We start from the raw sequence: 72,089 nt of genomic DNA, 5'->3' as shown, positions 1-72,089 counted from the left end.
ACTCACCCTCTCACTACACGGGGGCTGACACACCAAAGCCAACCACAATCATGGGTTTCAGCAATTGCCTTACATTGTTCCTCATTTTTACCATTCATTAATCCATCAGTTTATCCATGCACCCATCTATCCATTCATCCACCCACCTATCCACCAATCCATCCATGTATCCATCCATTTGTCCATCGATCTATCCACCCACCCCACTCATTCTTTCATCCACCCAGTCATTCATCTACCTGTTAGTTTATTTTTTATAAAAACATATATCTGTGATAATTTTTTTTTTCTTTTAAGACAGAGTCTCACTCTGTTGCCCAGGCTGGAGTGCAGTGGTGTGATCATGGCTCACTGCAGCCTCAACCTCCCAGGCTCAAGTGATCCCCCAACCTCAGCCTCCCAAGTAGCTAGGATTATAGGAGTGCACCACAATGCCTGGCTAAGTGTAACACAGTGTTATGCTTTGCAACTTTGGAAGCACACACGTGACAGGATCATGATGAGCAAACACCACAAAACACAGGTTAAGAACCACTTCTTTTCCCTCCCTCCCTCCCTCCCTCCCTCCCTCCCTCCCTCCCTCCCTCCCTCCCTCCCTCCCTCCCTCCCTCCCTTCCTTCCTTCCTTCCTTCCTTCCTTCCTTCCTTCCTTCCTTCCTGTCTTGCTTTGTCTCCCAGGCTGCAGTGTAGTGGGGGTGACCTCGGTTCACCGCATGCTTTGCCTCCCAGGTTCAAGTGTTTCTGTGGCCTCAGCCTCCCAAGTAGCTGGGACTACAGGTGTGTGCCACCACACCTGGCTAACTTTTGTATCTTTAGTAGAGATGGGGTTTCACCATGTTGGCCAGGCTGGTCTTGAACTCCTGACCTCCAGTAATCTGCCTGCCTCAGCCTCCCAAAGTGCTGGGATTACAGGTGTAAGCCACCATGCCCAGGACGCTGGCTAATTTTTATATTTTTTGTAGAGACAGGGTTTTGCTATGTTGGTCAGGCTGTTCTCAAACTCCTGAGCTCAAGGGATCCTCCCACCTCAGCCTCCCAAGGTGCTGGGATTACAGGCGTGAGCCACTGAGACTGACCAAAATTTTATACAACATAACAAAGCTTATAGTGACAAGCAACTTTCTCTTTTCCTGCTCATCCTTATCTCCCCAGTTCCCCTGTCTAGTTTATACGGTATGCGTCCACAAATACTCTTTGCATAAGAAGTATTCTATGTAAATCCTTGTTTTTTATTTATTTTTCTAAAGTGGTGTCACAAAATGCATACTGTTACCTTGCTGTTTTTCATTTAACAATATATCTTGGGTATTTCCCCACATCTCTCAAACTACTTTTCTTGGTCAGGTGTGGAGGCTCACATTTGTAATCCTAGCACTTGGGTTTGAGCCCAGGAATTTGAAACCAACCTGGGCAACATAGTGAGACTCCTGTCTCTATAAAAATTAAAAAATTAGCCGGGCATGGTGGCATGTGCCTGTACTCACAGCTATTCGGGAGGCTGAAGTGGGAGAATCACTTCAGCCCAAGAGGTTGAGACCTCCCAGGTTTAGACTGCAGCGAGCCTTGATCACACCATCGCACTCTAGCCTAGACAACAGAGTGAGACCCTATCTCAAACACACACACACACACACACTCACACACACACACCCCCACACAACTTTTCTTTTTCCTTCCTGCTGGCACTTCTTTCTTTGATCTCCACACTGAACTCCACGTTCAACTTCTACCTGTGACTTCTTCATTTTTGGCAATTTATCTGAACAACAGCAACAATGATGTAGCAAACATATAGCATTCTACATATATAAACTTGTTTAATCCATGCAACAAAATTATAAGGTAGATAATATTATCCCTACTTTATAAAAGAGGAGACTGAGGCATAGTGAGGTCCCAGCAGACAGGTGAGCAGTAGAGGGGGATGTCAAACAGGCAGTTCAGCGCTGGAACCCAGCAGCTCAGCCTGTATGGTGTTTGTCTTCATTTGCTTTTTGATTTCAATATTCTATACATTTTCAGCTGAGGTGCTCCTGCTTCTGGGCTGTGCTCTGCCCTCCCTCGCTGTTGCGGGTGATGAAATTCAGACATCTGAGGAGGACAGAGACAGCCCATAATCCTGGAGGAGCCTCCCACCATTCCATGTAATCCGACCTTCCTGGGTTATATATGACCGGGGAAAACCTGGGTCACAGAAAGCCCCCGAACATGATTTCTGTGCTCTGGCTGGTGTATCTTTGGGAACTCTCTCCAGTCTTCCATCTAGTTTCTCGCTGATAGGTTTGGGAACCTCTTTAGAATGCCTCATGTATGTGACACAAATTAGTCCTCTTGGCCATCTCCCCTGAAAGCCATTTGCTTCTAACTGCCTGTCTTGGCTCCCTGCCAGTGTGCCTCTGACTTTGCAAATGCTGCAAGAGGCAGCTATGTTCCCCAAGGCTGCCCAAATGGGCTGCCACCATGGGCACCTGCCTGCTCTGTGGTGGGAGGAGATAAGGATACTTTCAGAGCTCTGAGCAAAGTGCTTGGAGAGGGCCCTCCAAGATGGGAGAGAGGCTTTTGGATTTGGGTACTGGGGACTGCTCATGAAGGGAAGCCTTTGATCTGGAGCATGTCAGGGGGTGAGTACAGGGGGCAAGGGTGTGGTGAGCAGAGGCTATTCTGGGCAAGGAGAACCTCACTGGTGAGACACACAAAGAGATTTGAGACTATTGAGTTGTGTTCAGTATGAAGCCCCAAACTCAGCTGGAGCTGACCCTAGGTTGCCTTCGATTCAAATCCTACCTGAATATACAGGGCCCAGGAGAAGCTCTGCCTCCTTCCTCTCCAGCCATTGTGGCTGTCAGCAGCATTTATCATGCAAAAAAAGCACAAGTATTTGTTGAGGCCAGCTGTTTGCCAGCACTGTTCTCCATCTGGCATGGATTGAGATACTTTCCCTCCGTACTTTCTGGGTTCATTGAAGTTGGGTGAGATGGAGATGGGACAGGATTCTCCAAACCTCCCGACTGAGCCTTTCCTCCCTCTCCCCTTGTCTCAGGCTGGGAAGGTTTTCCTCATTTTTTAGCATCCAGTGAATGACTGGTAGCCATGGCCAGACATGGCCTGGAGCTGGTTTTCCAGGGCCCACTTTAGATTAGGTGGTTGGCAATGATGGGGCAGAGCATGAAGGTGAGAAGGAGATGGGTCGCTGTGCCTGGTAGCATCAGAATCTCTTCTATCTCAAGGTCCTGAAAGGTATGTGGATACTTGTGGATGCACTGGTGGCCGAGTTCATTGATGGCCAAAAAGAAAAAAAAAATAATCAAAGACCGTACAGAGAAACTAGAACAGTAAAACAACTTCTCCAGAAAGATGGGCAAAATGAAGCTGACACTAACCAGAGACCCTGATACCCTGAGACCCAGCCTCAAGTTCTTGTGGTCACATACTGCTGTTTCGTAGACTCTGAGATCTCTGAATTCCACTTGGAATTCTTGGAGAGGATCTGGGTCTCTCCCCACACTGAGGAGGAGGCAGACTCACAGGATTTTAGTCTATGTGACATGTAACTAGATTAGCAACAAAGGAAACCACACCATAGCCACATAGAGGAGGGAATGCAGCCACGAAGCTGGAATTGCCTACTCTGGGGGTGATGGTTGGAATCCCTCAAAATTTGACAGAAGTCTATATTTTCTGAAAAGAAGCAGAGTAGAAATGAAAAAGAATCATTCAAAGGATGAGGAGTTGAGTGTTTGGAGGGGCAGTTACAGTTTCCACCCCTTAAACACTGGGAAAACAACAAGAGTTGCAGCACCCCTAGAGATTCCAGAGAGTTCTGGACTGCACTGGAAGTGCATGGAAGCTGAGTGGGAGGGGGAGGAAAGTGGTGCCTAAAAATACTCTACAAGGGAGGACTTATGAGGTCATTTCCCCACGATACTCTGTCTACCCTGGCCAGACTCTGACCGCAGCCCCAGGGCCAGCTCTGAGTACAGTCATCCGAACAGGGCAAGAGCTTAGGAACGGGTGTTGACGGATGGCAGCTTGAGAGGGACAAGGGGAACCTGGAGAGCGTTCAGAGAAAGGACCCAGAGGTGATGAAATGGCTGGAAACTAGAGCTTGGTGGCAAGGTCAAGGGATTGGGACTGGCTCAACCTGGAGAAGAGAGGGAGGGTGAGTGAGGGGTTAGGGAAGAGCCTTGCTCCCCAGTGCTCAGGCCCTGGCTCTTCTCCGGCCTTGCTAAGGATGGAATTAGGGTCACAGTGCAGCTTTGCTCTTGAGGATGGACTGAGTTCCTGGAGCGTTAGAAACCCTATAGCAAGGGGTAGCTACATTTTCAGATTATCAGCACAATCACCCCCTTCTGTAATTGAGAGTGACTAACACTCACAGCCACTGCAGCTAACAGATCCCTAAAGCCCTTGGGGCCTGGAAGAATGACTCATGAATGGTGTTTCAGACAGCTGGCCTTGCGGGGGGTGGACACAGGTTTGAACAGATGGGACACATGCCTGCTACGCATCAATCACTCTCACTCTGTTGCCCAGGCTACAGGGCAGTGGTGCAATCATAGCTCACTGTAGCCTTGAACTCTTGAGCTCAAGTAATCCTCCCACCTCAGCCTCTGAGTAGCTTGTATTCCAGGTGTGAGCCATTGCGCCCTGTCTGAAGCCCCCTACTTTTACACTGGACCCATGAAAGGAGGACTGGAGTGAGGTTGGAGGGGGTGGGTATAGTCTTGTTCAGGCGGAAGAAACTAACTCATATTTCTGGGTCACCTTCCGTGTGCCAAGAACTTTATGTGGGTGGCCTCATTTAATTTTCACAATAATCCTGTCGGGGAAGGAGGAAAGAAACTGTTCTTTCCATTTTACAGATTAGGAGATCAAGCAAAAAGAGATAAAGCTTGTACCCAAACTCACCTAGTTACAATTGAGAGTGGTACAGTTGAGACCTGACCAGGCAAGTCTAATTCCAGAGCTCTCCTGCAGTTGACGAGGGAAATCTAGAGACATAGATTTTTCATCTGGGCCCAGGGCTCTTCAGACAAAGGTGCCCAGGAGCACATCCTTAGGTCAAGCTCACCTTCTGACTCTCAGTGTCCACATCTAAATTTAGAGAAGGCCAGTTCAGAGATTCTCCAGTACCCTTCCCATGTCTTAGCTTTGGAGGGTCCAACTTGGAGCATCTCTGAGTTTCCCCTAGGTGGAGAGAACAGCTACGTGGGGAGGAGAGATGCCGTTTATGTGTCTCAAAGTGGTGAAAGAGATACAATCCCCAAGCTTGGATTTGCAATTGGTGTCTGGTTGCCTTGGCCTGGAATCTGAACCTGAACCATTTTCCATGGGAGAATTAGCTAAACAATCCAGCCCACAAAGGGAGCAGCTCTGATATGTTGGTGAACAAGCTCAGAGAGGTGGGGGGCCATGGGGGTGCACAGAGTTGAGAGGGGAGGGAGGAAGGCTACTGGCAAAAAGCCGACCTTCTCTTATCTTGCTACCCGCGGAGTCAGCCTTTGCTTGGGAACCTGGCGAGGAGGCTGGTCTGATTTCCCTGTGGTCTGAATGGTGGGAATTTTTTTTGGTGGCGGATTATATTTTCCTGAGGTGGTTTGAGTTACACCTACCCCATTTCATTTAATTAGGCTGGTGCTGCTGTCTATTGTGTCTCCTGGGTCTTCTTGCATGAATAAATAGTAACATGTTTGTTTTCTTTCGGGTGGGGTACTTTTTAAAAAACGGTGGGGTTGGAAAAAGTGGGGAGGTCCTCAGGAGGGATGATGAAGTCATCAGGAAAGAAGTTAGAGGTAAATGTTCACCCCGTGGAGCTCAATAACTCCTTTCCCCTACCTCTGGGGCCCACTTGTGTACAATGTATTCAGAGCCTCCTCTGTTTTCACTTCTGTTCCTAGCCAGGCTTGCTTTCTCTTTGCAGTCTGCCCGGGAATCAGGCTTTCCTCCTCCAGGCCTACTGGCCTCACCTCATCTCTTCTCATTTTACTGTAGTTTTCCATCCAGCTCCCTCCTTCTCTCTCTTTCTCTCCATCTCTCTCTAGCTTCTGGCTATTCTAAGATCATTATCAGGCAACCATGGAATATTATGCAGCCAGGGAAAGAATATAGGAACTCTATACATGTCCATATGTAATGCTTGCCAAGAGATATTATAAAGAGAAAATGTTGTAAATAGTATGCCCTCTGTGTAACAAAGAGATGCTTACATGTGCACATAATATTTCTGGAAAGACACAAAAGAACTGGATGGAGTCTGGAATAGAGTCTGGATTTGGAGACAGATCTACTTTCATATTGCATTCTCAGATACTATTGACATTTTTTATTACGTGCCTGTATTACTTTTTATAATGAACATTTATAAAAGGAAAACATACTATAACATTGTACATATTTAATTACTAGATTAAGTAGTAAGTGCTATCTTAAGAGGATGCAGGTTTGAATCCCAGTTCCACCAAAATTAGTATATGACTGTAGGTAATTTATTTAATCTTTCTAAACTTCAGTTCCCTCATCTTGTGTCCGGAATTGATGGGTTCTCGGTCTCACTGACTTCAAGAATGAAGCCGCGGACCCTCACGGTGAGTGTTACAGTTCTTAAAGATGATGTGTCCGGAATTTGTTCCTTCAGATGTTCAGACGTGTCCAGAGTTTCTTCCTTCCGGTGGGTTCGTGGTCTCGCTGACTTCAAGAGTGAAACTGCAGACCCTCACTGTGAGTGTTACAATTCATAAAGGCAACACTTATGGAGTTGTTCGTTCCTTCTGGTGGGTTCATGCTCTTGCTGGCTTCAGGAGTGAAGCTGCAGACCTCCCTGGTGTTATAGCTCACAAAGGTGGCGCGGACCCAAAGAGTGAAATAACAAAGCTTCCACAGTAGTGGAACGTGACCTGAGCAGGTTGCCACTGCGGGTTCTGGCAGCCTGCTTTTATTCCCTTATATGACCCCACCCACATCCTGCTGATTGGTCCATTTTACAGAGAGCTGATTGGTCCATTTTGTCAGGGTGCTGATTGGTGCGTTTACAAACCTTGAGCTAGACACAGAGCACTAATTGGTGCATTTACAATCCTTTAGCTAGACAAAAGTTCTCCAAGTCCCCACCAGATTAGCCAGACACAGAGCACTGATTGCTGCATTTACAAACCTTGAGCTAGACACATAGTCCTGATTGGTGTGTTTACAAACCTTGAGCTAGACACAGATCACTGATTGGTGCAGTTACAATCCTTTGGCTGGACATAAAAGTTCTCCAAATCCCCACCAGATTAACTAGATACAGAGTGCTGATTGGTGCATCCACAAACCCCGGAGCTAGATACAGAGTGCTGATTGATGCATATACAACCCTCCAGCTAGACATGAAAGTTCTGCAAGTCCCCACCCAGCTGGCTTTGCCTAGTGGATCCCGTGCCAGGGCCCTGGGCAGAGGTGCCCACCAGTCCTGCACCTGGTGCAGCACTCCTCAGCCCTTGGGTGGTTGATGGGACTGGGCGCCACGCAGCAGGGTGGGGGGCGCCCGCTGGGGAGGCTCGGCCATGCAGGAGCCCACCTGCCAGGGAATGGGGGTTCAGGCATGGCGGGCTGAAGGTCCTAAGCCCTGCCCTGTGGGGAGATGGCTGAGGCCTGGTGAGAATTCAAGCGAGGCATGGGTGGACTGGCAGTGCTAGGGGACCCAGAGCACCCTCCACAGCTGCTGGGCCGGGTGCTAAGCCTCTCACTGCCCGGGGCTGGTGGCGCCAGAGGGCCACTCCAAGGGCGTGGCCGGCCGAGCCCACGCCCACCCAGAACTCGGGATGGCCCGCGCCTCTCCCGCCACACCTCCCCACAAGCAGAGGGAGCAGGCTCTGGTCTCGGCCAACCCATAGAGGGGCTCCCATAGAGCAGTGGCAAGCTGAAGGGCTCCTCAAGCACGGCTGGAGTGGACGTGGAAGCCGAGGAGCTGGCGAGAGTGAGTGAGTGCTGCTAGCGCGTTGTCACCTCTCAATCTGTAAAATAATAACCACGCCTACTTTATGAGGTTTTTAATCTTATACTTTGCAGTGAAGGCTATTGGTTGAGTACATCACTAAATGGAAGTAAGTTTTAATTTTTGTGTGAAATTCTCCTTGAAAGTAAATGCACAAATTACAAAAATAATTCAGACCATGGATTCTGATTTTTCCGTTTAGAAAATGATATTACTAGATAATGAAAGTCTAGATTGCAAGAGTGAGAGTGTTGTTTACCTGGGATTGCTTTAGAGGCTTTAGGGAAGAGGCCGAGCCTTGGGCAATGGGGAGAATTTGGTGAGGCTGGAGGTGAGGCCATTGCAGTTATGGGCAACAGTGAGGACAGGGCGAAGGGAGGAAGGGACAGAGGATAGTGGTAAACAATGAGTAGATCAGTTGGGCTGGAGTAGCAGTTTCCTCTAGAGGGCGATAAATAGGGACAAAGAGGTTGGAATGGGAAGGCCAAGCCAAGGATCACACAGTACCTCCTGCAGGCAGCGGGAGGCACTGCAGGTATAGATGAGAAAGTGGCTGGGTTATCTTTTGTACTGTATGCGGTGGCGTGAAACAATCTTTTGTTACGCTCACAAATTATGTGAGTCAGAGATTTGGACTGGGTATAGCAGGAATGATTTGTCTCCACTCTCTAATGTCTGGGGCTCCAGCTTGAAGACTGGAAAGTTGGTGACGACTTGATGGGTGTGGCTGGTGTCATCTAAAGGCTTGTTTACTCACTTGTTTGCAGTTCACACTGCAGTCGACTGAGTCCTCTGCTGTATCTGCCTCCCAGACACATGTCCATGGCATCTCCATGTAGGCTGGGCTTCCCCATAACATGGAGTCTGGGTTCCCAGGGCAAGCGTTTTGAGAGACCCAGGAAACTGTAATGCCTTTTCCAAGAGAGATTCAGAAGTCATGTGCTGACTCCGCTCATCAAGGCAGTTGCAAAATCTTGCCCAAGTTCAAGGGGAGGGGAAGTAGAATCCCCCTGTTGGTGGAGGAACAGCACATGGGACCAGAAATACTGCTGTGGTCACCTTTGCAAAATACTTGCAGAATATTTGATGTTTGTCTCTCTGTGCCTGGCTTATTTCATGCAACATAATGTCCTCCAGTTCCATCCATGTTGTTGGAAATGACAGGATCTCATTCTTTTTTATGGCTGACTAGTACTCCATTGTGCTTAGATACCACATTTTCTTTTTTTTTTTTCATAGACAGAGGCTAACAAATCCTGCCTCAGGTTTATTTGTACAAACAGCACAGGAGGACCACAGCGCCATGCAGATGGCAGCCCGGAGGTGGGGGTGGGGGGTCGCACCAGTCCTTCTGTCCTCACGTTGGCACACAGAGATACCTACTCTGTAGCCTTTGTAGTGGCCTGGGCACCTTTGGGAGCCTGAGCTGGAATTGAAACTGGAGCTGCAGCCTGAGCCTTGGTTTGATCCTTGGCCTTGGCCTTTGGCCGGCACAGCCGGAGCCCCTTGGCAATGCGAGCACGAGCACGCTTCCCAAGCTTGGGGTGGGCAATGTAGGCAAGTCGATCAAGCTTGCGGCTGACACCCTTTGGGTCTTGGGCTTTACGAGGGCCTTGACAGCCTCGGCACGTGCACTCATGGCCTTGGCATTGTTGGCCTGCATCTTCTTTAGGCCCTTCTTGTTGTGCTTCTTGGCAAAGCGCATGTTCCTCAGGAACTTGGGGTCCACCCCCTTAAGAGATTCGTATCTTTGTGATCGGGGTTTCTTGATACCATTTCTGTGCCATTTTCGGGACTGGTTGTGTGTGGTGTGGTTCTTGGACTTGGCCATGTCTGCACCTTTAGCCGCTGCTCCCGAAGCTCCTAGAACCGGAAGAGAGCCACATTTTCTTTATCTGTTTGTCTGTGCGTGGATGCTTAGGTTGCTTCCAAATCTTGGCTATTGTGAATAGTGCTGCAGTAAGCGTGGGAGTGCAGGTACCTCTTTGATATACTGATTTCCTTTCATTTTAGCATATACTTAGCGGTGAGATTGTTGGATCACCATAGTGGCTGTACTAATGTACACCAGCAGTGTATGAGGGTTCCCCTTTCTCCACATTCTCACCAGCATTTACTATTGCCTGTCTTTTGGATAAAAGCCATTTTAACTGGAGTGAGAGGATATCTCATTGTAGTTTTGATTTGCATTTCTCTGATGACCAATGATGTGGAGCCCCTTTTCGTATACTGTTTGCCATTTGTTTGTCTTCTTTTGAGAAATGTCTATTCAGTTTTTAGGCCCATTTTTTAATGTGATTAATAGATTTTTTTCCTGTCCAGTTGTTTCAGCTCCTTACATATTCCGGTTATTTTATCCGTTGTCAGATGGAGCAGTGTGGATTTGAGAGTCAGACACAGACGGAAAGGGTTCCCTGAGGAAGTGATGTTAGGTTGAAGAATTAAGGATGATAGACGTGGAGTAAGTAGATTAGGAAGGAAGAGGGTTCTCCATTCAAAGATCCCATGGCAGGAGGGAGAAGGTGCGTGTGATGATTACTTGTATAGTCCTGATGAGGGAGGACAATGGCAATGAGAATAAATAGCCATGGAGAAGTGAGAGAGAAATTTTGAAGAAAGTACCAGCTGACTGAGTATGGGGGACCTAGGAGAGGTGAAGAATCAGATGTTTCTGTGAAGTGTCAGGTCAGGATAACGAGGATGGTGCTACCATGAACTGGGGTCAAGAAGTCAGAAAGAGGGTGATTTGGTGAGAGAGAAATTGTGTTCAGGCTGAGAGATGTTGAATCTCAGGCAGTTGTGATATAAAATAGCAGAAATCTGGGTAGATAGTTGGCTTATCTGACCAAGTAAGGGGTGGAGCTATGGCTTTTGGAGTAACTGTTGTAAAACTGAGGGTGGAAGCCATGAGAAGTTAGGTTTGCAAGGAAGAGAAAGCAGGATATTCAGAAAGGACTGGACTTTAGCACATGCTCATGTTTAAGGGGAAAGAGGAGGAAGGGAAGGCAAAGAAGGGGATAACGAGAATGGTCTGGGGCAGAAGAAATAGGGCAGAGTTCATCTGGAAAGTCTGAGAATGAAGACATTTCAGGAGGGGGAGGTCCACAGTGCCATGTATGGCAGCCAGGGCAGGAAGAGCTAGTCCTGAAAGAAGGCCTGTGAGGCTTGATGGCTTGGTGAAGGGTTTTTCCCAAGGTTCTACAGACAGAAAGGCAAAAAGAGTAAGGGTGGAGAGGGTGGTGAGGATATGGAAGGAGGTGATGGAAGTGACTGGATGACTTTGGCAGTGGGAGGAGGAAGCAAGTGATGAGGTGAAAGAGGAGATGGCAAGGTCATGGGAGACTGGTTAAGATTTTGACGCACAACTCTCATGGGAAGATTAAGACGATGGAGCTGGAAACTGCTGGAGAAGGAGCGAGGCTTTGTTGAGGTCAATTTCTTTAGGACTTTGGCATCTTCTTTTGGTTAAAGAGCTCCCTGTTTATTTTTAAGATGGTGACCCCAAAGGGTCATGGTTAGGAAAACTTCATCAGCTGGAGGGAAGTGCACTCAGAAGGGGTTGATTTGTGCTTGCTTTTTCTTTTCTTTTCTTTTCTTTCCCCTCTCTCTCCTCCCCCCTTCCCTTTCCCCACCTTCTCCTTCCCCCCTTCCTCTCTGTTCCTGTCCCCTCCCCTCCCTTCTCCTCCCCTCCCCTCTCCTCCCCTCTCCTCCCCTCCCCTCCCCTCCCTTCTCCTTCCCTCCCCTCTTCTCCCCTCTCCTCCCCTCCCCTCCCTTCTCCTTCTCTCCCCTCTCCTCCCCTCTCCTCCATTCTCTTTCCCTTTTCTTCCCCTTCCCCTCCCCTCCCTCCCCTCCCACCTTCTCCCCTACCCCCTTCCTCTTTTCCTTCCCCTCCTCTCCCCTCCCCTCCCCTCCCCTCTCCTTCCCTTGCTTTCAACAGTCTGTCTCTGTTGCCCGGGCTAGAGTGCAGTGGTGTGAACACAACTCACTGCAGCCTCACCTCCTAGGCCCAAGTGAACCTCCTGCCTCAGCCTACCACCTACCTGGGACCACAGGCATGCGTCACCAAGCCTGGCTAACTTTTTGATTTTTTATAGAGACAGGATCTCACTTTGTTGCCCAGGCTGGTCTCAAACTCCTGAGCTCAAGCGATCCTTCTGCCTCGGCCTCCCAAGGTGTTGGGATTACAGGTGTGAGCCACTGTTCTCGGACTGATTTGTTTTTTAAACCCATGCCTGGCCAAGCAATTAGTGCAAGATTGTGTCTGGAAACAACTAGTCCATATAGAATTTTGCCTCAAGATTCCCTTGTACTGAAGAAAACAAGAACTTTAAAAAGCCCTCCAAAGAACTCTCATATGCTCCCATCAGAGTATTTACGACATTCTGTTGAAATGACATGTTTACATACCGTTCTCTCTTAGCAAGGCCTCATGTTCTCCAGGGCAGGGACTGCACCTTATTGTTCTTAGATTGCCAGAACCCAGCACTAGACCTGGTGTGCCAGGGCCTCTCAGAGGTCAAGAGAGGTCACGGCCTCTTCCATTTTCGAGGACTCCAACATTGATTGAAAATGGACCCAAGGACAAAACAAGGTTATAAAAATCACAATATAATTCAAACGATAACTGGAATAAGTTAACAGTCTTACTTCACTTACATAAAAATGAAACATATTTATGCTATTCATAATTACAGGTTTATGGAAAAAACCTTATCTGCAGTGAATAGTCTTCTTTCACTTCTGCTGATCTGTGTGGCTGTGCAAAATCACACCAGGAGATGATGTTGGCACATATATCTGAGGCTGGTAGGGCTATGACATGGAGGCCAGCAGCCCTCTCGCCGCAGCAGCCTTTCCAATCATGCCTCCCAACCCTGCCTGGCTCCCAGCTGGGCAGGGTGGCATACAAAGGGTGCTCAATATGTGCTGCTTCCTAGACTTGAACCACACTATTCATGGATATCTCCTCGGATGTCTCCTTCACCTTTTTTAGGTCTTTGCTCGAATGTTCCCTCTTTGGAATGTCCTTCTCTGACTCTTCTATTTTATTTTATTTATTTATTTTTTTGAGACAGAGTCTTGCTCTGTCACCCAGGCTGGAGTGTAGTGGCATGATCTCAGCTCACTGCTACCTCCATCTCCCAGGTTCAGGTGATTTTCCTGCCTCAGCCTCCATAGCACCTGCCACCACACCTGGCTAATCTTTTTTTTTTTTTTTTGGTATTTTTTTAGTAGAGACAGGGTTTCACCATGTTGGCCAGGCTGGTCTCGAGCTCCTGACCTCAGGTGATCTGCTCGCTTTGGCCTCCCAAGGTGCTGGGATTACAGGACTCTTCTATTTTAAATTGCAGTGCTTCCCATTCCCCTGTACTCTCTAACTCCATTCCCAGCTTTATTTTTCTCCACTGTACTTATGGCTACCCACATTTGCCATGCTTTGTTCATTTAATTGTTTCTTGTTTGTTGTTCCCTTCTAGAATGTGAACTCCCTGAAGACATGGAGTTTTGATCCTAGAATGAGGGCACTTGACTTGTAGTTTCCTAGGGCTGCTGTAACCAAGTATCACACCTTAAACAACAGAAGTGTGTTGTCTCCCAGTTCCGGTGGCTAGAAGTCTGAAGTCAAGGGGTTGACAGTCTTGGTTCCTTCTCAGGGCTGAGAAGGAGAATCTGTCCTAAGCTTCTCTCCTAACTCCGAGTAGCCTCAGACATACCTTGGCTTATATTTGTCATTCTTCCTGTGTCTTTACGTCATCTCCCCTCTGCATGACTCTGTCCAGATTTTCCCTGTTTTATAAGGAGGTCAGTCATATTGGATTAGGGCCCACACTAATGACTTCATATTAACTTGGTCATCTGCAAAGACCCTATTTCCAAATAAAGCCACATTCACAGGTCTTGGGCGTTAGGATCTCAATACGTTTTTGGGGGACACAATCTGTAATAGTACTCAATAAATATTTGTTCAATAAACAATAAGGTCACTTCCTTAGGAAGAAAATAGACCATTTGAAGGTAGATATCATCTTGATATACCATTGATGAACATGGGACAGGCATCTGCAGAAGACAGAGAAGGGACCAATGGAGAGAGGTGGCTCCCTGGAGCTGGCGTGGCTGAGACTGCAGAGGGGAATCAAGGTAGGGACTCTCTGCAGCCAGGTGGCAGTGCAGGTGCACTCATTCAGAAAAGCAGAGACCAGGGCAGGGCTCAGAGGAACCTGGAGGGGCCAGGGCAGCGACAGAGTGCCCTGCAAGGAGGTCCAAAGCCAGAGACAAAGGCTGGGGAGCCACATGCAGACAGAGATCAAGAAAGCAGGTTCTAGGAGAGTCTGGAACCTCCACCAGTCTTGGTGGAGCAGAGAGGGCCCACTTTTCTCTTGGGCTAGAAAGATGAGCAGCTTGGTTTAATGTCCCACCTGGGTCACAGGTAAGAATGAGAACTGAGAGCCCTGTGTGTGATCTTGGGCTACATGGTGGTAGAATTCTGGGCCATGTGACCAACTGCTTCTAGGTGTTAGCATGTTACTTTCTCTTCCCTTGTCCTCTTTTTTCTTTTGATTGAAGTTACTTTAGAGCATTCCAACTTTTTCTTGGTTGAGAAATTCCTTTTCTTTCCTTCCTTCCTTCTTTCTTTTCTTTTCTTTTCTTTTTTTCTGAGACAGAGCCTTATTTTCTCAGAGTCACCCAGGCTGGAGTGCAATGGCACGATCTCAGCTCACTGCAATCTCCAACTCCTGAGTTCAAGCAATTCTCCTGCCTCAGCGTCCGAGTAGCTGGGATCACAGGCATCAGCCACCACACCCAGCTAATTTTTGTATTTTTAGTAGAGATGGGGTTTCACCGTGTTGGCCAGGCTGGTCTCAAACTCCTGAACTCAGGTGGTCTGCCTGCCTCGGCCTCCCACAGTGATGGGATTAGAGGCATGAGAAATTCCTTTTCTAAGGAGAAAGGGAATTGCTGATGGTGGTGCCAGCTGGGGAAGAGAGGGTGAAGGCTTCACGTGGCAAGGCAGCAGCCAGCCCAGCATGAGAGGCAAAGGAACTGGGAGCAGATATTCATAAACTCAGGAGGGGGCAGACCTGCTGGCCTGACCACCAAGCCTTTCCTAGTTGAGTCTTTAATTCATGGAATATACAGCCAGAAAAAAATAGCTCATCCTTGGCCTCCTGCTGATGTAATGTCACTGGATCAACAAAGTGGTTACACACAGGCAGTCACACAGGCACAGACTCAGAGCGTGCAGGGCAATGGAACTTTAATTCAGTATGTGGAGCAAATAGAGATCACCTCCTGGCAGTGTCTAGACCCTGGGGATACAGAGGTAAGCCTGCAACTCAGGAGAGGAGCCAGGCATGTCAACTAAAGTTTGGTGTAATGGGGCAAGTGTCAAATGAGATAGTGAGGTTGCCTGTATTCATTTTCCAGGATTGCTCTAACAAAAAACCAAAGTATGAGTGGCTTTGAACAGCAGAATTGATAGATTGTTCTGGAAGCCAGTCAAAAAGGTGTCAGCAGGGCCATACTCTCTCTGAGGGGCCTCAGGGAGAATCTTTCCTTGCTCTTCTTAGTCTCTGTGTTTTCCCGGCATCCGTGGTGTTCACTGGCTTGTGGCTGTATCACTCCAGTCACATGGCCATCTTCTTTCTGTGTGTTTTCACATGGTCTTCCCTCAGTGTGTATCTGTCCCTGTATCCATGTATCCCCATTTTATAAAGATGCTGGTCCTATTGGACTAAGACCCACCCTAATTACATCATTTTAACTTGATTACCTCTGCAAAGACCCTGTTTCCTTCCTTCCTTCCCTCCCTCCCTCCTTTCTTTCTTTCTCTCTCTCTTTCCCTCTCCCTCCCTCCCTCCCTCCCTTCCTTCCTTCCTTTTCTTTCTTTTCTTTTCTCTTTCTTTCTTTTCTTTCTCTCTTTCTCTCTCTCCTTCCTTCCTTCCTTCCTTCCTTCCTTCCTTCCTTCCTTCCTTCCTTCTTTCTTTCTTTCTTTCTTTCTTTCTTTCTTTCTTTCTTTCTTTCTTTCTTTCTTTCTTTCTTTCTTTCTTTCTTTCTTTCTTTCTTTCTTTCTTTCTTTTTCTTTCTTTCTTTTTCTTTCTTTCCTTCCTTTTCTTTTTCCTGTTTTCCTTCCTTCCTTCCTTTCTTTTCTCCTTCTTTCCTTCCTCCCTCCCTCCCTCCCTTCCTTCCTTCCTCCCTCCCTTCCTTCCTCCCTCCCTCCCTCCCCTATCTCTCTCTATTTCTTTCTTTTGTTTTCTTTCTTTTTTCTTTTCTTTTCTTTCTTTCTTTTGAAATGGAGTCTCACTCTGCCACCCAGGCTGGAATGCAGTGGCACAATTTTGGCTCACTGCAACCTCTGCCTCCCGGGTTCAAGCAATTCTCCTGCCTCAGCCTCCTGAGTAGCTGGGATTACAGGAGCCTGCCACCATGCCCGACTAATTTTTGTATTTTTAGTAGAGACGGGGTTTCACCATGTTGGCCAGGCTGGTCTCAAACTCCTGACCTCAGGTAATCTGCCCACCTCGGGCTCCCAAAGTGTTGGGATTACCGGCGTAAGCCACTGTGCCTGGCTCACTTTTTTTTTTTTTTTTAAGTTTATAACTTTATTTGATGTATTTGATGATCAGCAGTTAGTTCTCATCCACATTGACTGTAGATTTCTGAAAGTGGTAACAGGTACATAGGTAACCAAAGTGTAGAGCTTATTTGGTGAATCTTTATCCCATTATGTTTTCTGGACAGCCACACACAGATACGGTATGGCATATTCCTTATTCCTTTGGCTCAGGCAGCTTTGTTGAGACGGGTATCAATGTGCACACCTGGAATTGCCATCTCCTTCCTGGCAAATTTCTGGATCTCTTTGAGTGCCTGAGGGGCACGTCTCTTGAAGCTGACTCCGTGGATGCATTTGTGAATGTCGATGGTGCATTCTTGGGTCACCACCTCGCTGATGGCAAAACGGCCCTTTTTCTTCTTGTCACCCTTCTTTGCAGAGCCATTCTGCTGCGCCCAAGTTGGAAAGGAACAGCACCGATCTTATTTTCAAATAGGGTCACATTCTGAGTATTGGGGATTAGGATTTCAGCATGTCTTTTTGGGGGGACCCAAGTCAACCCATAACATTGCCCAGTGAGGAAGTGACTCCTCAAGGTGTTTGTGTGTAATGGGCAGAGTGTTGGGGAAGGCTTACCAGGATAATGAAGTGGAAGAAAAGGCACTCCAGGCAGACAGAACAGCACAGACAAGAAGACATGAAGATGAAGATTCAGGACAAGGAGAAACTGACACCTCTTGGGATCTTACTGTGTTGCTGGCACCATGTCAGATACCACATAAAAACTGCCATCAAACTCTCCCCACATTGCCATTACTCCCCCACTTCACAGGTGAAAACTGATATGTGGAGATAGGAAGCGACTGGCCAAAGGTCAGCTCACAGTGTGGCACCATAGTGGAGACAAGAAGCCGTGCCAAGCACCCTATGTCCAGTGCCTTCTCTAAAAATATGGCATAAAGCTGAAGAGACTCGGGTCTCTTCTCAGCTCAAGAGTGTTAGGAGTAGGGTTTTCTCTTAGGGGTCCCAGATATCATTCCATGTAGATGGGTGCCTACTCCGCTATGGAATGCTCCTGGTCAGGCATTGGAGAAAGGCCTTAGGCTGACCTCTGAGTCCCCTGCGACACCTGCTGACCTGCTGGAGGTTTACGAATCCAAGCAACAGCCACAGTGACCAGGCTGAGTGATTATACCACATAGGAGAACTTGGCTTACTCTGTGTCTTTGGGCATGGTCAGCTCTGCTCCTAATGAGAACAGTAGCTGTCAATTTCCTGAATGTCCATGGCCTTAAGGAAAACATGAAGCAGCCAGGTGGTTCTGACTCCCCTGCTTCTGTGCCTTTGCCCAGGTGTTCATCCCCATCTGCTGCCTTCAAGCCCTAATAAACACTTGGTGAAATGGACAATCTAAGCTCCCCCAAGATGCAGGGGGAAAAGCTCTGCCTTTGGAGGTGGAATACTGTATTTGAACTTGGGGCTTCCCATTTACTGTTTGATCTTGGCTGCGTCTGTTTCGACTCTCAGTTTCCTCATCTAGACATTGGCCTAATAATACCTAACTCACAGGCTTGCAGTGGGTATTGAATAATAGCACAGATGCATTTTGTTAACATTAAAGTGCTGTGTGTATGCAAGTTACTAATCATAGTTGATACATTTAGAACTCTTCATAGAGCTAAATCAGACAATCTCTCCCTGTAATTCTTTCTCTCCCATATAGAATCCCCTAAAATAAGGGTCTACAAACTGGCTCACGGGCCAAAGCCATCTTCCTGCTCATTTCTGTACAGCCTATGCACGAAGAAACAGTTTTACATTTCAGTAAAATGTTTAGTAAAATACTTTTACACTAAATGGTTGAAAAACATCAAAAGAATAATATTTTGTGACATGAGAATTATATAAAATTCAAATTCCTGTGTCCATAAATAAAGCTTCTTCAGAATGTAGCCATGCTCATTTATTTATGCCTACGGCTGATTGCAGATGACAACAGCAGAGCTGAGTAGCTGCAACAGAGACCAGACAGCCTGCAAAGGACAAAATATTTACCATCTGGTCTTTTACATAAAATGGTGCCTGACTCCTGATCTAGAATAACAAAACCAGGTGAATAAGAATGCTGAGTTAAGCCTGGATCTTTAAGCATTAAAACTGGCCATGTCCACAGTCCTCAAATCTTTGGGTCTTTGGGGAGTTCATACAGACCTGTCTTCCAGGAGTGTTAGAGCATTGGCCTGAGTTGTTCATGGCTTAGGCAAGGTTGACAGAGCCCCCAGCAGAGTGCTTGTGCTGGCAGCCTGTGGCCTCTCTCACTATTGAGGGACCAAGGAAGGCCTGTCCCCTTAGCAGAGCTGCAGCTGTCTTGAGTCCAGAGCCACACAAATCCCACCCTCCCTGCAGCCGTTTAGCCATTGAAGTTGCCTGTGTGTCAACTGGCAGAGTGCTTTGCCTAGTGACAGGTCTCCCATTTAGATGTAATCACCTTTTTATATCCACGGAGCTTTTTTGAATACCTCTCTCCACTCAATGCTTTCCCTGATGATTGAAAAGAGCTCAACCATCAAATGGCATTATCTCCTCTGAATGGCCTCAGTTTATCACCTGGACAAGCCCAGAAACTTCAACCCTGAGCTTCTTTTTGTTGTAGCAACAGGTGCTCAGGAAGGGGGTGGGGTGGGCAAGGGGGAGGATGTGTCTAAGAGGAGGAAGGCTGGGAAATATTCTTTGGGGGAGATCTTTAGAAACTGAATCAGCTTTGCTGCTCTGGGACAGGCTGCAACAGAATTTGTGCAGGACTCAAGGGTAGCAGGTGATGCAATGATCTTTCAAGCTTCTGAAAAAAATGTGCTATGACTGACCTAAGTGTTCCTTAAAAAGAAAGAGGGTACCAAAGAGTTTCCCTAAAAAGTCCTAAGGGAAAAAAATTTCAAGAGTTACTTTTCCATAATTTTTAGTTGTGTATAAAAATATTCTCATGGCTTGAGCCAGTTAAGTGACTACATTTTCTACTTAGTCCTCTCTGACAAGGGTCTAAGACGGTTCCATCATTCCCAAGTGCCAATTTTTTATAGATGCATTAAAATGTTTAGTCAGCCAGGTGCAGTGGGTTGCACTTGTAATTCCAGCATTTTGGGGGTCTGAGGCGGGAGGATCACTTGAGCCCAGATGATTAAGACCAGCCTGGGCAACACAGGGAGGGTCCCAGCTCTACAAAAAAAAAAAAAAAAAAAAAAAAGAAAAGAAAAAAGAGAGAAAATTAGCCAGGTATGGTGGCATGCATCTGTATTCCCAGCTACTTGGGAGGTTGAGGTGGGAGGATCCCTTGGGCCTAGGAGTTCAAGGATATAGTGAGCTATGATTACACTATTGCACTCTAGCCTGGGTGACAGAGTAAGATTCTGTCTCAAAAAAAAAAAAAAAAAGTTTAATCCAACTATAAAGGTTGGTACTGGGGAGTCTGGAACTAAAATTCAGAGGAAGCAGTATTATAGGGTGGGAGTTGGGAACTTTATCTGGAAAGAGCTAGATAGTAAATCTTACAGGCTTTACCAGCCATGTGGTCTTAGCTGCAACTATTCAACTCTGCTGTGGTAGCACAGAAGCAGCTAGAGATACTATGTAAATGAATGACCCCTACTGTGATCCAAGAAAACGTTATTTACAAAAACAGGTGGTGGGCTGGATTTGGCCCGCGGGCCATGTTTTGCCAACACCTGGTATGTAGAGCTTTAGCCTGCTTAGTACTCTCTGCTTTTCCCTACCAGATGCTAAAGCACAGAGAATGTGCCAGTTTATGGCAAGAAGTTCCCTAATGGCCCTAAGCTGAAGTTATGAGTAAGTGAAACCGAGCAGAAGAGGGACAGGATCTTCAGTGTGAAGGTGATATGGTGGTTGGCAGTAGAAAGAAGATTGCAGACCAGGCATGGGGTATCCTTAACAGCAGAGCATCTGAATATGGATGCTAAGGTGGCGCAGGAGGTAGGAGCAAGACATCTGCTTCTTTGTGCTGCCTAGGGCTCTAAGCAACCTCAGGCTCCACCTCTACTATGATTCCTGCTCTTTTGAGTCATCCCTGGAATCTTCTGGGATTTATGTCTCCTTTATGCCATCTACATTCTTGTAAACTCCCAATCTTGGCTCTCTTGCAAAACCCATTAGAGTTCACCTTTAGTAATCCTGCCTCAACAGTACCTTTCCTTGGCATTCAGAATAAATTAACCCTCCTCTATGCTTTCCTAGTGCGGCTATACACCTCTACCAGGTATAAATTGCATAATATCACACGTTATATTTATGGCTTCCTCATTGCTAGATTGCAAACTTTTTGTGTGTATGTTTTCCTCATTTTTACATTTTCAGCGGCTAGCTGGGGAAAAATGCCAAGAAAGAAAGAGAGACAAAGAAGAGAAAGAAAAAAAAAAAAAAAAAAAAAGAAAAAGAAAAGAAAAAAATAGATGCAAGGTTGAGTTAATTCAAAATTATCCAATCTAGTGCTATTTTGAGTGGCTTTTTAATTGCTTTATTTATCATGTCTTCGCTCCCAGTGACTTATACTGTTTTTGAGAGAGAAAGGCAGAGTTGTAGTAGCCAGGATTATACTAGTCACAAATGGCAGAATTTCCATATCCAGCCTAGGTTAGAAGGGGGATTTGTTGGTTCCTGTAATTGAACCAAGGGAGGGCAGAGTGCAGCTGGCCTCAGGGTCAACAGGAAACAGGGAAAAGACAAACGGAGAGGACTCACTGTCCCCCATCTTGGTTTCTTCCCATGTACTAGTCTTGTTCACTCTGACTCTCTTTTGGAACCAAGGGTGCCAGCAATGGCCAGGTTTCACGGCCTGCCATTTTTACCCTGAGGAGGAGCTGCCTTTCTCCCCCACCCCCGAGGTCTAACTTAAAAATTCTTAGGGAAACATTGGCTTTCCGTGGGTCCTGTGCCCTACCTGAGATCAGGGAGGCCTGTTTTCACAACTGGAAGCTTCTAGTAGAATACAGCTGGCATGGGGTGGAAGGAAGACATCCCAGAGGAAGGGGGATGCATTTCTTAGAAGCAGAACATGTGACAGGCAGACAGAGTAAGAGACATGCATTCAGTGTCTTCCTTTCTTGAATAGCACTTTCTCAGTGGTTGGCCCTAAGCTGGGCAGAAACACACATGAACGATGAGAGCCATTTTCCTTTTAAAGTGCTGCCTCTCATCCCTCATGCAAATTTATCTCCAGTTTGGGGGCTGCCAATAATTTTTTCCAGGGTAGATATATCCTCTTACCCTGATGGATTAAGAACCCACCTTGTTGGCCGGGCATGGTGGCTCACACCTGCAATCCCAGTTGTTTGGGAGGCTCAGGTGGGCAGATCATGAGGTCAAGAGATGGAGAACATCCTGGCCAACATGGTGAAACCCTGTCTCTATTAAAAATACAAAAATTAGCTGGGCATGGTGGCGTCCACCTGTAGTCTCAGCTACTTGGGAGGCTGAGGCAGGAGAATTGCTTGAACCCGGGAGGTGGAGGTTGCAGTGAGCTGAGATCGTGCCACTGCACTCCGGCCTGGGTGACAGAGGGAGACTGTCTCAAAAAAAAAAAAAAAAAAAAAAAAAACCACCTTTTTAACAGACTTTATAGGCTAGAAATCCCACCCTCAATGTTGATCTTCCTTTCTGCAGCCTGTAGGCACTGAAAAAAAGAGGCCAAGCCATCTACTATCCATTCCACACTCATTTGTCCAGCATTTATACAAAATTAATAAACTATTTTTTGGAGAAATTTTAGATTCACAGCAAAATTGAGTGGAAAGTACAGAGATCCCGTCCAGCACATATTTTTCATGAACTATTGTGCAACCAGCTTTTATTGACATTATTTTTTTTCTTTTACTCAAAACTCTGTGAAGTAGGGATGCATTTTTATCTGCACATTTCAAATAGGGAAACTGAGGCCTAGAAAGGTAAAGGGGCTTGCCCAAGACCTCACAGCTTTTGAGGAACCAATCTAGGGGTGTTACTGTGCATTTTTCTGGGCACTTTCAAAGAGCAGAAGTTTCCAAAGCAGGAAGGGCTGGCTCTTCAATGGTAGAATTCTCCTTTCATAGTAGATGTTGAGAGAAGTAGTGTAACTATTGATAAGTTTTGAAAACCCTGAACTCAGCAAACAGACCACATTCCGTCTGCCCATGTTCATCCAAGTCATCAACTTTGGTTCCCCATTGTGCCCCTGTAAGGGAGTCTAGCAACTTCTAATAAGGGATGGGCATCTTCTGTGTGACTCCCTTCCCACCACTGATGCTGACATACTGGCCCCTGAATACCCATTTCATTAGTACCAAATGGAAAAGCCCCTGGAGTGGAGGGTGCCTAGGATGAGGGGGAGGGTAGTTGATGGGGCTCTCCAGATAGCCCTGGTTTGTATCTACCAAGACTACTTCTCATGCTGGAAGGAGTCTCCTGACTCAACCCATGAGGTCTGTGGGGCTACAATTCCAGTTTCTTCTTTCTTTGGCTTCAGTACTTTCCAGCTCCAGTCTCTTGAGGTTAGGGTGTATGTGACAGGGAGAGGAGACTGGGGGCAAGGGGTGGGGAGTTGAGTGGAGTGGGTGGTTGGTAATATTTTCCAGTTCTTTCTAAAGTGTCTGCCTTCCCTTAATGGATACGGAAGTGAGCCAGCCAGCTGACTGCCCTGACTGCAAGATTGGTTACTGCTTACATCATCTGAGCAGCCAGACTGGGGACAGGGGTGTGGGGGAGGTGGAGGAGAAGCTGAGCAGGGATTAATCCAGCCCTGAATGAATTAATAGACAAAGGCATTGGAGATCAGGTAACCTTTTTCCCAAGCTCATGCCTTGGGGACGTGGAGAAGAGCCAGACCGTTCCATTAGTGCATGCATGGCGTGCTTTGTGGGTGCTCCACCCTTTATCAACATTTCAGTTCCATTGCACCCTATGCCTCTCCAGTCTGTGAGCTTTGGTTGAGAATCAGGAATGTCCCAAGAATATATTAGTGGAGGAATGATATAGAGACATCTAGGATTAACAACCCTCTTGGCATTCCCTTATAGAGGGGGCCAGCAACCTGCATCAGTTAGCTTTTGCATGATGAACTACCCCTGGAGTTAGCGATGTGTGACAACGTTCCTTCATCACTGCTGCGGAGTCTCCAAACCAGCAGGGCAGTCCTGCTGAATCCGATTGGCCTCTGTGGCTCTTGGCTGCACTCGCTTAAGTGTTTGTAGCCTGGCTGATGGGCCAGGCTGGTCAGTGATAGCCTGGATGACTGGAGTCTTTCTCTGCATACTCTCTCATTCTCTCCCAGGCAGACTTGGGCTTGTTCAGGTGGCAGAGGCAGGGTTCCGGGGAGGCAAGGGGCAGCTTGCAAAGCCTCTAGAAGACAGGCCTAGAATACATGTAACATGTTCTATTGGCCCCAGCAAGTTACAAGGCCAAATCCAGCAGTGGGGAAGAGCTCCAGCTCTTGATGGGAGTAGGGGAAAAGAATTGCAAACATTTCTGCAATCTGCTTTAGACACATGCACCCTCACTATGCACAGAAGACTGATAGTCCTCTTTGATTTCTTTTATCACACATGCCTATGGCAGGATGGAGGAAGAGTAGTTATGTCTGACAGGGGTGAGTGGGATGGGACAGAATTAGAAGAAAACTTCACAGAGCAGGCAGCCTTAAAGGACAAATAGTATTTCAACAGGAGCAGAAACACACACCTCTTTCTCTTCCTTTTCTATTATTTTCCTCTTGCCAAAAACCCACATTGGGCCCAGCTACCACTTAATCTAGAGATTGCATCAGTGACGCTGTGGTGGCTCCCATTCAAGTATAAACCAGGTCAGGCCCTGCTTAGCCTCTGAGATTGGGTGCATTCAGGGTGATATGGCTGTAGACAGTGACCCTATGCTGTAGAATCTGCTTTCTGCATCTGGAGGCAAGATGAGCTCTAGCCAGAGCTTCCAGGGGTTAGGAAAAGGGAGGTTCCCTGACTCACATTTTTGCCGAATTATAATGCTTCTTTCCTATCTCTCATATCTTCTTGAACTCCTCCCCTACTGCTCTTTTTCTGTGATTTCTAATGGGTATAGATCTATGGATGGCAACAAGGAAAAAGAAAGGTAAAAATTGTTGTCATTCCATTGTCAATGGAAAAAAAAATCAATTTATTTCTCTTATTCTGTGGCGGGGTCATGCAGATACCCCACACATTAGTATGTGAATTCCTTGTTAAATGCTTAGCAAAGTTTTAGGGACAGAGTATGTGGATCAATAGAAAGCATGAGGGCAACAGAAGTGATGGTAATTGTTGTAATTATTGTATTTAATGAGTCATTGGAAATGGAAACATTATTTTAGCAGACTTGTACTGCCTTAGCAGAACTTGCTGAATTGCTAACATACTTTACTAGTAAGATCATTAAAAAAAAATTCAAATTTTAAAATTGTTTTTTCTATGATCCAGCACTTTCACTATTAGGTATTTATCCAAAGGAAATGAATACATCAAAGGAATACCTACATCCCAAGGTTTATTGCAGCACTATTCAAAATAGCCAAGATATGAAATCAACCTGTGTCCATCAACAAATGAATGGATAAAGAAAATGTGAGACATGGCTGGACGCGGTGGCTCACGCCTGTAATCCCAGCACTTTGGGAGGCCGAGGCAGGTGGATCATGAGGTCAGGAGGTCAAGACCATCCTGGCTAACATGGTGAAACCCCGTCTCTACCAAAAATACAAAAAAAAAAAAAAAGAAAAGAAAAAAAATAGGTGCGGTAGTGGGCGCCTGCAGTCCCAGCTACTTGGGAGGCTGACACAGGAGAATGGTGTGAACCTGAGAGGCGGAGCTTGCAGTGAGCTGAGATCACACCACTGTACTCCAGCCTGGGTGACAGTGCAAGACTCCATCTCAAAAAAAAAAAAAAAAGAAAAGAAAATGTGAGATGTGTGTATATATATGTATGTGTATGATATTTATATATAAAGTTGGTGCAAAAGTAATTGCAATTTTTTGCCAAAGTAATGTAACACACACACACACGTAGAATACTATTCAGCCATAAAAATGAAATTTCCTCATTTGCAGCAAAATGGCTGGATTTGGAGGTCATTATGTTAACTGAAATAAGCTAGATACAGGAAGACAAATATTACATGTTCTCACATGTATGTGGGAACTAAAAGGTGGATCTCATGGAGGCAGGGAGTAGAATACTAGTTACCAGAGTTTGGGAAGTGTGGGGAGTTGCGGGAGGAGAGGGTGGTTAATGGGTACAAACATACAGCTAGGAGAATATGTTGTAGTTCTCGATAGCACAGTAGAGTGATCACAGTTAGTGATAATATGTTGTATAATTCAAAATAGCTAGATGAGAAGCTCTGAAATGTTTCCAACATCAAAGAAATGTAAATGTTTGAGGTAATGAATGTCCTATGTACCCTGATTTGATCATTACACATTATTATGCATGTATCAACATATCACATGTGCTCCACGCATATGTAGGTTGTTACGTATCAATAAAAAAAATTTAGGGCCAGGCATGGTGGCTCACGCCTGTAATCCCAGCACTTTGGAAGGCCGAGGTGGGTGGATAACCTGAGGTCAGGAGTTCAAGACCAGCCTGGCCAACATGGCGAAACCCCGTCTCTACTAAAAATTTAAAAAATTAACTGGGCATGGTGGTGCATGCCTGTAATCCCAGCTACTTGGGAGGCTTAGGCAGGAGAATCAGTTGAACCCAGGAGGCAGAGGTTGCAGTGAGCCAAGATCGTGCCATTGCACCCCAGCCTGGGTAACAAGAGTGAAACTTGATCTCAAAAAAAAAAGAAAAAGAAAAAATTAAGCAACTTTCTGTTTTAGCACATGCATGAGGAACTCTCTTCCCTAGGGGAAAAAAAGTCCCAGGAGGAAACCTAGTGTGCATCTGGGGTTGGTCCCCCTCCCTGTGAAATCTACCCTTGGAGAAATCCTCTGTCCACATCTCCACCTGTGGGAGGATGCCCTAACCTTACCCTCACCCTAGCAGCTGTTGGAGAAGATGAGGAAAGGTGGAGAGTGCAGACTGTTTTCTTATGCTCCCCAGTCTCTGTGGCCAGGAGTACTCTCCTTTTGCAAAGAAAGGGGTGGTGCCCCATTAAACCTGGTTTGTCTTTTCTCTGTCTCTGCCCTGTCTTTGAAGGTCCTGGGCGCCTTGTGTATTTCTTGCATGCCAATCATGGAGTAGGCTGGGGCCTGGGGTTTTGGGTAGGGATTCTGTTTTGTTCATTCCCAGTCTGGAAGATGTGGCCAAGAGTGGAGGTTCTAGATGGGAGCTGAGGTGGTGCTAGCCACCTCTACCCTTCTGTAATCCTCAGACCTGCTTCCCCTCTGTCCTTCCTGACAGAACCAGTGTCTAAATCTGAATTTGTTTGGTTGCAGAGAACAGAAACATAATTCCAATTAGTGTAGACAAATGAGACATTTCTTCCAGAGATACGAAGGGCACTGAGATGCCTCACAGAAATAGGGGAAGAGCTGCAGCAATTACTGTTTGCTCATCTCTGCTTATCTGTGCTTCTCTGACTGCTAGTTAATTTTGAGTACTTCCCAGAGGCTTTCGTCTCCTAGGAGGCATATAACCACCAGCTGTCCCTGCTTAGCAACTTCTGCAGAAAGAGAGTGACTTTTCCCCTTACAGTAGTCTTTGCTGCAACTCAGGGAAAGATTCTCAGTTTCCCTACTTGGGCTATGTGTCACTGCTCCCTAAATACAGACTACTAGGCTTTGTTCATCCTTAGTCCTATGCCTACTCCTCCAAGTAGCAGACGAAAGAGGATGGGAATGTTTGCCGAACAGACAACACCCAAAAAGTACTCTAGCAGACATAAGACCTAAGCAGGCATGTACCCCCTTTTTTCTATTATCACCAGAACCCATCAGCATAGTTGGTGTCTACTCTTCCTTCGTATGACTGATGGGTATAAGCCAATCATTGCTGTTCCTCTTCTCATTGACAGTGATTGGTTTAGGTACAAGCATGTGATGTGATCCTGGCCAATATAATGTAAGGAGACACCAACTAGAAGAGTTCTCAGTCCTTAAGAAGCTTGATCTCTTTTGCTGGCCACTATCCAGTCTGTAAGGGATGCCTGGAACTGCTGGACCCAGCCTGCAGCTGTAAGGACCTGGTCAAGGTCAAGGTTGACATGCTGAGAATGGCAGAGTGGAGCCATGTCCTTGAGGATCTGGTTGAGCCATTGAGTTAATCAACCCTGGAGCCACCATCTCCAGGGCATTTTTTTTTTTTTTTTTTTTTAATATGAGAGAGTAAATTTTTCATATATTTTAAGCCAGTGGTTTTCCAAGTCTGGTCCCTGGACCAGAAACGCCAATCAGCATCCCCTGGGAACTTGTTAGAAACGCAAATTCTTGAGTCTTACCCAGAACTACTGAATCAAAATCTCTGGGAGTGGGGCCCAGCTATTTGCCTTTTAACAAGCCCTTCAGGTGCATGCTAAAGTTTGAGACCCACCGTTCAAGTCATTGGAGTCAGGATTGGAGGAGGATTTGGTTCTGTTTATTTGCTGCTGAAATATTCTAAGTGGAATAGTCTTAACAGAAAGGGTCTGGTAATAATCTAGCATCATTCTAATTCTACCCCTTCATTTCATACCCATAACTGAGTTTAGGGAGGAACTGCATACAGTGTTTGCTATGATGTTGCTCCTGAGGGCTGGGCCCCTTCTCTTTTGAAGTTCTTCTTCTCATTTTTATCATTATTATCAATAAATCTTTACTTTCTGCATAGAGTGCATAGGGTGAGTCCCACAGATGCTTTACCTGATGCCTTTGACCTCAAGATGCCTGTACCAGTCAGGAAACAAACTGGGTGATTAGAAGTGAGCTTAATGAAAGTAATAAAATGTTGTTCACGGGCCGGGTGCAATGGCTCACACCTGTAATCTCAGCACTTTGGGAGGCCAAGGTGGGTGGATCATGAGGTCAGAAGATTGAGACTAGCCTGGCCAACACTCTGAAACCCTGTCTCTACTAAAATACAAAACAATTAGCTGGGCCTCATGGCCATCCCTGGAACCTGCGAATGTGACCTTATTTGGAAAAGGGGTCTTTGCATATCTCATTAAGTTAAGGATCTTGAGATCAGGAGATTACTCTGGTTTATCCAAGTGGGCCCTAAATCTAATGGCAAATGTCTTTTTAGATGAAAGAGAGGGATTTTAGACAGAAGAGAAGACACAGAGAAGAGGAGGAGGCAATGTGACTACAGAGACAGAGATTTGTGTGATGAGGCCACAAGTCAAGGAATGCTGACAGCCACCAGAAGCTGGGAGAGGCAGAGAACAGATCCCGTTGATCCCAGAGCCTCCAGAGGGAGCGTGACCCTGCCAACACCTTGATTCCAGACTTCTGTCCTCCTGGAACTATGAGAGAACACATTGCTGTTGTTTTTAACCCACCAAGTTTTCAGTAATTCATTATAGCAGCCACAGGAAACTAATACAGTAGCTCCAAAGAGAGGAGCCGGGAGCTGTAAGGAGCCCAGACAACCTGGAATAATGCTGCAAGGAGAGAATGAGGGAATAAATTCCCAGCTTCCGCTTTCGTCATGCTGTCTGACTTCCAGATAGTGCCTCCCACTGGCCAAATCCAAATGAAAACTGTAGGACAAGGGACTCCCTTTGATAGGGCCCCTAGGGGTTGGTCTCCTGAGGCTCAGCAGGATGGAGAAGGTTGGACTTGGAGGGGCAGGTGGAGCTGTCTGGCATGCACCCCATTGTTGGAAAAGCACAACTAAACTGTAAGCATTGAATAGCCATGGAAGGATGAGGTGCAGACATTTCCATGAGATATATGTGGCAGGAATTAGTGCTTTGTGTAGTTGAGAGGAAAATAAATTGTCTGAAAAAGCTGGTGGGAGAAGTAGAAATTTAAGTAATGTTTGAGTGGTGGGAGAAAGATGGTTGGATGATCCAGGGATGAGAAAGTGATTCCTCATATATATATATCTGTGCTTGGAAGAGAGCTAGTGATGATGGTGGCATAAGAGTATTAGATATGTGTGAACAGCATATGCTTATCATGATGGGGAAATCAGGTGGGAAAAGGGAGGAACTGGGGAACACTAACCTAATGAAGAGCTATGACATTTTTTTTCAAATTTCTGGCCTTGTGGCAATCAATAGTAGGGTCACTGCTGCCCCATGTAGAGCCCTAACTATCCTTTCTACTGACAGGCGAAGACAGCCCCATAAAATCTAGCCTCAACGTCTAGGAGTACCGCTTCCCAGAAAGGTAGTGATGAGTGTTGAGGTCAGTCCTATGTCCTTTGAATAAGAAGACACAGGGCTCAGAGGATAGAAGTTGGGCTGGATGAATTAGAGGGACCTGTGGTCATCATTCCAGAAGCAAGTTGCTAGGCAGGGTCTGGAGGTGTTGGACTCAAATCCATCACAGCCACTGTCCTATGTGAGCCTAGGCAACAAAGTGTTTTGTTTTTCCTGTCTCTCAGGAAAGTGGCCACAATGAGATACTTTCTATCTTGAAGAGACTTTGTTTGATTAAAAACAAATAATGGTAAATAAACCAAGGGAAATAAATAACAATCACTAATTTATTAAATTATCAAAAATCATCGAATTACAAAGCAGAGAAAAGAAAAGGCTAGGGAGGTGGAAGATACAGAAAAAATGTCAGTGTGGGCTAAGAAGAGACAAAAGCATTCACATTTATTAGAAGAGATAACCTTGCCCCCTTTCACCACTGCTCAGGAAATTTTGCTTCTCTTTGCCAGATAATCCAAGAGGGAGGATCAGCATCACCATGGAACCTCACTCTGATTTGTGAGGATTCCGCCAGAGAAATTGTTCTCAAGAGTGTGAATTATGTGGCTGCTTCTATTTTACGGTACCTCGCTATCCACTTTGTAAGGTACAAGTAACAACAACAACAGCAAGCAAACCAAATTACCAAAGCACATAAAAAATGTGTTCAGTCAGTTACAAAATGCTCCTCAGCCAGAGAAGTGGGCATGTGACTCCTGGAGAGGCCCTTCAGCCTGTGGAGTGTTCTTGTGTGTTGCAGGTTTCACAGTGAGCAGAGGCTGTCTCTGAAACAGGCAGAGAACCAGTGGGTTGTAGTAGTTTGCGTATGGGGAGAAAGGGAGAGGGAGAGAGAGAGAGAGAGAGGGACAGAGAGAGAGAGAGAGAGAGACAGAGAGAGAGAGAGAGACAGACAGACTGTGTATGTGTGTGTGTTTGGCTGAATGTTATCTGTGTGATTGCACACAACATCGTGCCAATGACGTTGGACATGCTTCTATGTGTGAGATGGGGTCCTGGCCTTGGCAACAAGGGGTGTACGTGTGGATGTGAGTGACAGCAGACTTAGAGTCCAGGCCCAGGGCCTCTGGGGACTGTCACCTGCAGGACTCATCATAGAGGAGACCAGGTGCTTGGAGTGTCCCCAAAGCAATACAGAGCTGCATGGCCATGAGTTTGAAAAATACTCCTGTGAGAGATATAAATAAAGCCTCTAAGCCCAAAGCCAGAGTTTTCAAAAGCCAGCCTTACACACAAGATAATTTATAGCTGCGGCTGTCCCTTCCCATGCATGACTCAGCTCTCCTAGCCCAAGTAGGCCCAGCCTGCTCCAGTAACCTTTGCTGAAAGGGAAGAGCTGAAGCAAACTCCAAGAAGCCCAATGATCCAACCACCCAGCTCCCGGCCTAGCTCCTGCTGAGCTCCCTTCCTCTGTTCCCTTTGGGCAAACTCCAGCCATGACATGGATGAACAGATCCTGGAACCTGAGAAACCGGAGACTTGGGTATTCCCAGCTGGCTGGTCCTTGGAAGTCTATTAAACTGGTTCCCATATACCTTCAGGATCTTGGTGGATTCTGCTACCCATACAATGGGCATTGGCTCAAACACCCTTCCCACCACTCCCCAGCCTGCCTCCTAGCCATTGGGAGGCAGCAAAAGCAGAACAAAGACCTGCCTGAAGCTAGAGAGTTTTTCTCAGTCTCAGAGACTCTTGAGTCCAACAGGAAGAATAAAAATGACAGCACTTTTACCTTTTATTTAAAAGACAGTATATACCCATGTCAAGTGTCAAAAATACGGCTAAAAAGAGGGATAAATAGTGACATGCTTAAACATTGTGGTGAATTTGTGGGGGGAGGCAGCCAGCAAGGAACAGGGTTAGTTTTTTCAATTTTCTCTCTGTATTCCCCCCTTCCCACCCCTCTTCTTTCATTATATTTTTAGCAGACTCTTTGGCCAACCATATCCAAAGAGACAGATGCAAGTACAGAGAGTGCATACCGAAACCAAAGGGTGTTTCTTTTTCTTCTTTTTTTCTTAAAAACCTTCCAGGAGTGTAGAAAGGACTGGAAGTGCTTGAAGGTCTTTTTAGCCACATGCCTTACTCCAACTTGGATCTGGAACATTTTTATGCCAAGGCCCATATGCCTGACTTGCCCAAGTATAGGGGAAAAAATATCATTCAGGGCTTTTAAACAAATAGTTTAGCTTTTTGATTAAACTGCCAAACAGCCTTGAATCAAATATATATTTTTTTCTGCTCCAGCAGATGAATTTGTGCAACTGGCCTAATTTTAACACAGGTCCAGCACGTAATAGGTATGTAATAATTGTTGAATAGATGAACAATTCTTTAACCCTGTAATGAAGTGTCCTCATTCAACATGCATTTATTAAGCCACTCTTGGGGTGTGTGTGTGCTTCTACAAGTGTGTATCCTCAAAGGCCTCTTCCTGCAATAACATTCTATAATTCCATGACCTATATTCTGGGTAAGACATATACTGATTCTTTGATTAATCTGGGGGAAGGAGGTTTCAAGTTAGCCAAGTTAAAATACACATACACGCTACACTCCAAACCTGCACAAACCTACTTCTTAAATGATAGAAAGCAGAGGACCTTGGTAGCTGCATAGCTAAAACCACAGAATTTCTGCCTGGTTTGGCCTGGCCTTGTTGGAAATGCACAGAGCCTACTCCAGATCCCATAGCTCAGTCTTTTGAAGTTCTTCTTTTGTTCCTTGCCTCCTCTTCTTTCTGATCTTTCCATTCAGAGGTGGTCTTCCACATTCTCGGTTTCTGAAAGCCCCCTGTTCTCCTAGTCACCCCTGTCTTTTCACATCTTAAAAATAACAAAGGCTATGTGTCATTCATATGTGTGGATTGATCTGCACATGTGGATGAATTTGATTCGGAGATCCTTGCATGTTATCAGAAGGTAATAGACTAGCAGAGAGGTGAAGAGACTCCCAAGGTTATACAGCTATTGAATAGCAGCAATCTAGCCCATTGTTGCGATCTGAAATTGATCTATAATTCTCAAGTGAGAGCTACAGATACAATTCCACAAGCCTGCCAGTTAGGAGCCTTGAGGTGGCCTTGAGGCAGAGTCAAGCCAATCTTTCTGCCGTCTTGATAGCTGATCATTCCCCTTGGATCTATACTATTTGCTTCAGCTTCCAGTGATTTCTTCTACCCTATTTGGGATATTCGTGCTGTATCAGGAATTTATAGACCTGGATGGGTCCCCCAGATGTCATCTGCTTTCTGAAGTTCTCAGTCACTAGGCAGAATTCCAGCCCCAGCAATCCTTGGTTCTGAAGGATATACAGTGGTGGCCCTTCAGTAGGAAAATCAGTTTGAATTTCTGTTTTTTCCTCCAGAATGAGAGTGGCCCCTTCTGATGGGTTTGCAACATTTACTCTGGAAGCTCCAACTGCACGCTTACATCTGCAGGTCTTGGCTGAGCATTTAGAGATTCAGAATACCATTTTGGGTGCAGCAAGGGTCTCCTAGAGCCAAAAAGATACAAACTTTCAATCCCACTGGTTAGGGTTGGAAGGAAGACAAATACATAGATTTTGTTGCTCCAATGAAAGGGATCTCTGTGTCGGCACAGTGATGACAGGGAGTGGTGTTTGGTCTCAAACAGCATGTTTCTGACACGATTGACTTGGAAGATGGGCTGCTCATGTGCATTGCAGCCCATGCCAAGGTCACGGGGACTGGCACACATGACCACTGCCGGGAAGGAAGATCTCTATTCTCTGGAGAAAATTCAGATGAGTGGGGGAGGAGGGGATGAGGTGGCATGCAGAGAGAGGAGCCTTCCCACTTTGCAAATCCCTCCTCCAGCTTTGTCACGGCTCCCCACCCCTCAAGTTAGAAGCACCAGCAGCATGGGCCAGATCAGGGCCAGCTGATGCTGTGGCCTGTTTATACCCTGTAACCAGAGCCTGTTCTCAAAGAGGCTGCCTGACAGCTGCGGGGGTAAGGGGACCAACACTTGCAGAGATTGAGTGACCCGTGCTGGTGTCCATCTCAGGAGCAGCTTAGCCTGACAATCTTCTCAAGCCAGGGGATGGCAGTGGGAAGAGGTGGAGCAGGCTACCAGTTACTGCTCATGATGGCGGGACCTTGGAGCCTGCTACTGAACTTGTGTGCTCCCTCTAGCCCCTAGCCTGCCAATGGGATTGCTTTCTTCAGGGTCAAGGCAGGTGAGAGAGGAGTTCTGCATGTTTCATTAGTTTATTTTCCCCACTCTTTATCTTTGTCATTACAGAAAACAAAAAGAAGACACGATGAGGCTCTGGGTCAGCCAGGATTCTAGATTCTGCTGCCAGACACATATTTCAGGGTAGAGTGCTTGTCTCCTCATCCCAACCCCAAGCCTCTCCTCAAAGGTCAGCCTTTCTTTCTTCCCCTCAGCTCTGGAAGGCAGTAGCAGGGACCTTCCTCCACTCAGCCCAGCCCGGACTCCCAGCCAGGAGGCTGGGGCAGTGAACTCCACTGCTAGGGTCTGGTAAGGCTGAAAATTCTTCAAGCCAGGCCATCTCACAGGCCTTCCTACAGCTGTACCCCGACCCCTATCCCTCTGCCGTTCCATGTCCTAATCCTTCTGGGTCAGGCTCCCTCCATCTTCATCTTTCTTTTGTGTCTTTTATAAATTGGTCCTGTAGCAGCTGCTCCAGCCCAGCCCCCAGTCATGGGTGCCCTGGAGAGTGGGTATACATCGTATCCTTGCTCTCTGTGTTCACACCTCTCATAATATTTGCAGATGGTTAACATGTTCTTTTCTTTAGTCTCCCGCTCCCCGCCACTTTGGCCAGGGTTGGGTTGGAGGGGCAGGGGCAGGAAGGGAGAGGCAGATTTAGCTCATGCTGGAGCCCAGCCCTGGCACAGCCCGTGACCCGCTGCTCGCAGGGCAGCATGCCAGTGCACCCTTTTACTGTCCTGGCCTGTCCGCCTTCTGATGGCAGCCGTGGCAGGAGTGGGGGTGGAGCTCATGGGATTGGCTGGGTTTTTTCAACAGCTGCCTCAGAAAGGAAAAAGCGAGGGTGAGACTAGAGGGTATGGGGAAAACAACACGAAGCAAGGCGTAGAGAGTTGGAAATCAGAGTTCAAGCCCATGCAGGGTCACCAACCAGCTGTGAGAACTCAGTTTCTTCATAATTTAAAATGGGAATGATGAAAAATCACACTTCTTGGAGTGGATGTCAGAATCATGGACATCGGGGCAGGGGGAAGATGCTTGGGAAATTGTTCCTTAGGGTCTAGCTCATAGTTTGTATTGGCAAAAATGAAAGAAGGAAGGAAGGAGAGAAGGAAGGAAGGAAGGAAGGAAGGAAGGAAGGAAGGAAGGAAGGGAGGGAGGGAGGGAGGGAGGGAGGGAGAGAGGGAGCGGGGGGGAGGAAGGGAAGAAGAGAGGAAAGGAGGGAAGGCAGAACTTTCTGGGACTCCTGTCTTTTCAAACACTGAAATCTGAAGCAAACTGGACTTAGAGGCTGCTGAGTCTGCAGGTTCTGGCCCCAGGATTCGCTGGGTCTTTGCACTTGGTCACTCAGTGATGAGCTCTTTTGTCTACTTTCTTCCCATTGATCAGAGTCTCTGAGAGCAGAGGGAGCACTTCCCCTGATGCCTCGCACATGGCAGTTGCTTCATCAGTGCTGGTTGTGCTCCTGATAACTCAGCATGGAGAGAGACCTGGTCCCCGCTCCTCGGCTCCCAATTGCTCTGTGCCGCATTCTCATGGCTCGCCCTTCAGGTTCTGGTTCTTGAATTTCTCCTGCTCCCTCCCACACCCAGGCCTTGCCATGTCTCCCCTGTGCCTGGAACACTTTCTGGTGCAGGTTACCTTCAGGACTCTGCCACTTTCAAGCTGAGTGTCCCAGGTAGGTCACTGAACCCCTCTGAGTTTCAGTGTCTTTATCTGTAAAGATAAAAACTAGACATAACCTTTGGCTGACTGGGAGAGTTGGGATTGGATAAGGCAAGTACTGAGTCCAAGGCCTGGCTCTGAGTCCCTGCCCCAGGGACAGCAGCCCCTGTGATTTTGGTTCATTACGGTAGGTGATGAACCTATCTGTTCTTGGGAACTGCCGCCATCCTTTCTGTTCTTTTTTTTTTTTTTTGAGACGGAGTCTCGCTCTGTCGCCCAGGCTGGAGTGCAGTGGCCGGATCTCAGCTCACTGCAAGCTCCGCCTCCCGGGTTTACGCCATTCTCCTGCCTCAGCCTCCCGAGTAGCTGGGACTACAAGCGCCCGCCACCTCGCCCAGCTAGTTTTTTATATTTTTTAGTAGAGACGGGGTTTCACCGGGTTAGCCAGGATGGTCTCGATCTCCTGACCTTGTGATCCGCCCGTCTCGGCCTCCCAAAGTGCTGGGATTACAGGCTTGAGCCACCGCGCCCGGCCCCTTTCTGTTCTTTAACCTGCTTCTCCCCCAATAAAGGCGGAGTGGAACACTCTCTTCCTGGCTCCAATTTCCTCGCTGCCTCCAAAGACAAGCCCATCACCTCCCCACCCCACCTGCCTACATCTTTGTTTTACTAAACGCAGGAATAATTATAAAAATTTTAGAACTTCATCAGGTCCTACAAGCATATACCTGAGTGATAACTTCCCTGTTGGGATAATAGCTAGAAACAATGTTGGGTGTTTGCCTCTTGCTTGAATTCTTTATTTTATTTTATTTTGAGCAAAAACACACATTTATTTACTAACCAAAGGCTGATCCTAATCTAAGCCAACACTTTAAAATAGCTGCATGTAAAATATTTGTGATGAAGATAATTAAACACAGTAATAAAAAAATAAAAACAAAAATAAACAGGCAGGATGGAGATTTCAGTTCATTGAACTGTAATTATTCCTTCTATCAGCTAATTGCTCTCCAAAGCAGTAAGGAAATTTTTATTCTGCTTCTTTTTATTTTCACAGATCTCAGTACAGGTGACATTGTTCATAATGCATTCTATCCCTACTTTTTTGTCTCCCACTTTTTTCTTGCGTTTTTCCTTCCTCATCCCATTCCCAGTGTTGAACCAATGCACTGCTTTGTAATGTTGCAGACAAATAGTCTGAGATTTTTTTGCCATCACCTGTGGTTCTTTCATACTTCTCTCCAAGTTTGGAAGAAAACCGTGTTGTTTTCAGAGTGGTCTTAGTTTTGATAGTGAAGCTTTTGCCATCAGAGATGGCACCATCTGGTTTAGTCATTGAACCAATTTTGCAGGGCCATTCTCACCCCTGCTTCTTTGAGGTATTTTCTCTCTGCCGGGCGGCATCTTCCTAGCAGCTGCTGAGTGGTGACCATGGTTGGCAGATGGCCTTGCAAGGTGGTCAGAGTTGAGGAGGTATACTCTCCTGTTTGAATTCTTTTTTTTTTTTTTGGTTTTGTTTTGTTTTGAGACAGAGTCTCATTCTGTCGCCAGGCTGGAGTGCATTGGTGCGATCTTGGCTCACTGCAACCTCCGCCTTCCAGATTCAATTATTCTCCTGCATCAGCCTCCTGAGTAACTGGGACTACAGGCACGTGCCATCATACCCAGCTAATTTTTTGTATTTTTGGTAGAGGTTTCACCATGTTGGGGTTTTACCATATTGGCCAGGATGGTCTCGATCTCTTGACCTCATGATCTGCCTGCCTCGGCCTCCGAAAGTGCTGGGATTACAGGTGTGAGTCACCACGCCCTGCCCTGTTTGAATGCTCAACAGTGGAGTTCACAAACCACAGCCCCCTTATTTCTGACTTATTTCTACTTTGGCCTCCTAGATGGCTCTCCTCTTCTCAGAAGTAGACCAGGACATGCAATTAAGGAAGAAGGATAAGTGGTTAATACTTGTTCTCTGGAGGTTGGCCTTACCAGTGATGAGCTTTGACCCTGGGAGTGGGGAAGCAAGCAAAGATTTTCTTAGCAGTGGTTCTCAAATTTTAGTGTGCAGAAAATCACTGGAGTGCTTTCTAAAACATGTCCTTTCTAGACAATCTCCCCCTACCCCAATTGATTCTGATTCAATGGGTCTGGGGAGGGGCTGAGAAATTTGCACCTTAGCTCCTTAGGTGAATCCAAAGCAGGTGGTCTAGGGTACCCCAACCACAATTGTGAGCACTTGAAAATGTCTCTTCTGCTTGTCCCATAATAGGTGAGTCACTGCTGGGTTGTCTGCCTTGTTACAAGCCAACCTGAGTCAATCTGTTTGAGCACAACTGTTGGGTGCTTTTTAGTGGTTAATGGTAGAACCAAGGAAACTTAAGTTGGGTGAGGTTAGCTGTTCCTTCTCATCCTCGCCAGCGTCTTCTAATGAAAGCAAGTCTCAGACCAGATTCATCCCTATGATGATTAGATAAGCATTCATGATCAAACAGGCATCTGCTTTGCTTTAATAAGTCCCTGATCTCTGTCCTTGTAGATCCTCTTATCTTCCACCAGTTTATTCAAGGCAGAAACAACACAATTTCAAAGGCGGGAGCTGGTTACCCTAATTGTTGGCATTAGGCAGTTAAAGCTTCTCTTGGCCAATGACTGGACACAGAGGCTGCTGGGGGGTCAAGTTCCAGAAGCCATCCTAGGTGCAGCCTAGGTCTCCACGGGTTCACATCCTGAGTGTTTCTAAACTGCTTTCGCCAATGCACATATTGTGAACATCATTAATTTCACAAAAACAATTTATTTTCATCACTCTTTTTTTTCCCTGTTTTTAAATAGAGGCAGGGTCTCGCTATATTGCCCAGGCTGGTCTCAAACTCCTGGGCTCAAGTCATCTGCCTGCTTCGGTCTCCCAAAGTGCTGGTTACAGGTGTGAGTTACCACACCCAGCCCATCATTCTTAATGCTCTAAGACAGACAGTTATGCATGTCTGTAGATTGGTGATTCTCTGATTTGACAGCAAATCAGAATTACCAGAGGTTCTTGTTAAAAATGCAGATTTTGAGATCATATCCCAGAGACTGTGATCTAGGAGAATGGGTATTAGGAATCTGCAATTTAGCAAACTCTCCATGTGAATCCTGCTGTCTGTGGTCCTGGGGCCTCATTTTGGGAACAACCACTGTAGCTCCCCTGGAAGTGTGAGCGACCAATAATGGGATGATTGCTCACTTGGGTTCCTGCATCCCCACCCCTGCCCTGACATCTGCTGATCCTACAACTCCAAGTGGCTTGGCTTCAACCAGGAACAAATGGCTGCTGCTTACAGGCCAACTGGCACTCTCCTGGTATCAGGCTAATTTCTAGGCCTGGAAACCACTCAGCCCCAACTCAAGAGGGGCGCTCTGCGGAGACCAGCTTGTTTGGATGCTTGAGAACTGCAAGACCTCTGTGTGGTTCCCATTCTTCTACTCTGCTTTCTGGCCCCTGCCCAAGTTGCCCAGTTTTCATTTCCTGGTTACTGAGTCATTCACACTCACGTAAACACACACACTCCTTGATTTCAGATCTCAGGGACATGGGGGTGAGACAGAATCTTGAAGCAGCCATTTCTAGCAGTAATTCTAGTAGTTGCACACACAAGCATTATTGTCACACTTTCTGTGTTTCATCTGGGCTCCTTTGGCAAGTTAATTTCTTTGTACCTAATTATTATTATCTTTTCTGAAAAAATGGAAATAATGAGTACCTCTGTGACTTTACCTGTTGCTGATAAGTAAAATGCCTGGCACACAGCAAATGCCCAATAAACATGAGCTACACACATACACACATACATGCACTCACACACACACACACCTCATACATGGGTATGCAACTCACACATCTCTCTCATACACCTTCTCATACATGCATATGTGCACTCACATGTACACACCGTACACTCACACATACACCTTTTACACGCATACAAACACACACACACACATACACTCTCACACATAAACCCACAATACACCTCATACACACATGTACACTGCACTCACACATACTCTCTCACACTCACCTGCACATTCTCATACCGGCATATGTACACTCACAGTACTCTCACACACATTCTCACAATACACATTCTCCAACACATTCTTATACTCACACCCGCATACTCTGACACAGACATGCACACAGACTCACTTTCATACACCACACCCCCACTCACACATCTCACACTCACATGCCCACATAGATGCACTCATGCTCATGCCCTCACACACGCGAGCACACATTTGTCACATGCTCACTCTCACACCCACACACCTACATAGACGCCTCATACTCATGGCCACATACACTTGCACACACATTCGTCACATGCTCCCTGATACTTTTATCCACATATAGTCACACTCATACTCACACACTCATACACATGTATTTGTCATACACTCATACCCACATAGACACACTCACACCCACATAGACACACTCTCACACTCTCTCACACATTCATGTCACACACTCACACTGTCACACTCACACACCCACAGATGCACTCACACTCAAACCCTCACACTTTGTCTCACACACACACACTATATAGATGCCACACACTCATCTCACACCCATTTTTGTCACACACACTCACACACCCACATAGACACACACACACTAACCCTCACACACACCTATTTGTCACTCAAACTTACACACAGCAAGTGCTCCACATGGACACACTCACCCTCACACTCGCACTCATTTGTCACACACTCTCACACTCTCCCACAGATGCACTCACACACTCACAGACACACTCACACTTATGCCCTCACACACACATGCATTTCTCACACACTCATTCTGTCACACTCACCCACATAGACACACTCATGCTCTCGCGCACACACATCTGTCGCACACTCAGTCTCTGACACATGCCTTCTGTGGAGTCAGAGTGAAAGGGGCCTTTGCTTGGAGTGGGTGTCGGTGGCAGGAGCTCAGGAGACTGGAGCAGAAGGAATTCGACATTCACGGGACCTCATCTGTGCTTGTCTTGGGGAGCTGCCAGGTGAACGAGACTCCACCCCAGTGTCTTCGGAGCGAGGCAGCCATGGGCAAAACCAAGTCTGCTGCAAAGCCCCAGTGTAGAGTTCAGGCAAAATGTGGTGTAAAGGGAGGAGGCAGGTTTGGCGAAATCTTCCCGGGAGACCACACAGCAATACCAGTGATGGGAATGCACAGCTATGTGCCAGGCACGGCGCGGTGTGCATGTAACACATCTCATTCAATCTGCTCAATGACCAGCAGGCATCGTATGACCCCGTGTTGCAGGCGAAGAAACTGAGGCACAAGGAGTTTCCTCGGCTCACATGCCTGGGTGTCAGTGTATGAGCCAGGCCATCTAGGTGAGTATGGCAGGCAGCCCCCTGTGCCCCCGTCACACAGAGGGTGTGTGGATGTGAGCTGAACCTGAAGACAGTGTGTGGGGCGGGGACATGGGGGGCGCGGGAGGTGGACAAAAGGCAGACGAATGGGACGGCATGTGGCATGGCCCTGGGAAAGGGAGGCAGCCTGAGTCAGTAGGGGTCAGATCTGGGAGCCGCTTCAATGCTTGTGGGAGGAGTTTGGCTTTTGTTTTGTCCCATGAACCTTGGGAGGAGCTGAGGCCTAGAGCAGAAGAACGATTTGAATTTTAGGAAGATGATGGGGTGGATGGAAAAGGTGAAAGAGCAGGGGAGCGATGCTCTGGTGTGGGCAACCCGAGAGGAGATGGGGTCTCAGTGAATCAGGGTAGGGAGTTCAGGCCACCGCCAGAGCCCAGTGGACAGGGCTCTCTACGGCAGGAGGTGGCTGTGGGGGAGATGGGCAGGAGGCTGGGACCGGCAGGGAACTTTCTGCAGGGAAGCTGGAAGGATGGTGGGGCGGGTAACCCAACATGGAGCCCAAGAGCGGGAGACAAGGCTGGAGGGGCGGCGAGGAACGCAGCGGGGATGGGCTAGTTTGGAAGGGAGCTCAGGGAGCAGGCAGTGGAGGCTCTGTTACCCTGGGGCTCGCCAGGGCAGGCACGTGGGTCAGTGCCCTGAGGAGAATGCCCTCGTGGGAAGCCGGGAGAGCTGCCAGTGCCGGACGCCAGAGCGGTCAGACAGAATATTCTACTGGAAGATAATGGTCAGTGTGTGTGCAGAGATGGCCCCTCGGCGCCACCTCCCTGCTTGGGCATCTCTTGTGCTGTGGAGAAGGGTTCAGGGCATGCTCTGTTTAGCTGACGGCTTCCCCAGAGCCACCAAGGTCTGAGCTTCTGCCTACAATCTGGGTTTTCCCCACATCTTCGCCGACTCTGGAAGGAACAAGGGGCCTGTGGGGAAGTCCTGCCCTTTGGGGAGAACAACTGAGGCTGAGCCAGAGCTGAGAACCACTGTGATGGGGAAGCGAGGCAGCTGGAGCCTGCCCCAAACCTGAACGGAAATGAACTAGACATCGATCAGGTGTCTCCTCTGCCAAGCACTGGGTTCAGCCCCAGGGGTACAAAAATAAAATGTGGTATTATGCACAACGGAATACTATTCAGTCTTACAAAAGAGGGAAATCCTGTCACTTGTGACAACATGGGTGAACCTGGAGGACATGGAGCTAAGTGAAAGAAACCAGGCACAGAACAACAAATACCCCATGATCTCGCTTCTGTGCGGAATCTAAAAAAGTCCAACTCAGAGAGGAAGAGAGTAGAATAGTGGTTACTAGAGGCTGGGGAGAGGAAGTGAGGATAGGGGGTGGGGTGGGGGCTGGAGGAAATGGTGGTGTTCAGAGGGTGCAAAGTTTCAGTTAGAGAAATGCATTCTGGGGACCTATGACACAGTGGATGACTATAGTTAATAATGTAGTGTATGTATTTCAAAATTGCTAAGAGAGTAGTTTTTTTTTTTTTTTTTTTTTTTTTTTTTTTTTTTATTATACTTTAAGTTCTAGGGTACATGTGCATAACGTGCAGGTTTGTTACATATGTATACTTATGCCATGTTGGTGTGCTGCACCCATCAACTGAGAGTAGTTTTTTTTTGTTTGTTTGTTTTTTGAAGTGTGGCTCTGTCACCCAGGCTGGAGTGCCGTGGCACAATCACAATCTGCTCACTGCAAGCTCCACCTCCCAGGTTCATGTCGCTCTCCTGCCTCAGCCTCTCGAGTAGCTGGGACTACAGGGCGCCCGCCACCATGCCCGGCTAATTTTTTAAATATATATTTTAGTAGAGACAGGGTTTCACCGTGTTAGCCAGGATGGTCTCGATCTTCTGACCTCGTGATCCACCCGCCTGGGCCTCCCAAAGCGCTGAGATTACAGACGTCAGCCACCGCGCCTGACCAACAGTAGATTTTAAATGTCCACTATCACCACACACACAAAAATAAGTATCTAAGGTGATGGATATGTTAATGAGCTTGATTTAATCATTCCATAATGTGTATGTGTATCAAAACACTCCATTGCACCCCATACCCATACCTATACACAATGATGATTTGTCAATTAAAGATGAAATATAGGCAGGGTGCAGTCACCCATGCCTGTAATCCTAGCACTTTGGGAGGTTGAGGCGGGCAGATCACTTGAGCCTCGGAGTTTGAGACCAGCTTAGGCAATGTGGTGAAATGCCTGACTAATTTTTGCACAAAAAATACAATAATTAGCCAGGCGTGGTGGTGTGCACCTTTATAGTGCCAGGTACTTGGGAGGCTGGGGTGGGAGGATTGCTTGACCTTGAGGAGTTTGAGGCTACAATGAGCCATGATCACACCACTGCACTCCAGAGCCTGGGTGACAGAGAGTGAACTCTGTCTCAAATATATATATTTACACACACACACACACACACATATACACATACACATATATACATACACATATATATACACACATATACACATATTTATATGTATATAAAAGTCCCTGCCCTTAAGGGCTTAATAGAGAGCCTCATGCCAAACACACATCATGGCACAGATGTAATGAGACAGCAATTGTGGAGCCAGAGGAAAGGGACAGACTGATTCTTCCTGGAAGGGTCATGGAGCCCTGCATGGCACTTTTGACACTGGGTCTGAATAGTGAGCAGGGCTTTTTCGGCAGACAGGAACAGTGGGTAGGGTGGGGTACAGGGTAGGGAGGGCATTCTTGCCAAAGGACACCACACAAAAAAAGTCATGTGGGTGGATCATGAGGTCAGGAGTTCGAGACCAACCTGACCAACATGGTGAAATCCTGTCTCTACTAAAAATACAAAAATTAGCCAGGTGTGGTGGCACATGCCTGTGATCCCAACTACTCAGGAGGCTGAGTCAGGAGAATCACTTGAGCCCAGGAGGCGGAGGTTGTGGCGAGCTGAGATTGCGCCACTATACCCCAGCCTGGGTGACAGAGCGAGACTCCATCTCAAACAACGACAACAAAAATAGGCAGGGACAGGTGGAGGCACCTGCCTAGAAGAACACGTGGTCTGGGTGTGGCAGTCAATGAGGCTGAACAAGTGTGGCTGGCACCCAACTGCGAATGACTCTGTGGCTCATGTGAGTTGCTACCATCTTCCAGCAGCACTGCCCAGTGAAACTCTGTGATGATGGACATGCCTGTATCTGCACTGTCCAATATGGTAGCCAATAGCCACTGAGTGGCTACTGAGCACCTAAAATGTGGCTTGTGTGGCTGAGGAGCTGAATTTTACTGAAATCGATATTTAAGTTTTAATAGCCACATGTGACTAGCAGCTACTGTATGGGACAGCACAGCTCTGGGCAACAAGGAGCTGCTTCGATGGGAAACAGGGCCAGTATAGGAGTGCGGCTGATGTAATGACAAACATAGAACCAGTAACTAACTTTGTACAATGTATTTGTGAGCTACCATAATAAAGTACCACCAACTGACTGTCTTAAACAACAGAAATTTATTTCCTCCTAGTTCTGGAGGCTGGAAGTCCAAGATCAAGCTGTCAGCAGAGTTGGTTCCTTCCAAGGACTGAGATGGATTCTGCTGTCTGCCTCTCTCTTAGCTTCATGTATCCTCAGTCATGCTTTGGCTTGTAGATAGAATTCTCCCCATGTCTTCACACTGTCTTCCCTCTATGTGTGTCTCTGTGTCCAAATGTCCCCTTTTTAGCATGGGTCATATTGGGTTAGGATCCACTCTAATAACCTCATTTTAACTTTATTATCTGCAGAGGCTTTATTTCTAAATTATGCCACCTTCACAGGTACTGGGGGTTAGGACTTCAGTGTCTTTTGGGGGAATACAGTTCAATCCATAGCATGTGGTATGAGGTCATTCATACAGAATATAGTCCAAACACTTCCATAATTGGCATATTTTTTCAGAATACCCTTCTATCACAATGACTTACATGTACACCTTTCTGCACCATCATATCTGAGAAGTCATTTGTTCCTCACAATTACTCAGAGTTGAGCAGAGATCACCTGTCCACTTTTCAGATGAATGGGGGTTCTGGAAGATTATATGACTTGCTAAAGTTACATGATGATTAAGTGACAGAAACAGGGTCTTCATCTAGCTTCCTCTACAAGCTGTTCATGGTTACCGTCTGAGGCTCTCATCTGTCTTCTGAGTCATTAAGGTGAAATGTTCACTGTAGTATTCTTCGAACACTGGTCCCTACATATGGGGCTCTGCTTTACCCCACAATCAGACAGAAGAATGGGGGAGTGGGGTTAGACTGTGGCTGGGGTAACAGAAGGAATATCGGACTCCTCTCTTGGCTCCATCAAATGGCAAAATCCAGCTGTGGACTTTGGGCCAGTCACCTCCCACCTTCAGGATTGAGTATTGTCACCCATGGGATAAGGAGGCTAGAGGAGGGGACACCGTGGTCCTTTCCATCTCACTTTGGGGAACTGAGACTCAATAGGAATGATGCTCTGGAATCAGACAGGTCCTGAAGAGGCTGATGTAATGCAAATGTGTCTGAGCAACTTCAGCCTTTTTCCCAGAGGCCTTGCATGGGAGGCAGATTCAAGTTTCCAACATTGAAAATGCAGCTTCAGGCTGGGCGCAGTGGCTCATGCCTGTAATCCCAGCACTTTGCGAGGCTGAGGCAGGTGGATCTCTTGAGGTCAGGAGTTTGAGACCAGCCTGGCCAACATGGTGAAACCCTGTCTCTACTAAAAATACAAAAATTAGCTGGGAGTGGTGGTATGCACCTGTAATCCCAGCTACTCGGGAGGCTGAGGCAGGAGAATCGCTTGAACCCAGGAGGTGGAGGTTGCAGTGAGCCGAGATGGCGCCCCTGCATTCCAGCCTGGGTGACAAGAGGGAAAATCCATCTCAAAAACAAAAGCAAAAAAAACAAAAAAAAAAAAAAGAAAAAAAAAAAAAGAAAATACACAGCTTCAATACAGTTTAGCCTTACCCTCACAGGGGATTCAAATGGAGCTGTCATTCTGTCTAGATGAGGGAACTGGGTGGGGAAAAAGCAGGCTTCCGGTGGCACAGGGGCTGAGGAGTCCTCACCAAGGGACAGATGTGAAAGTTCTGGAAATTTTGAAGCTAAAGGAAGTATAGGCAGTATATGGAAAAATGGAAGTATAAGCAATGTAATTTTTAAGCATCTTATTTTTTTTCTCAATTTTTAAACTGAAAATAGGAAACATCTCCTAGCTCTAAATGCTCTTAAAACAATTACATTTGGTATATTCTGAGATGAGAAATCTTCCTGAAAACAACAGAAGAATTTGTAGGGAAAAACCACTGTTTTTAAACGTTGGCATCCTCATTTGTAGTGCTAATGAACATTTCGGTTTCTTCATTCCCTGTAGGGCTTCATATCTTAACATTGTTATAGATGTCCTCAGCTAGCAAGGGGCATGGAGGGCAAGTTCAGGACCAGCCTGGGTTTGCTTAGCATGGGGTCTTGGCAGTATCCAACACAAGAGTCCCTCCCTGGGCATTGAGTCCCCAAAGAATGGGAAATTCTGTATCCCATTTCACCTCACCCTGCATTTTCTCCTGTTACTTCTGTCCTTGTACAAAGGAATCACAGCTCGTCACTCATGATCGAGCCAGTTCTATACTCAAGGCTTGGTGAAATGGGAACTTTAAAGATCCTCAAGGGAGATAGATAAGGTCCTTAAAGGAGATGGTAGATATGGGCTGGGGCTTTGTACTGCATTTGTCCTGTGCTCACGTGTGCATTGCACATGGATTGCCAGATAAAATATGGGATGCCCAGTCAAATTTGAATTTCAGATGAACAATAGAAAACTTTAGTATGAGTATGTCTCAAATATTGCATGAGGGCATTTTTATACGTATTTATTGTTTACTTGAAATTCAAATTTAACAGAGTATACTGTATGGTTGCTCAATCTTACAAACTCTAATGGCCCACTTTTTACATAATTGCTGTGATAACCAGCTTGGAGCCCCTGACAGTCCATGTCTAAGCTGTGTCTTGTATCTCTTCTTTTGCCCTGGGGCTTCTCTGATATTACTGTGTGGAAATTCTGGACACTGGCATAATTACAAACTGGGAGGGATTTAACACCCATGGGACAACCCCTCATCAACGGAGAGGGGAATTAGTCAGATAAACATTTCTCTTTTCATCCTTCCAGTGGACAATTATAAGGTGCATTCTATATGACTCTTTAGAGGATACCGGTGGGATTGAGCTCAATTTCCTACAGTGGTAACTAGTTCATAATACAGTCTTATATTATACTCCTTCCCTCCCTCCATCCTCCTTTTCTCCCTTCCTCCCTCAATCTCTGCTCCCTTCCTCTCTTCCTCATGCTCTCTCTCTGCTTCCCTCCCTTCTTTCTTTTCTTCCATCTTTCCTGCCCTTTACCCACTCCTATTTCCTGAAGTCACTTCAAAACAGCTGTACTCAAGTCCTTGTCTCAAGCTTAGCTTTCTTGGGGGAAACTCAAGGTTAGGAGAGACTTACTGGGGCTTCTGTTAGAAGGAGAAACTAGATCTCAGAGCAACACAGAATTTTAGCAAATTTGGGCTGGAAGAACCCTGAGAGATTATGTAGCACACCCATACATTTAACAGATCTGGGACAGGCCAGAGACTTTCCTAAGACCATCTTCCAACGCTTCTAGCCCGTGGATAATCTGAAATTTCTGCTTCTCGTAAAGTGAACTAATCTATGGAAAAGCACAGTGCTTAATACACAGCAGGTGCATAGTAAATGTCAGGATAAAATAACACAGGGAAAGGAATGGGTAAAGGTCAGCTGTGATATGGTGCAAAATACTTCCATATGTCTCTGTGGCAAGTCTCTGCCTTCAGGCTTATGGCTCTCTCCACTTGCTGTTGCTTTTGTGGGCTCTAATGTGCACAGATCATTCAAGGGAATTCTAGATGTTTATAGACCATCCAAGAAAGGCAGCTCTTCGGGAAAAGAGACCCAGTGAAAACTCTTAGTGGAAACACTTGTTCTTCAATTTCGACACCAGAGACGGGGAATTTGGACAAAGGCAGCATTGCTTCTGAGGAATTGCTTCGAGTCTCCTTGGATCAACCCAACTCAAATAATTTCGTTCAATTTCACAGATTTCTGTGTCTGGAACTTCCTAAGTCTGAAGAGTTCTTAACAAGGTTTATGGTTTGGTTCATGCTTGCGGAAGCCCATGGTCCTGTGGATCACAAAGGTAAGTCTCCTGAGAAGGGAGGCATGGACCTAATTCATGACACAAAACACTTGAAATGGGGACCCCATAACCTTTAAGAAAGCACCTGCACTAGGGAGAACAGAAGAAATGAATGACACGAGAGAAGGAAGAAAGGCCAAAGATGGTAAATGCTTTCTCTGTGATGAGAGTTTAATTCTCAGAACAATCTCTCCCACTCTCTGCTCACAATAGTGACGAAATTGTGCTAATTGGATCTGGTAGGTGGAAGTGGCCCTATTAAGACACATGCATGCCAGAAAGTGGGAGACAAACTCCACAAAGATCCAAAGATCTACTACATCAAGTGGATTTTCAGGGGTCTACTGCTTTAGAACACACCGAAACATACCTCTGAGATGAATGACAAGTTGTTGTACTTTGGATCCACTACCATTTCCTTACTACTAGGTCATTTTAGGCCCCACATGCCAAAGGAATAGCAGGCAAAGAAAGGAGTTATGCTACCTGTGGTAGGGGTGGGGGTGATTGACCCAGACTGATATGCGGAACCATGGTGGCTTCCATATGATGAAGGGCAGAGAGGAGTCTGTTGGAACTCATGGGGTGCATTGGGCATCCTTGCCCAGTAATATTGGTGAATGAGCAATTTCAGCACACATGGTCTAAAAAGGGCAAGGCAACTAAAGACTCAGACCCTTCCCTGAAGAGCCTGTGATGCACCACCTGTAAAGCGACCCAGACCAACAAAAGTGCTGACTAAGAAGAGGGGAACCCAGAAAGGGTGGTGGAGGAAGGAGATGATGAATATTAATTATGGCTTCTGGACAGATGCATATGTAGGGACTCTAGCTGGTTCCACTAATTATCTTGCATTAAGTCTTTTTGAAGATTGTGGCCAGTCACCACTCCAGGGGACTGTGTAGACGGGGCTTGTAGGATGAAGGGTGTGAATGGATCTGAGTAGTAAAAGAGGTGGACTGTATCAGCCATTTCTTGGGCATCTTTTTTTTGTTTTTTTCTTTGAGACGGAGTCTCGCTCTGTCACCCAGGCTGGAGTGCAGTGGCGCGATCTCCGCTCACTGCAAGCTCCACCACTTCCTGGGTTAATGCCATTCTCCTGCCTCAGCCTCCCTAGAAGCTGGGACTACAGGCACCCGCCACCACGCCCAGCTAATTTTTTTGTATTTTCAGTAGGGGTTTCACCGTGTTTGCCAGGATGGTCTCGATCTCCTGACCTCGTGATCCGCTCGCCTCAGCCTCCCAAAGTGCTGGGATTACAGGTGTGAGCCACCACACCTGGCCTGGGCATCATTTTATACCCTTTTGGGCTCACCCCTTCCAGCCTCTGCTGCACTGACCACTTCCACAGAGGTTTTGACCCACTTTACAAAGATGTAACCTACAGTTGTCCCACCTCACACTGGTATAGACTGCCTCCTGTAATCTCTCATGGGTTTTTACTGATGGCACAGTATGGAATACCTGTGGGAAACCACTAGGCTCTCCCCCATATGCCACCTGTAAGTGCAGAGCAATTAATACTCCAGACCGGGGACAACACTTGGCCAATGGTGCATGGGAGCTGATGGATAAATGTACCTCCCTTTTCTTGCTTCAGATGGACAAAAAGATACAATTCATAAGATTTTTCAGGTGGATGCAGGTGCAAGCAGCATGCAGTTCTCTTAACAATGACCAATTTGATAACATATTCTAGTATTGGTTCCCCCTTCATTACTGTTTCAGTTCCCTTGTCCCTCACACCTGCTCCATGACATCACTTTCCTGAGTAAACCACCCACCTGCAAGACGTTGCCTGGTTCTCTGATTTGTCAGAGCAATCTAGGCTAAGGTGGTTTGATCCCATCCCCAGCTTTTACCACTTTGGTGCTGTGTGATTTTAGGTCAGTTACTTAATCTCTTTAAGTCTTATTTGTTTTTTTTCACCCTTTGGCAGGAGAGATGCTTCCTGAAGCACTTGGGATCCTGGTATCAGAATAAAATGGGGCTCTTTTAGAAAATAAGAGAGAGAAGAATAGTTATGGGTGTGTGGACCGGTCAAGATAAAGGGGGCAGAAAAGAGATGGGACACTCAAAAGGAATGTTGACAAGAGTTTAACAAAGGAACTATAAAGTTTGGACCGAGTTGAGGGAAAACAACAGGGGGTAGCAAAGCACTCAGGGATTAGCAACTAGCAACAGTGACTAGCTGCTATCCTTGCTAGGTCTAATGTCATCAGGTAGCACAAGAGACAGCTGCCTGGTTGGGGTTAGGATTTTTGGCAGAGGACTCAGTTACTATCAAGCTGAATACCTGCAAGGAGGGAGTCAGGGGAAGAAATAGCTCAGCCTCTCTATCCCCTACTTTCTGTCACCCACTGTTATCTTCCAGTGGCTGAATCCAGCCAGAAGCCAGAGGGCAAGGAAGGCTGACTAGTGCAGTCCATCTAGGTCAGCCTCCTGGGACACAGAGCAGGAGGGAGGAAGGGGGAGGGGGAGAATGGGTCTGGAGGGTGAATGGAGAATATCTAGTATAGTGGAACATGAGTGTCTGTCCCGGTAACTTCATTTAAAATACATAACTACAGTAACACAACTGGCATGAACAAATTGGGGAACACATGAGCTTTGATAAGCAAACAACTCGATTAGTGAGAACAGAAGTGCACAGGGCGTGAGAGAGTGAGTGGCCCGGTGCTGTGAACAAGGAGTGTGCCAGGAGCTTCTCTGTGTGTTTCTTAGTGGAAATTGATGGTGCTGGTTGAATCTGTGAGGCAGTTAGAGGAGGTGGGTTAAGAGAACTTTTCTATTTTGCCTCCTATCTTTCCTGGAATGGGTAAGACCAGAAGAGATTCTGTTAAACACAAATTTGTATTGCTTATTAAGTACTTCCTCCATACCTATCACTGAAAACTAGAAGCTGTAAGGAGAAAAACAGAAAGTACCTCAAACCTCTTGGATTTTACATTGAAGTTGGGGAGATAATTCCATAGATGACACAGAATAACAAAAAGTAGAAAGCATTGAAATGTGAAAGTGTAGGATCCAGATGAATCACAAGGACTTTGACCAAGCCAAGAAGCACCACCTCCGAGTCTGTGGTTTCTACAGGGTGCTCCAGGGGCTCCCACCTGGGTGGGACTAGGTTGCATGAATTTGGAGGCATGGGTGTGTCTAATCGAAATTGGGCAATGGAACTAAAGAGAGCGTATCATATTTGGCCTTCTAATTTCTTCCTTTTGGGTGGGGTCCTCTTGGATCTCCCTGTCTTAACTGAGTGTTGCAGAGTCACACAGGGCTTCCCAGGGCCCAGACTGATGATGGATGATAGGCTGAATAGACACTTGGGAATGTCTTGCTCTTTGCAGATACTGTGTGTGTCCTGGGCAGAGGAGGAGAGCCATATGCAAGCCTGTGTGAGTGGTGTTCCTTTCCAGGAGTGGGGGTGTGGGGTAGGTGGGATGATGGATAAGAGGTGTGGTGTCCTCACTCTCCCTGCTCTCTCCACATACCCAAGGGGAAGAGGAAGTGTTAGACTCATCTGTTCTCCCTCATGGGCTAGCTCAGGGTTTCACAAAGTGTGTTCTGTGAGGCATAAAGGATCAAGAAGTGATTTAAAAAAATTCCATGAAAAAATAATTATTTTGACAAATAAGGAGAGACTAGATTAAACAAAGTTTAATTGTTCCTCACTGCAGGGTCTCTCTGAGCCTTTAGTTTGGTGCTGTGTATTATGGACTCCCTTGAGGGGCTATGGCATGCAGCAATTTTCAAATTTATTGGACCTAAAAAACCATTTTTTATGAACAGTCAAGAATATGTCTTGGAACACTAGGATTCCCAGGAATCATTTTGTAAACTGTTAATATGTGGGGAATTTGCCCTTTCAAAGAGGAGTCCCCACAAGACAGAGTAATGTTTACTGCTACAGGATTTATACTGTGCTACAGTCTCAATGTTTGTGTCCCCCCAATTTCTAGGTTGAAATCCTAACCCTCAAAGTGATGGTATTAGAAGGTGGGGCCTTTGGGAGGTGATTAGTTCATGGGTCTGGAGCTCTCATGAATATTAGTGCCCTTATAAAAGAGACCACAGAGAGCTAGCTAGCCCCTTCCACCATGTGAAGAAACATAAGAAGGGGCCATGTATGAGCCAGAAAGAGCTCCTCACTAGACACCAAACATGTTGGTGCCATGATCTTAGACTTCCCAGACTCTAGAACTATAAAGAAATAAATTTCTGTTTGTAAGCCATCCAGACTAAGACATTTTGTTATAGTAGCCCCAGTGGACGAAGACATGCTACCATATAGAATTTCAGTTATCAGTGGGCAGTTGAGGGAATTCTTCTAACAGTCTCAGAATGTCCTCTTTTCCCCATTGGGCTTAAGCAGGAAGTTGAGAGAGGGCTTCTGGTGAGGGGACAGGTAGTAGGGTTAGTTCCTGCTGATCAACAGAGCAAAATAAGCAAGAGGTAGGGGATTTGGGAACTTCTTTCACAAAGGGCTGAAAGAACACATGGAGGAAAAATGTGAAACTTCCAAGATGGTGAGACATGGTTGATTCTGAGGGAAGGTTCCCCTTCCTTAAAAAGGCTTCCACTTCCCAAACCATAGACCAGCAATGCATATCTTATAACTTTTTCCCCTAAGGAGCAGGAAAGAAACTGAAGAGACAAGAATCTGTTTCCTCCAGAATATAACTTTTTACTAGGGTTTCTAGTTCACAGAGTTGTCTGGCAACTGTAGCTCAGATTTGGGAGGGAGGAAACCCCCTGCCATATTTGAAATGCTGAAGCATTTTTCTCAAGGCTGTCATGCAATCATCACAAAAAATGGACAAGACAACTGGCTGTGGCCTAACATGGGAAGAGGTGGAGATCACAGAAACCCCAAGGCTGGGCCACTGGAGTAAATGTATCAAGTTGAACCACAAATATTGCCATTTTTTAAACCTCAGAAATTGTTAAATACTGGTAGTTTCATATGATCCAACCTATAGCTGGCAAAACATTTATGGGAGAGTTAGAAGGCAGGATATATATATATGTGTGTGTGTGTGTGTATGTGTACATATATATATATGTAGAGAGAGAGAGCGAGAGAGAGAGGTGAGGGTGTTGCTGATAAGTTAGACTTATATGTGACAAAAATAGTCTCCCTGATGATAAAAAGGTGGAAGAGGAAAGCTCTCTTTGGCATATTTCCAGGGGGTGAATACCCAGATTAGGAGTCCATGAGGGGCCTGGATTCAAGGACATAAGGAGGAGGCAGTGAGTGACTGGCTCTCAGGATGCAGAGTGGAGACACTGGGTACAGTGATAGTGAATTAAGTCACAAGGGTTTGGTGACTTAGAAATGAGAAAGAGTGAAATAAAGGAGTCAATATTAGTAGAAAAAATGGAACCCAACCTTGAGGGTTGTGGCTTCTTCTTTACTCTTCAGCTTGTTCCTTCATTTGTCTTCCCATTCAACTCTGAAATCCAAAGTGGTAGATGAGAGGGGAGGGCTGGGAAAGGGGTGTATATACAGAGAGACATGGCTGATGTAGGGAAGTGTGGTGAGCTCAAGAGCTTGGCATTAGGAATCTCCATCACTAATGGAGTGGATACTTTCAAAGGATGAATAGCAACACCACATTGGATACTTTTAAAGGATGAATGCAACACCACATTGGATACTTTTAAAGGATGAATGCAACCGCAACCATGAAAAGTGTTCACATTTCCATAAAACTTTATAAAGCAGCCCACAGATATTGTCTTGTTCATTTTGATTGTCAAACAGCCTGTGAAGAAGGTATTGCCATCCCCATTTTCCAGATTAGGAGAATTGACTCAGGGAGCAAATTTCCCAAGGATGGCCATTGGCAGAATCAGGCTCAAACCTGTGTCTTTGGACTCCAGGTGGAATACTTTCTTGTTTGAACTCATGGAGGGTGACTGAGGCCATCACACAGCCAGAAAATCCTGAGATAGAAACAATTGTTCAGATGCTGATGGGGGCAGGGCAAATCACCAGTACGAAGCTGTTTGGATGCAGGACAACGGGGAGTGGTGGGGACTGTGTTTCAGGACTGGTGGGCCAACACCCTGCTACAGGGAGTAATCACTACTCAGCTCCAGGTGATTACTGCCAGGAAGAAATGCCAGCTTGATTTTTTTTTTTTTTTTTTTTGAGAGAAGCTAGAAATTCAATTGAACAAATATTTATTGGGTGTCTACTATGTATCAGACACTGGGGATAAGGCAGTGAATAAAACTGATAAAAATCTCTAGATTTTCATGTGAACTTCACCAATTTTTAAGTGTTGGGAACTAATAGAAAGTTTAGAAAACATTGTTCAGGTCCAACAAAACACATCTGTGGGCCACATTTGACCTGTAGGTTGTCAGTTTGTGGCGTCCAAAAGTTCTGATGGACCAAGTTTTTGGTTTGTTTGTTTGAGACAGAATCTTGCTCTGTTGCCCAGGCTGGAATGCAGTGGTGTGATCTTGGCTCACTGCCACCCCTGCCTCCTGGGTTCAAGTAATTCTCCTGCCTCAGCCTTCCGAATAGCTGGGATGACAGGTGCCCACCACCACGCTTGGCTAATTTTTGTATTTTTAGTAGAGATGGGGTTTCCTCAGATTGGCCAGACTGGTCTTAAAACTTGTGACCTCAAGTGATCCACTTCCCTCAGCCTCCCAAAGTGCCAGTATTCAGGCACCTGCCACCATGCCCAGCTAATTTTTTAATTTTTTGTATTTCTAGTAGACATAGGGTTTCTCCATGTTGGCCAGGTTGGTCTCGAACTCCTGACCTCAGGTCATGGGCCTGCCTTGGCCTCCCAAGGAGCTAGAATTACAGGCATGAGCCACCGTGCCCAGCCTGGACCAAATGTTTTCTGAAGAGGGGAGTAGAATGTTCCACTAGGGTCAGGGAAAAAATTGTTGGCAATTCTAATCCCATTTGTTTTTTAAACTCATCCTTTAAAAAATTTCATTTTTGTGAATGCTACATAACTGACTCATATATAGCACAGGCATATCACTTAAATATTTAAAGATATTACTTACATATATTGGGGATAAGTGATCAAAGTATTTTTATTGGTAAGGGTGTGGAGCTGAAGGGTTCAAGACCCCTGGAATAATAGGCCAGGCATGGTCGCTCACTCCTGTAATTCCAGCACTTTAGGAGGCTGAGGTGAGCGGATTGTTTAAGCCCAGGAGTTTGAGACCGGCCTGGACAATATGGTGAAACCCCGTCTCTAACAAAAGAAATACAAAAATTCGCCGGGCATGGTGGCATGCACCTGTCTTCCCAGCTACTCAGGAGGCTGAGGTGGGAGGATCACTTGAGCCCAGGAGAGTGAGACTGCGGTAAGCTATGCTCACACCGCTGCACTCCAGCCTGGGTGACAGAGCTAGACCCTGTCTCAGAAAAAAAAAAAAAAAAAAAGAAAAGAAAAACGAAAGACCCCTAGACCCCTGGAATGGTCTTTGAAAAGCATATATTTGTACATCACCTACCTGAGACAGGGCTAAAGCTGTAGTCTCCAGCTTGGTGCTCAAGGGACCTCAGAAAGTGTGAGACTGGGCAGTGTGTCTACAAAAAACATTGGCTCAACCCAAACCATCCCCTTTTTCTTCCACCAGAGCACTGTCCTATGAGCAAAAACTGCAGATATCTTTGAGCGATAGAAGAGACAACCGGGCTGGGGGCCAGTTCAGTGCGGACCTACATTTCAACCACCATGATGAAGGTTTGGGGCTGTTATGGTCACGTTTGCTTTTTGCTTTTTATAATACTGAGATATACTTGTGAGAATACAGCTGTGCTGGAGAAGCCAGGACTACGAAGTAATTTAATATTCATTCTTAAGTGTCAGGAGGTTACTATAAGAAAGCAGGTGACCAACTACTCCTCCCTGAGCTCAGAGAGTGAAAACATGGGTGTAAACCTCTATGAATGAGACTCAGGTTACAGTCATGGAAGACATAGTGAGCTTCAGCTGAGTCCTGTTCTTGAGCCTGTCTTGGACACCATACCCCCATCTGTTAGTAGAGTGGCAACGTGGTCTAGAAAGAGCACTGGACAAGGAACTCTGGAGTCCTGTAGAGACCTTTTTAACTGCTATGACCTTAAGCATGCCAGATGTGTCCGTTTCTGGATCGCATTTTCTTCTCGTTTTTGAATAAGGAAGGGCATGGTTTATGGTCTCTGAGCTTCTTCCTTCTACTTCAACCACTGGTTCTATGCTAAGTCTAAGTGTTGGAATGTAGATACTTTGAGTGTTTTCCTAAACCGGAATCAGTTGTCTGTAACCCAGATCAATACACTAGCTGCTGTAGCAAACAAATCTCAAAACATACAATGGCCCATGCCTGGTAGAAGTTTACTTCTTGTTTACAAAAGGTCTAAAATGTGTTTCCCTAATGAGCAGGCCATTTTCCTCCAAGTGGTGATACAGGGAAGCAGGATCTTTCCTCTCCTCCTTGTGGTTCTGACATCTTAGGTACTTGACTCCAACGTAGCCATGCTCATTTCCATTGAGCTGGTGGAAGAGGACAAAGCATAGTCAATTGAGCCTGAGAGATTTTTAAGGACCGACTAGGAGGGGTGTCCATTAATTCCGGTCAAATTCCATTGGTGAGAAATCACTCATATAGAAACACCTAAATACAGAAGAGTCTGGGCAAGGTAGTTCAGCTCTGTGCCCAGGAAAAAGAGGAAATGGATTTAGGCAATAGGAATCAATCTGTGCCATAGAAAGGAGAGTTTAAAGGAGAAAGAATTATGTGAATTGAAGAAGAGTAAGATTAGGGTGATGTTAATTATATTGCTCTTTCTGAAGAGCTAGAAGTCCTCAGTTGCTGAAGGATGGCAGGACCTGGGTTTAAAAATATTTTCTGGCCCACAAGGAAGAGCCCTGGGCAAAGACTCAAGACACACTAGGTTCTGGTTTGGTTGTCTCAAACTAGCCATGGGACTGAATATAATTTATCTGACTGTTATGTTTACAGTTTCTGCATCTGTTAATTGTAACCAAAATGCATACTCTAACTACCTAACAGAATTGTTTTAAAAGTCAGGTATAGCAACATCATGCACATTTTGAAAAAAAACAATGATTAAAATGGAGAATGAGTTTAAATTGTAGATGGAGAAAATTAAGTTGGATAAGGAAAAAAGAAACAAGAACTTTCCCCATAGTGAAACAAGGAAAATTTTTAGGGAATGTGCAAATAACTTCAAGAAATCAATGGGAAACAATTTTGACAAGATTGGAAAGAAGGCTCCAACTCAAAGGGTAGCTTGCGGGGGTTGGCACAGGAGACATGGACTGTGGTTCTGGCACTACACACAGATTGCTGTTTGACCTTGACTGAATTTCTTCCCCTCTTGGGGCTTCAGTTTCCCCTTTGCAAAACAAAAGGATTGAACTAAATAATTTTGCTAGGGTCTCATTCTCAAATGGTATACCTCTGATTGTGCACTCAATCCTGTCTGGACGCAGGGATCCCAAGGGCTTTAAGACACAGTCAACTGCCAGGTTGGCATTTCAACATGGATGTCCAACAGGCATTTCCAGCCTCTCACATGCATCCAAAGCCTTAGGTTGTCTTCCTTTCCCAGAAGGTTCCTCCTGTGGTACAGCCTTCCACACTTCAGGAAAAGGGCAGCTACCCTGGGAGTCCCCCTTTATCCCTCAGTGCCACACACAGCCTGCATCCCATCGACCAGCACATCCTGTTGCTCCACCTTCAAATCTCACCTCCTTCCTGCCATCACCTCGCATCTGTGCTGTGCACCTGCCTCACAAGGGCTCTCCCTGAGCCCACTCTCACCGCTCACTGTCTGTTCCTCACTCAGTCGTCAGGGTGAGCTCTTTATTCTTTCCTCCATTCAAAATCTCCCAGTGACTTCTTATCGCATTTGGAATAAAATCAGAATCCTTGCCTTGGCCTGCCCAGGTTCTTGACCTCACCTGTAGCTCTCTCCTGCTTCTCCTGACCACCCCCACTTTGGCCATAGCCAGTTTGGCTGCTCTTCAGCATGTGGGGCTCATTTTGGTCTCAGGGCCATGGCGCTTGCTGTGCTTGGGGCTCTTTCCTTCCAGATCTTCTTCCAGTTCCTTCATTTGCTCCATTCCCATCTCACTTCTGAGGTCCCTTCTTTCAGGAGGCTTCTTCTCTAGCCCCTAATCCATTGACCTCTAGCTCTCCATCCTTCTCTAGCCCTTAATCCATTGACCTCTAGCTCTCCATCCTTCTCTAGTTCCTAATCTACTGATCTCTCACCCTCATCCTGACTTATTTCTCCTTAAGGCACTTATCACTCCCTGACATTATTTTATTTCTTTAGTTGTGTATCTTCTGTCTCTCTCCACTAAGATGTGAACTCCATCAGTGCAGAGACTTTTCCTGTGTTGTGTACAACTGTATCCCTTGTGATGTCTTGTAAGCATTCAATAAATATTAACTAAATGAGTGAATGAATCAAGGAGGAGAAACTGACCATAGAGCCTCTGCAGAGCGACAAACATTCTTCCACAAATGGAGGAGAGCTTGGGACTTGGTTTTCTGGCCAGAGGTGAAGCTGGGCCGGAGGCATTCGTGCAGGGCATGGGTCTCTGATACTGGGAGCCAGTTGTCTCTGCCCTGAGGCTCTGATCAGATCCAGGCACTCGGAGGTTCTGTGCTTCCCTGCTTTTCCCTTTTTAGGTGGTACTTGGCTGACCTCCCAGGGAGTATAGCGGGCTTCTTCTCTAAGCCATTTGTTCTTGCTGTTAAGAAATGACTAAGCAGATTCTCTGTCTCCTGGTAGCCAACTTCCAGCCTGCAAGACTTGATGCTTTTCTGAAAGAGGCCCCTTCTTTTGCTCTGTGTTCAGAGAAAGCACGAAGCAGACATCACAATTGTTGCCTCCTTTGCAATGGTCTGACTCACTTCCTCTTGGTGTGTGGCTCTAGGTTGACCCCCACAAGGAAGAGAGAGACAGAAACTGGTGTGATTCCTACCCTCAGGACTCAGTGTCCAAGTCCTGCTGGATATTACAGAATGACTGGTTGAGACTATTCAGATGGTGACCTGATAATACTGGCACCATTTTTACTGACAGATTGCTAAGTGCCAGGCACCATGCTAACCTCCCTAGGTACCTTAGCTCATTTAATTCTTGCAATTACCTTGTGAGGTAAGTACTGTGACTTTATAGGTGAGGAAAGGGAGGCAAAGGGAAGTTGAGGAACTTGCCCAAGGTCATATGGCTCAGTGGCGGGGGACTGCATGGAAGCACAGGACCCTGTTTTCAATATGCTTGCCTGTCTTGTCCAGGGTGCTTCTGCACAGTGCTGCACAGACAGCTCCTAAAGCTGAGTGCAGCAGGCACACAAAGAAAACCCCAAGTAATTCTTCCAAGGGTCTCTGCTTCACCCCCTTAGTTTACTTTAGGAAGACCTCTGCCAAGTTCGGTATGAAGTTAACAGATTTAATGTGAAAAACTGGTTTAGAAGTGAACTAGCTTGTGGACTACTGGGTATAAATAAAACTAGAAAGAACTTTGCAGAATCATTTATATGTTGGCATTTATTGCAAATCATCAGGAGAGTGATATATCAAACTGTCATTCCTGAATTTAATTGACTAGGGAATATGTTTTTTTCCCCCTTAGGAGTATCTGAGGGGCTAGAGTTCCATGAACACTCTTTAGAAATTGCTGAACTGTGCAGATATACCCACTGACTGTAAAGATGCCTTGGGCATTCCTCTTTCTATTCCTTTGCCCACCCCACTTTCCCCATCTGGAATTCATCCTCTGTCCATCCATCCATCCATCTGTCCATCCACTAAACATCTACTGTGTTCTGGGCACTATACAAGGTGCTTTCTCCTAAGTCATCTTGTTAATTTTTGCCACAGCTCCATTCCATAGATAAAGAGGTGATAGAGACAGGAGACAGACAAGGGTCCCTGGCAAAAACACAGCTAAAACCTAAAACAGGCCTGAAGGCTGAAAAACCGGACTGCTGGTCCCAGATGAAACCCTACCCTTTCCTGACTGATTCGCTCTGAATAATGCACAGGTGGAAGCAGGCGGAGCAGGGAGGAGGAGCCTGTCGTCTTCAGTTCCTATGTAGTGGCCTGGGATTCAGTCTGTAAGGTGCAGGCCTGCTAGCAGGACTCTCTCTCGCTTGGCTGGGAGTTCCTCTTTCCTTTTTCCCTTTTCACCCAATAATCCCTTCCCCGCATTTCACCCTACAATGTGTCTGTGTGCCTAAATTTTCCTGGTAGTGTGAAAAGAACCTGTTTTTTCCTGCAGCAGAGACAGCATATCAACAAACCACAAAGTTGGACAGTGAAAGGGCTGGGATTAGAACCCAAATTTCCCAATCCAGATTCCAGATTTTTTTTTCTTCTATTCTTCAGTGTTTTGTCCTGTAGTTGCTTATTCATATTTTCTCCATTTGTCAAAATCCCAACTCAAACTTTGTTTCCTTCAGAAATTCATGTTTCTCTTTCTTCCTGCCTGCTCTGCACAGAGAACTCCCTCCATCTTCTAAACCTCCTCCAGACCATCTCTATCTAGATTTGGCACCCACTTCATCAGGTTTCTGGTTAAGAAGTGAGTGTGTGTATGTATGGGGGCGGGGGTGAGTGTGGATGTGGGTGTCTTGGATCTCCAGTGGTGTGTAAGCCAAGCACTTGGCACACATCATCTTTACCTGGCACATCAGCCTTGTGAGAGAGGTACCATTACACTCATTTTGTAGATGACGGAACTGATGCACGATGAGATTGAGCCACTCGCCCAACATCACGAAGCATCAGTGATGAAGCAGGATTTGAGCCTCAGTCTTCTGGCCCCAGAATCCACATTCCTTCCACTATTCTATGCTGAACCCCTTGTTGAACCCCTAGTTTCATAGCTGAGAGACTGAGGCCCATGGAGGGACAGTGGCTAGCCCCAAATCCCACAGCTGTGAATAGCCGTGCTAAGACCACATGCAAAGGCTCACATTCGGGAACCTTTCTTCCCCAGCAGGCTGCTTCCCCAGGTCTAATGCAGGTCCCAGCTATTGCTGCCAGTCAGTTCCTGTTACCCGGATGCCATGGAAATTGTACCTTGTAGCTCTTGATACGGCAGGAGCCTGGTAGCTGCTCCCTGGGGGAGAGCCAAGGAAGGTCAGAGTACTAGCCTGCAGACCCAGCACCTAAAATAAACCAGGCAGCAACCCCAGTGGAAACCAGGCAGCAACCCAAGAGCGTGACATAACCTTCCCACAGCTCAGAGCTGGAGGCGGCTTCCAGCTCCAAGGTTCCCTGGGTACAGCGCCTAACAGAGCACACGTGCACTTCAGGGCTGCGACTTCTTCCTTTTATTTTAAAGAAAATGAGTTTCTTTTACTCTGGTTCTAGAACGGAGGGTTGGCAGGAATTGAAGGAGCTAAGAGCCAGGAGACCCTTGGACCATGGTGGGGAAGGCGCAAGGATTAGGCTTCAGATTGGTTTCCAAATTCGAATGTTCATCAGAATCACTGGAAGAGCTTTCAAAAATGATCCGGGTTTCATTCCAGACCTACAGAATCAGAATATCTGGGGACAGGGCCTGGGAATCGGTATTTGAATGTGTTCTCCAGGTGAGTCTCTTCTGGTTCAGGTTTGTGAACTACCTTCCCAAATATGCCTCTTCATGGCTATCTCCATTTGCTGGTAGTCCACCAGATCTCCATCTGCCATCCTCAACTCACACTTAGTACACCTTTTTTTTTTCACCTGTGAAATTTAAATTCTATTTTGTCCATGTCCATAGCTTTGAGGGTTGGTGTGATAACAGCACTTAATGGGGGTTTCTGTTATTTTTTTTTGGCAGATTTTAGGTTTTCTCTTTAAATGGAAGTTCAGGAGGGGTCTGTTCTGCCAGAGGAATAAGTCCCCTGAGAAGTCACTTTTGAAAAATTTGGTTGTGTTAGAAGTCTGTCTCTGAGGCCTTTAGTATCCAAAGCAGTCCGTGAAAGTCAGAGGTTGCCATGGGAATGGCAGCTGCTGGGAGACAGGCTATTGTGTTTAGATTCTTGTACTAATAACACCCTCCCCAGCAGCCAGAAATACCTGTTGAAAGGAGAGGTTCTTTTCTTCTTATTCAAGAAGAGTTTGGAAAGTTACTTTCCTCTGCCTTGAAGAGGGTCAGGGGTTTGTGGTTAGGTGGACAAGTGACTGTTTTTTTCTCCTCTTGCCCAAGGTGCAGCAAGAGAACTCAGTTGGAACCTCGGACCCTCCCAGCCGATCAGTATATCTAAGGGGGAGAAAAGCCACACTGGCCATGGGGAGACCCTGGATGAATGTTGACACCAAGCTGACCTGAATTCCAGGCTCACATTCTAGATGTGTGTTCTCCCCTGGGTAGGAGTCACTTACAAAAGGATTTTGGGGAGATTGTTAGCAGCCTACTTTCCACTTCAGTGGAAAGAGCATTGGGTTGCATGCATCTTCTAGCTGCATGAGAGGGCAAGAAAAGGAAAAAGAGGAGAAGACTAGTTTTAGTTGAATATTATACCTACCACAAGTTAGGTGTTGTGTTAGGTGCAGGGAAATAAAAATCACTAAGAATTTGTACTTGCAAGGAGTTCACTGTCTCGAGGCAAGCATGGAATCAGAGATGGCAAGTGGTGGTCATTTTGTTTGCTGACTGGGGAGGAAGGGATGGATGTCATTTGCTATGTCTGGATCTAAATAAACAATACCGTGATTTCCACTGCTCAGAGCTGTATGTGGTGCCCTGTGAATGGTGCAGATGAGACGTCCAAAGACAGCATTGTTCATACTGGCTCAGGATGGATGAGGTACTGAAGGAGGCCAGATCGGAGGAGCCAGTCTGGGCAGGACAAGGTAAGGGGTCCTTCTGTGAACTCAAGAGAAGTTTCCTGTTTTGCGTCCCTTCTCAAAGCCCTGGGAGAGTGCTAGCCCTTAGGAACATTACAAAGTGCACCCGGTTTTTCTTTGGGGAAATTCCACTTTTTGAGTCCTTTACCCTTTTAAGAATATTTCTTCCCTTGTTTCTCCTTATCCTTGATCAGGTCCCTTTTTCAGGGAGAGAAATTGTCCAACAATTTATACTGCTAAGGGTAATTTAAACCACTCTAGAGAGGCTTGTATTTGAAAGAAAGAGCCATGAGGTGATGGATATGTTAATTAGCTTGATTTAATGACTCCACGTTTCATTAATAAATCATAACACTACTTTGTGCTTAGAAATACATACAATTACAAGTTGTCAATTTGCAATAAAATAAAAATAAACAAAAATAAAAAAGGAAGAGCTGAGAGAACAATGCTTAACTCCACACAGTTAACACTGGGGATCTAGACCACATGTACCTAACTGGGGAGATTCTTTAGGCCAGGGATTGGCAAACTTTTACTGTAAAGGACTAGATAGCAAATGCATTCAGCTTTGTGGGTGATGCAGTCTCTGTTGCAACTGTTCAGCTCTGTTGCTGTTCTGCAAAAGCAGCCACGGACGATACCAATAAGTGAATGGGAGTGGTGTGTTCCAATAAACCTTTATTTGTAGATACCAAAATTAGAATTTCATGTATTTCATGTGTCATAAAACATTATTTTTCTTTGCATTTTTTCCAGCTATTAAAAATGTGAAAAGGAGTCTTAGCTCATGGACTGTACAAAAACAGAATTCCATGGGCCAGTTTGCTAACCTTTGCCTTCCTATCACCTCTTCTATCACATTATAAGATGAGCGGTGCTGTGGGGTGAGGTCACTCTGCCTAGAGATTCTTTTTGTATGGCCTAATAGTTTATCTATTTCTTTTTTTTAAGATGAGGTCTCGCTCTGTCATCCAGGCTGGAGTGCAGTGAGTGGTGTGATCTCGGTTCCCTGCAGCCTCTGCCTCCCAGGTTCAAGTGATTCTCCCACCTCAGCCTCCCTAGTAGCTGGGATTACAGGCACGCACCATCGTGCCCAGCTACTTTTTTTTTTTTCTTCTATTTTTATAGAGACAGGGTTTCACCATGTTGGCCAGGCTGGTCTTGAACCCCTGACCTCAGGTGATCCACCCACCTTGACCTCCTAAAGTGCTTGGATTACAGGCATGAGCCACCACGCCTGGCCTACCCATTTCTTTAGTCAAATGCGGAGGACCTACTGTGTGTTAGGGGCTGCTCCAGGTACTGGGAATTCAGAAGTGAATGAGACAAGTGCCTGCCTTCGAGTAACTTATGTTCCCTTGGCCATGGCAGGAAGATTTAAGGAGTGGAGACAAGATGTGGGTTTTGGTCTGAGTCTTTGCTACCCTGGACTTGGGTCTCTTTTAGAGACTGGTTGTTCTTGGGGGCTAGGCTGGTTTGCATCATTTGCTGTGGATCCTGAACACAGGTCCCATAGTAATCAGCTGCAGGAGAGCTGTGTGACATGCTTGGAACCAATGCCCTGGGATAACTTTAGTGTTCTGAATTTCCAACTAAAAGTGCAGCCAAAAAATAAAAATGAGTAAAATAGCATAAAACCCAAGACCTTTAGGGCTCAGTGTATTCTGGCACAGCATTCCAGTGGGATTCTGGGATGGTTTTCAAGAGCCGTGGCTTCTCTTGACTTTCCCATGGCCTATTCCAAGACAACCACTGATCTGCAGATGTTCCCCCAGGACTGGGGCATGGCAGAGGCCCATTGCTATAGCAGCTACTGCTGCTGCCAGGGCCAGAGGTCAGTACTCATGTGGTCTCTGGCAATGGCCGTCCTCCTCCAGCTCCCACCCATTCCCAGGCAGGTGATAGAGAAGCCCTGTGGATTCCTCCTTTGAGACCAACAGGTCCCTCCATGATGTAGGAAAACAGATGTGGCTGCATTGAGACAGAAGAGGGGCTCTCCAGTGAGTAGGAAATTGTTCCCAGCCCATGGGCCTCATGATTTACAGGGCATCTGCCTCATATCTGGTCCCTTTGTTATGTGCTACGGGGATGTGGGGGTGAGGGTGAGGTAGGGAATTGAGCCTGGAGGAAAGAGGACAGAAAGATAAGGGAGGTGGTATGGTTCCTGCTTCCAAGTTCTGCAAAGTCCGGCGAGGTGGAAATTACATGAAGTAGTTCGGGCATCCCAGGGAGCAACACTTTTGTTCTTTAAAATTCAAACTGCTCTAATCACCAATGATCTTGCTGTCCCCTAAGTTTCTTGTGTAGACAATGAGAAACTTCATTACCTGATCGCCTGATTGCAAAGGTTTTTTTCTGCTGTCAGAGTCTAAAGTTTGAAGCATCCTGCCTTCTTTTCCTGGGGTCTCCCATCTTTTCCATATCCACCTCATCTCTCTTCTTCTACTTCTGCCTCTTCCACTGTGATCTGGCTTAGAGATGCTCAGCATCTGCCCAGAGCTCATCTGGGAGTGCCATCCCAGGCCAGGTTCTCAGGGAATGGGGACAGACAGTGTGGAAATGTGGAGGGAGAGGGGAATCTGCCCTTGGCCAGCTGGGTTTCATTGGAAGCCTCCTCTATGTGGCACCTTGCTCCTAGCCAGACTTCCTTTAGCCACTTTTAACATGTATTTTTAGGGTTTATTCATAAATATCACATGTTACACATGCATTCATTCAGCAAACATTTGTTGAGTGCCTATCACACACCAAACACAATGGTGGGGATAAAAAAAAGTGGGTGAAATGGACCCAGAATGTTGGTCCTATTTCATGTCTGCAAGGTCACTCCACTCTCTTATTTTGCGGTTGAAGATTCTGAGGCTCAAAGTGGGACAGTGACTTATTTAAGGTGACATCATTAAGGGTAGAGCCAAGACAGGAACACAGGACCTTTTAATCTAGGTGAGACCAGACAGCCGAAATTGTATTTCCATACATATATTTAGCATTTAAAATGTACAGAGTATGTCTATGGTGACATACTCTGTATGTCCATCTCCATGGTGACAGGAGGCAGGCATGGTTACTATTATTCACATACTTATGAAGAGCCTCCATGTGGTTATTCATTTTTCAGATGAAGAAACTGAGGTTCACGAGGTTACACATTTGAATAAAAGTCACATGGCTGGAGGTAGCAGAAATAGGAGAAGGACTTGGGTCTTCTGATTCCCAATCACTTGTAACACGGATCTCCTCACCTGCACCAACCACTTCTCATAGAAGAGCTGTCTCTCTCCTCTGTGACTTCCTGGTGGCCTGTGGTCAAAGATGACTGAGAAGAGACCCCAGACCATCTCGTAGTATGCTGTAGTACCATCAGGATACAGGAAAGAGGCAGAAACTCAGAGACCATTAGGAGAGGGGCGAAAGAAAAAACCAGGAAAGATTGGCTGACATAGAGAGAGGTGAAGGGTATGGGAGAAATGGGAGAAGAAAGCAGCATAAGACTGGTCTGGTAAGGAAGAATGGAGCTTTGTGATAATTTTGACACCCTTCCACATAAAAGCTAGCTGTCATGGTAAGGGAGGTGTTGATACACACAATGCGACTTGGACCACTGATGGGTGAGGGAGTTATAAATCCCGTCTGTGATTTGATTAGGGCTGGCGATCCACAGTGTTCGACTGCCTGACGTCATCCTTGAATTCCTTAAATTCCTATCAGCTTTCTGATTGGATTCCTCCTCACTAACCGCTCTCCCACTGGAAACAAGAAACAGTAGCCTTGTGGCTGGCTCGTAGAATTCCCTAGAATTCCCTGAGGTTCCCTCATGAACCTCAGTTTCTTCATCTGATAAATGAATAACCACGTAGAGGCTCTTTATAATTATGTGAAGAATAATAATCATGCCTGCCTCCTGTTACCATGGAGATAGAGATGGACATACTCTGTACATTTCTCTGCATTGAGGAGAGTTGGTAAAAGAGAAGAAAACAACTTCAGTCTCTCTTGATTGTCTTTTAAATGATCTCTTTCAGGTTTAGGGGGATCCCTATGGTGTTAGACCTCACAGAATTGATGCTACTATTATAACCCATCCATTAAATCATTTTTTTTCTTTTTATCAGTTTTATTCGTTTTTTTTTTTTTTTTTTTTTTTTTTTTTGAGACAAGGTCTCACTCTGTTGCCTAGGCTGGAGTGGAGTGGCACAATCACTGCTCACTGTAGCCTTGACATCCTGGGCTTAAGCCATCCTCTGCCTCAACCTCCTGAGTGGCTGGGACTATAGGCACATGCCACCATGCCAGCTAATTTATTTTTATTTTCTTGTAGAGATGGGATCTTGCTCTGTTGACCAGACTGGATATGTGATCCAATTTTCTATCAATAAGTCAGCAAATATGTAATGAACAGCTTCTATGCAGCCATTTTTAGATCAGCTGCTTTGGGGGATACAGAAGGAACGTATTTGAGAGACTTTTAAACTAGCTTATGAATCCCTTAGAGCAAGACTAATGTCACAGCTAAATGTAATTACTCACTTATTTGCTTGGTAGTCCATTGGGGCTCTGGAAATTTATCATCATCCTGTCGGTGGCTCTGTGCTATGTAGAGAGATTATGACTTATTCACCCATTTGACAAATATTTATTGAACACATACTGTCTGCTAGATATGGTAATGAAATAGTGGTTCAAGTATTCATGGCTTCTAACCTCAGAGAGCCCATGTTTAGTGAAGGGAGAGAGGTAGCAGTCACTAACAGAATAAGTCATTTATGAGACACATCAGAAAGGGAGCAAGGAGTGTGAGTAACACAATGACATTCAGGGTGGTGGGGACCTGGGGTATGTATGTAGGGTGGGAAAGGAAGGCCCTAAAGTGGGCTGGGGCCTGAAGTTTGACAATGACCAGCCGCGGGGGATGTGAGCATATGGGTGAGGGAGACAGAATATTCTAGAGAGAAGACAAAACTACCCCAAAATTTAGTGGCTTAGAACATAAAGGTATTATTATTTCCCACAGCCCTGTGGATTGATTAGCCTCTGCTGGGTGTCGATTCCCACTGGAGTCTCTCATGCAGCGGTAGTCAGACAGTTGCTGGGGCTGGAGTCACCAGAATGCTGGACTTGGCTGAATGGATATTCAAGATAGTTCCTTCACTCCCATGCCTAGCTGGAGGTTGCTATCAATGCTTTCTCTCCGTGTGACTTCTCCACATGGCTAGTTTGGGCTTCCTAATGGCATGGAGGGCTCGGGATGGTTGAACTTCTTCTGTGGAGCCTGGCTTTGTCCAGAGTGAGCAGGGAGGAGGAAACCACTTGTCTTTTTAAAGACTAGACCTAGGCTGAGCTAGTATCACTTCTGCTTTATCCTCTTGATCAAGGAAGTCACAGTCCAGCTCAGACTGTAGGACATGGAGAATTAGACTCCACTTCTCAAAGGGAAAATGGCTGGTGTCTTCAAGGAAGGAAGGGATGGTGACCATCTTGGAGACAAGCTAAGGCTTTGAGATCAAAAAGTCTTGGTGCGTCAGAGGACCAGAAAGCCAGCCAGTGCTGCTGGAGCACAGGAAGGTGGCACAAGATGAGGCAGGAAGGATGGACAGAGTGGTATCCTCATAGGTAAATTGTGGTAGGGAATTTTGATTATTTATTTATTATCATTATTACTTTGAAATGGGATCTCTCTCTGTCACCCAGGCTGGAGTGCAATGGCACAATCATGGCTCACTGCAGCCTCAACCTCCCTGGGCTCAAGTGATCCTCCTACCTCAGCCTCCTGAGTAGCTGGGACTACCAGCGCACGCCACAACGCATGGCTAATTTTTCTATTTTTTGTAGAGATAGGGTCTTCCTGTGTTGCCCAGGCTGGTCTCAAACTCTTGGGCTCAAGCTATCAGCCTGCCTTGGCCTCCCAAAGTGCTGGGATTACAGGTGTGAGTCACCATGCCTGGCTAGATTTTTTTTGTTTTTTAAGTCACACAAAAGCTTTAGGTTTCCTTCTTTCCAGGAGCTGATAGTCATAAGGAGTCTTCTTTCTTTCTGTTCCAGTCCATCTTCATTTGCTGCCCATAAGTTATCCTATAGCCCAGTGCTGGTCGCACGCTCTCTAGCCCCCCACACCTTCAGTGAGTTTCCATTGCTTCCAGAACCAGGCACAGATTGCCCAGCCTGGTTTCAAGAGTGCTCTACCACGTTGTGCACTTAAACATCTTTTGTCACATTTTTGCCCAACCTGTCAAATTGGATCCCTTGCTCCCCCTCATCCCTCCACCGAGAGGTGCCTTTGTCTCCCTGCCTCCACACCTGGTCACATCAGTCACTTGCCCTTCTGTGGCCCCATCTCCCCTTGTCAAAATCCTGCCTTTCCTTCACAGCTTATCTCCAATGTCACTTCCTCAAACTGAGCGAGCCCTCTACTGCTCAGAAACCTAGTTCTTCCTGATTCAAAGCAGAGCTGATGCTTCGGAAGGTGCAGTCACATCTGTATGTATCTTACTCTCGCTTTCACAGGTCTCCTCCCCATTGACTCTAAGTCTTCAAGGACAGAAAGCATGCCAGCCTTGCTTCTTCTGCCCCATGGCTCCATGCCTCACACACAGCAATCATTCAGTCGATGCCTGTCAAATTCAGCAGCGGTTTTTCTGGGCCACCAGCCTCCAATTGTCTCTTTCTTTCCCATGGCAAATTGCAGCATTCAGCTCCCAGCAACTCCTGATTTGCAGCCCCAAGGTTCCTGGCAGGTCTCTCCTGCAGGACCATGGAGCTGCCGTTCCCAGACGGCCAGGCCTGCACAGGCCAGCGCTGGGTCCCAGGGAGATGGAGCGCTTCTGGTTCTGCAGACTTCCCTGGCTCCTCTCTCTCCAGCTGCCTTGCACTTGTTTTCCTTGGCAGGAGGAAGCCCTCAGTCACCACTTCATCTTCCATTTATAGGCATGTATGCATCTTTGTTATTCTTTTCATAAAATGACAGTGTTCTCAACTCAGAAAAGAAGAAAAGAGGGTTGAGGACCATGCAAAGCAAAGAAGGCATTTTATATAAGGCCTCCAGCTTCCTGCAATGTTTCTGTCCGTATTGGAGAACGGAGGGCATTCTTTCTGCCTCTACTGCCCTCTCTTCTGTGACTTAGCCTGTCCCACTAACTTCTCACACTTTGATGATGGGCTACCATGGGCTCCTGGTGTGAGTCCATGCCTACACCGTCCTTCGGTCCTTCATCTGACACCAGAACACCCTGAGGTCCAGAGTGAAGCTTTGTGAGCTCGAATGTGTTGTTTTTATTGTTGTTTGGTTTGTTCGCTTGTTTGGTTTCTCGTTTTTTTTTGTTGTTGTTGTTGGAGACAGGGTCTCCCAGTCACCTAGGCTGGAATGCAGTGGGAGGATATTGGCCCAATACAACCTCAACTTTTCAAGCTCAAGGATCCGCTCACCTCACCTCCCAAGTAGCTGGGACTATAGGCATACACCACCATGCCTGGCTAATTTTTATTTTTTTTTGTATTTTTTGTAGAGATAAGGATCTCATTATGTCTGACCTTGAACTGCTGGGCTCAAGTGATCCTCCTGCCTTGACCTCCCAAAGTGCTGGGATTGCAGGCGTGAGCCACCATGCTTGGCTGAGAGCTCTAATTTGTCCACTGGTCAAGCTATACGTGAGTGCAAAATGGAAGAATAACAACAGCAAACATTTATGTGGTGCTCTCTATATTAGACAGTGTTTTAAGGAGTCTATAAACAGTAGGTCATGTAATCCTCACAGTAACCCTATGAAGTTGTACTATTATTATCCCCATTTTGCAGATGCAGGAACTGAGGCAAATAGAGGTTACCTCATCTTCTCTTGGTCACACCAATAGTCAGTAGCAGAGCTGGGATCTGAGGCCAGGAAGGCTTGCTTCAGAGTCTGCATCTCTGACCTCTGGCCATGCTGCCTGAATTGGTCATCAAACTGAGACGTTTAACCTAGCAGGGTCACTTAGTCCTTCTTATATACCCAAGTGTGCTGGAGAAGACAGTGTGTCTGAGGGTTGTAGGCAAGAGCCTGCACAGGTTTGAAGTAATTCTTGGCACAGGTAAATCAATTTGATTCATATTCTAACTTTCCTACAGATTTATGATTCTTAGTTTAGTGTTTTGTGCCTATTTGGAAGGATAGATCAGCAAAGGGATTTGTTGGTATATCCAAGAGCAAACTGCTTCTTTTGGCTCCAGTCCATATCCTGGGAATTCACTAAGTAACTAATGAATTCATTTTCTTCTCTCCTTCCTTAATTCATCAAACTCTGATCCCGTGCCTTGTGTGTGCAAAGCACCATATGGCACAAGGACAGGTGCAGAAAAAGAACACTAAGTGAAACAGACATCATCTCTGCCTTCAGGCTATGAGTATGTGTGCACATGCATATACTCACAAGGAAACCTGAGACTCTACCTGTAACTGTCTGCGTATTCTTTCGGGTCATCTTTTAGTATTCTCTGGAGTGCCATATGTGCTTCGTTTCACTGGTTTCCTGGAGTCTAGAATGCCCACATACAAACGTTTTCATAAGGGAGCCCACTGGAGCACAGATGCCACAGGCCAGTGGCTCTCCTAGCAGTCCAAACTGGATAGCCTAGTGACGGTGGATTCCTGCCCCGGACTCTGCATGGGACTCTGTTCAGCTAAGTTAAGGTGCAGACTGGATTAGCTTCCCAGGGCTGCTGGGCAAGTTATCACAGACTTGCTGGTTTAAAACAACAGAAATGTATTCTCTTAGTTCTGAAGGCCAGTGGCCAGTGGTTTGAAATCAAGATGTCAGCAGGGTTGGTTCCTTCGGGAAGATTCTGAGGGCAACTCTCTTCCATGCCTCTCTCTTAGCTTC

The 72,089-nt window shown here is 46.2% G+C and overlaps 1 protein-coding gene and 1 pseudogene across 1 annotated transcript; both read right to left on the bottom strand.

The window, feature by feature from the left end:
• Nucleotides 1-9,227: 9,227 nt before the first annotated feature.
• Nucleotides 9,228-9,843, bottom strand: LOC104661614 (60S ribosomal protein L29). The gene is given in 2 exon segments (XM_010362312.2): nucleotides 9,228-9,565; nucleotides 9,568-9,843. Coding segments are annotated over 2 exon segments (450 nt in total). The 5' UTR covers nucleotides 9,803-9,843; the 3' UTR covers nucleotides 9,228-9,350.
• Nucleotides 9,844-16,594: 6,751 nt separating this feature from the next.
• Nucleotides 16,595-66,921, bottom strand: LOC104661624 (annotated as a pseudogene).
• Nucleotides 66,922-72,089: the final 5,168 nt, after the last annotated feature.

The sequence above is a fragment of the Rhinopithecus roxellana genome, chromosome 14 (assembly GCF_007565055.1).
Source record: "Rhinopithecus roxellana isolate Shanxi Qingling chromosome 14, ASM756505v1, whole genome shotgun sequence".
Classification (NCBI taxonomy): Eukaryota; Metazoa; Chordata; class Mammalia; order Primates; family Cercopithecidae; genus Rhinopithecus; species Rhinopithecus roxellana.
This window is presented reverse-complemented; position numbering and strand designations above follow the sequence as displayed.